General features: G+C 33.6%; 3 protein-coding genes and 1 non-coding gene across 7 annotated transcripts; 2 read left to right on the forward strand and 2 right to left on the reverse strand.

Moving 5' to 3' along the window:
- Positions 1 to 5,713: 5,713 nt before the first annotated feature.
- On the forward strand, positions 5,714 to 8,249 carry LOC141720531 (pentatricopeptide repeat-containing protein At4g33170-like). The gene has a single exon (XM_074522992.1). It carries the CDS (start codon positions 5,734 to 5,736, stop codon positions 7,825 to 7,827), a length of 2,094 nt encoding a protein of 697 aa, XP_074379093.1. The 5' UTR covers positions 5,714 to 5,733; the 3' UTR covers positions 7,828 to 8,249.
- A 4,662-nt stretch (positions 8,250 to 12,911) lies between these two features.
- Positions 12,912 to 24,618, forward strand: LOC141720533 (iron-sulfur assembly protein IscA-like 3, mitochondrial). Of its 2 annotated transcripts, none has more exons than XM_074522997.1 (3): positions 12,912 to 13,166; positions 14,209 to 14,326; positions 23,209 to 23,365. In XM_074522997.1, the coding sequence occupies exons 1-3, from the start codon at positions 12,977 to 12,979 to the stop codon at positions 23,276 to 23,278; spliced, it is 378 nt and encodes a 125-aa protein (XP_074379098.1). In that variant the 5' UTR covers positions 12,912 to 12,976; the 3' UTR covers positions 23,279 to 23,365. The 2 variants fall into 2 exon arrangements, with proteins under 2 accessions (XP_074379098.1, XP_074379097.1); XM_074522996.1 differs by lacking the exon at positions 23,209 to 23,365 and adding an exon at positions 24,325 to 24,618 and having other exon boundaries at positions 12,916 to 13,166.
- Positions 24,619 to 24,753: 135 nt separating this feature from the next.
- Positions 24,754 to 27,708, reverse strand: LOC141720532 (protein ABSCISIC ACID-INSENSITIVE 5). 3 transcript variants are annotated; one of them, XM_074522993.1, is made up of 5 exons: positions 27,556 to 27,708; positions 25,602 to 26,738; positions 25,443 to 25,514; positions 25,309 to 25,338; positions 24,754 to 24,911 (listed from the first exon to the last, which is right to left on the reverse strand). In XM_074522993.1, exons 2-5 carry the CDS (start codon positions 26,691 to 26,693, stop codon positions 24,828 to 24,830), a joined length of 1,278 nt encoding a protein of 425 aa, XP_074379094.1. In that variant the 5' UTR covers positions 26,694 to 26,738; positions 27,556 to 27,708; the 3' UTR covers positions 24,754 to 24,827. The 3 variants fall into 3 exon arrangements, with proteins under 3 accessions (XP_074379094.1, XP_074379096.1, XP_074379095.1); XM_074522995.1 differs by lacking the exon at positions 24,754 to 24,911 and adding an exon at positions 24,918 to 25,206; XM_074522994.1 differs by lacking the exon at positions 24,754 to 24,911 and adding an exon at positions 24,918 to 25,223.
- An 11,609-nt stretch (positions 27,709 to 39,317) lies between these two features.
- LOC141722474 (small nucleolar RNA R71) lies at positions 39,318 to 39,424 on the reverse strand. The gene has a single exon (XR_012575494.1). It is a non-coding gene; the product is annotated as a small nucleolar RNA R71 (small nucleolar RNA).
- Positions 39,425 to 72,089: the final 32,665 nt, after the last annotated feature.

The following is a 72,089-nucleotide window of genomic DNA, read 5'->3' on the forward strand; positions in this document are numbered from 1 at the left end:
GATGAGCTATAATAGCTCTGCAAACAACTAAATAATAATAAGTTAATCTAAATAGGTCTATCATATTTAGCAGGGTTGTACTTTTGGTTTCCAGAATGAGTATATAAGAATTTCTCTTTTGAGAACCATTATGATTCAACAAGTCATTAGAATGAAACTTTTATTCAAAACATTAATTTGGTTAACCTGTAGATGAACAAATATCATTTAAAAACATTATACTTTTTAGAAGAGCTTATCTTTGTAAACATGTTCAATTGATTTAAGTTTTATAACACTCTAGATTGTATGAGTAATCAGTCATTTACAATCCACATATCATACATAAAGTCTCTCTTGACATCAATAAGGTACCTGAGGCAGCACATTGGCCTCAACCAGTTTCATTACTAGTTATTTTAGTCTCATTACTAGCCATTGACGTCAAAAGAAAAGTGATTGAATGACGTATCTTCGGCTACTTAAGCCTCCAATTTAGAGAAACTCGTGAAAAATATTTAGAACGAAATTCATATATCAGATTTAAATCATTTTACATTTTTATAACACTATCAGCCGTTAACATGACAAGACTCGTTCAAGTCTACTATCATTATTTAAATCTAATTTCAGGAAAGCAAATTATAAAATCATCATGTGGTTAAGGTATACAAAAGAGGGAACACCATTTGAGAAAATCGTAGGTATTATAGCGTAAACGTAAATGAGGAATCATACGTATTATAACATTAATGAAATCTTAGTTTAAGGTAAAACAGGGTATATATTTAAAAAAGTGAAAACATGTTATCTGCGTTATGCTGAAAGGCTATCAACATTATTTAAAACAGGGTACAAAAAAATGACAAGAGAAATTTGAAACAAGTTGAAAGGTGATTAGTGTCGATTGTAAGGTGTTAATCGGCTTAAAATCATGTTGTTAGGCTTGCCTCGTTGGTCTGGGCTAGGCCCTAGCCTGTTAAATTAAGTGATATGAGGTTGGAATTAAGAATCGGGTTAAAGTAGTACGTGGTTCAGGTATCATTTATGATTTTATGTGTTTGTTGAAGTGTTGGAATTGATAAGTTTGATTTAAAATATTTGTAAGTCGGTAATTTTTATTAATTTAAAATATTGTTTTAATTTCTATTTTAACATATTTTTAATGCATTAATTTATTTTTGTATTAAATATTTAATTTAGTTTCTCAAATAGAATTGAAATGGTAGAAATAAAGTTTATTCCGCCCTTTAAATACCACCAAAAATCATATCTTAGGGCACTACACCAAAAACAACCTATTGTAACACCTAAAAAAGTGTGAATAAAGGCCAAAAAGTGTTGCTGAAAGTGAAGAAAATGACTATGGTAACACTTTTTTAAAAAATAGGACCTTAACTAATATCGGCGCTACCATAGGGGTCTATGGTACCACTGTTTGAATTTTTGGTAACACCAGAAAAAGTGTAACCATAGAATATCTATGCCTACACTTTTGTTATTTTGGTAACATTAAAATTGGTGTAACTATAGACATATGGTAATACCATTATGGTATTTGTTACATCACATTTGGTGTAATCATAAGGCCTATGGTAACACCATTTAAGCTATTGTAACACTAAATTTTGAAAAATAAATTTATCAATAGCTACATCATGTTATCTATAGTAACACTTTTATATAGACCTTTTATGCCTTTACCTACACTTTTAAATCTTTACCAATATTTTTTTTGATATTTACCAACAGAGAATATGTACAATTTATATCAATAGCTACACTTTACATGACTCATTGCCGACACTTTATGAAAAAAATGGTAATATAATGTTTCAAAATTTACCAAACATTCATCAACAAAAACAATCCAACAAACAAAACAACCAGATAAGTACTATCAACCACCAACCAGTTCCGAGCCTACCAACCACCAACCATACCAAAACAAGTACTGTAAACTAAAACTAACTTAGCTAGCTAGGTACCACATCAAGATCATGATAATTACTGGCTAGGTACAATACAACTTCACGGTGACTACATTATCACTTTTAACATTCTCTCTTCTCTTATCTCCTCACATAGGTTCTTTATCCTTCTCTTCCACTAATGCTTTTTAGGTATCTTCTTTTTCGCAGAGGTTTCTTTCTTCTTTACACTGACTTCTTTCCTCTTTCTAGAAGTTCAAAACCTAAACAACCAAGAGGTAAAAAAGATTAGTAATGTGAAATAAATAATTTGAATACAAGGAAACAATGTCATAAATTGTATGTCTACAACTATGTACGTATAAATATCCATGAAAACCATCCAATTTCACCTTCTATCTCCTATCTTTCATACTAGAGGTTGGGATTTTAAACATAAATATACTTTCTATACTTTCATACATTGAATAGAGAAGGCGCTACTAGAATTTTGCATACAACATTGGTATTACCTTGGTTAAATCCTCATGTGTGTATATAGTTAAATATTGCAACAGATAAAAAGGAAATAAATTGGTATGTTGTAAGATCTCACGGGATATGCGTATATCATATCTATATGTGACCTATCAGGTTGCGGCTAAGCTTATTCAGAACACACCGAAGAATTTAAGTATAGAACTTTCAAATCTTATTGGACCAGTAGAACAAATGGCTTTGCAAAATCATCTTGTTAAAGGCTTCTACTTCATAGTGGCTGGTGTTCCTGTGGTACTTGCTTATTGCTTTTAATATTCTTACTTCTATAGTAATTAAATGGAGTCACGCAGGCAACTACACTACCTAAATATACTTAAGCTTAAATTCATTTCTCGTAGATAATAATGATAATACTCTCTCCAGGAATCTAAAAAACAAGAAATCACTAGATGGATCTGTATATCTGTTTGATTAATACACTAAGATGATGATGGGATTGCAGAGCACATGTGTGGCGATTGTTGGTTATATGGGGAAGCTGCGTGTTACAATTACATCAGAGAAAGGCTACATCGATGTAGATAAATTTAAGTCTTGTGTTCTCAAGGCTTTTGATATCATCTGTAAAACTACTACTGTCGTCTAAATGGGTTTTCCTGAAAAATTTATATATTGGGAACTATTTATAACAATATTATTATTGTGACATTATTTGTTAATTTCGCTCATCAGCTATTATGTATTTGTATTTATGCAGAATGTGTAACATTGCTCAACTTTTTATAATGATATTTACGTCCACATGAATAAGTACCCCCATTCTGTTTGACACAATAGAGGCAAATTATTTCCAACCAGAGGCAAACAGGAAAAAGCTAGGAGTGTTTAAAATAAATAAAATCTTAGATGGTTTTAATGTTCATTTTGACTAAAGAACCATAAACATGTAAATGATTCAACATGTTCTACTTCATGCTCAAGGTGAATGTAAGCCAACTGATGCATCAATACAACTTTAACTAGGAAGGTTTAGATTAGAGGAAACATGCAAAGTCTTCACCTTCAGTCTATAACTAGAGCAGTCTAGCAGCTACGTTGTAATTTTGTCAAGGCTTATATAACTTATGAAAGTTAAGAAAAAACATTTATCAGCAATGCAGTGTGCCTAGACTTATACCTCGTAAAAGTTAAGAAAAAACATTTATCAACAATGCAGTGTGCCTAGACTTATACCTTGTAAAGAATCAAGCTTTTGTGAGGATAGACTTATACCTTGTTTCCGCTTGATTTAATCACTGCCTTGAATAGATTATCTCCAGCAATTTACCTCATTGTCCTTACCAGTTGGTTCCTCGTAATCTTTTTTGCCTATTACAAAACAATTGTTAGAAAAAATATCTCAGCTATGTATAACATGTACCAACATATGCGATAATGAAAATATTTCAAGGAAAATAGTCATACCAAAAATGCAGTGTGGCATCTGGAAATCAAAACCATTTGCGAATGTGCTAAATATGTTTCAAGATTCGAACCAACACATATATGTTCCATTTTTCCCTGTGAATATGTCTCTAGATAGAGAAGTGGAACATATAGATAATTGTCACCTTATCTACCTACTAGGTTGGAATATAATGCTTCATTTAGTAGCTGGTATGCCACTTGATACTGAAGCTGAACGGGTAAATAAGTAATCTCCAACACTAGTAAGAAATGCAAAAACAGCAGTTGCAGGATTTACAAGCCCGTAGTATATATGCTAAAAGTTCAATCATCAAATATCATCAAGATAAATATTCAAACGATACTTTTTTATTCGTTACTTCATATATTGTCAAGAACTATAATCCAATTCCAACATTCTTAATCAACAACTAAACTATACATGGCATATAACACAGAAGTATCATGAACAATAAGAGACAAAAATTAAGTAATACCTGAAACATATTCTGGAAGCAAATTGATTATTCACCTTAGTCGCAAACTGTTAAGGAAGTCTGAGAGCTTGAACCATCCGTATATCATTTAGATATCAAACAGTTAAAAGAAAATATTATCATTAAAAAGAAAAAGAAACAACAGAACAATCTATGGTCAACCTCTTTTTTACCAATATCTAATACTAGTGAATTTACAAATATTATACCCGAGCTCCTCAATGAATGCTGAAAGAAGAAATAGCATATGAGGGGATCAATGCCAATTCTGTATTCACTCTATATGATACACCTTTATTTATGTATCAACTGTAAATCCAACATTTACGTATAATACATAAAAACACATATAAACATATAAAAATAAAAAATACATAAAAACCCATCAAAGCCCCAATTGAGAAAACCTAACTGAAAAATATCTTTAGCTAAAATCCTAATTGAAAAACCTAATTGCAGAAGAAGAATACCTGATTGTAGAACAAGAAGATCCGGTGAAGGCCGAAATCGATATGTGTGGATCAACTGAGAACCACGAATGTAAAACAAGAAGACCCAATTGAATCCTTTTGCAGTGAAGCCTCAAATTTGTTGGCGTGAATCGATTAAACTAAGACACCTGAGTGAAGATCACCAGATATCGAAGAACTCGGACACCCGATTGCAGCGAAGATATTGATTGAAATGAGAGAAAGAGAGAGGGATGTGAGATTGGTTGTGTGAGACTTTGAGACTGATTTTTTTTGTTTTAGGAATGAATCTATTTTTTTTTCATTCCCCGCTTTTTGTGTTTTCAATAATTTGAATTCCCGCTCCTGAAATTTCAGTGTTTGGCTATATCTTATTTTGAGACCAACGGTAACATTAATTATGGTATAACCCTATATGCCACATTTTTTCTATGATTACACTAGACAACACCAATGATTATAATGAAAAAAAGTGTATTAATGATTACATAGCCAAAAATAATTTTAAGGCACCTATGGTCACACATTAGCTGGTTATACCGAAAAAAATCGTTACAATAGGTCATATATGGTGTAGTGGGATATGTGAAATAGGTTTAGAAAATTAAGGTTTTAAACTAAATATTAGGTACCAAGTTGAAATAAACAAAATGAATATAGGCCTGATCCTACGGAGTGGTTAAATGTTGTTTCGGATTTTATTATTTATAACCTTATTTCTGAAGAAATTTAATATATACAAGTGCGACTTTCTCAAAAAAAAACAAAACAAAATGAATACCCGATTATAGAATAATTCCAACCAAATATCCCTTAAAAATTTCTTTTATCATAAAAATTAGTCAAACGGCCACCTTTTTCGGTAGTAAAAATAATCAAGACATAAATATTAGAATTTCTCCTGTGTATTTTATTTTCAACAATTCTGCAATGAAATTTCAGAATTTGAGCAAACACCCCATCAAATATTTACACAATCATCTTGCGAAGGACCCGAACATTTTAGCGCCCATTATAAAGACATACACCAAAAGCAAACAATTAAAGAAGGGCACAAAACTTCACGCCCAATTAATAAGCACAGGATCACTATGCACATTTCTCAGCAATCATTTTATCTTAATGTACTGCAAATGCGGTCATCTCCACTATGCAGCCAAGGTGTTCGACGAAATGCCTCAACGGAACTTGGTTTCTTGGACAGCTTTAATTTCTGGGTTCTCTCAGAATTTGGAATTTATGGATTCAGTAGTCACTTTTCGAGAAATGGTGGTTGCTGGAGAAAGCCCGAATGAGTTTGCGTTTTCGAGTGTTCTTCAAGCTTGTACTGCTCTGGAGTTGGTTAATATGGGAGAGCAAGTACATTGTCTTGCATTGAAAAGTGGGTTAAGTGATGAATTGTATGTTGGTAGTAATTTAGCTGATTTGTATTCGAAATGTGGGTTGATGGGCGAAGCTTGTTTGGTCTTTGAGGAAATGCCGTGGAAAGATGAGGTGTCTTGGACTGCTATGATTGATGGGTATATTACGAATGGCGATTTTGAGGAAGCATTATTAGCTTTTAGAAAGATGATGAATGAAGGTATGGTTGTTGATCAACATGTTCTTTCTACTACATTGCGTGCTTGTGGGGCGTTGAAAGCTGGTAATGTTGGGAACTCTCTTTATTCGATTGTTTTAAAATTGGGTTATGAATCTCATATTATTGTAGGCAATGCTCTTATAGATATGTACTCTAAAATGGGTGATATGGAAAGTGCTAGTAGTGTGTTTGGGACCGACTTTAAGAGTAGAGATGTTGTTTCTTTTACTTCTCTAATTGATGGATTTGTAGAAGTGGAAGAAGTTGAGAAGGCTGTAAATTTTTTTGTTGAGATGCATAGGCAGTCAATTTTACCTAATGAATTCACTTTTTCTAGTTTGATCAAGGCATGTGCTAACCAAGCTGCTCTTGAACAGGGGATCCAGCTTCATGCCCTAGTGATTAAGTTAAATGTTGCAGAAAATCCATTTGTTTATTCATCTTTAATTGAAATGTATGGAAAATGTGGCTTGTTTGAATATTCGGTTCAAGTCTTTGAGGAGATTTCTATGCCCATTGATATTGCATGGAATTCATTGTTGGGTGTATTCGCTCAACATGGTTCAGGAAGGGCTGCAATGAAAATATTTGATATGATGATCAAGGCTAAAGTTAAACCAAATGCAATAACCTTTGGGAAAATTTTAACCGGATGTAGCCATGCAGGACTGGTAGAGGAAGGATTGAGTTACTTCTATTCCATGGAAAAGACTTATGGTGTAACACCTGGACCAGCACACTACTCTTGTGTAATCGATTTGCTTGGCCGGGCTGGAAGGCTCAAGGAAGCTGAAGAATTCATAAGTAATATGCCGTTTGAGCCAAATGCTTTTGGATGGTGTTCTTTTCTTGCTGCATGCAGAATACACAATGATATGCAGAGGGGCAAATTTGCAGCAAAAGAATTATTGAAGATAGAGCCTGAGAATAGTGGAGCTCATGTATTGCTTTCTAATATATATGCAAAAGGGCATCATTGGGATGATGTAAAGAGTGTTAGGAGGTTAATGAAGGATGGAAATGTGAAAAAATTACCTGGTTACAGTTGGGTTGATGTTGATAACAAAACCCATGTCTTCGGAGCTGATGATTGGTCTCATCCTAGAAAAGAGGATATTGATAAGAAGCTTGATAGTCTTTTGGAAGAGATAGTAAAAGCTGGCTACATTCCTTATACGGATTCTATCTCACTTGAGGTGGAAGATAGTATAAAGGTTAAACTGCTTCATCGTCATAGCGAGAGGATAGCTATTGCATTTGCACTTATAAGCATGCCAAGTGGGAAGCCAATCATTATAAAGAAAAACATAAGAGTATGTCTTGATTGTCATTCTGCAATTAAATTCATCTCCAAAGTTACAGGAAGAAAGATCATAGTGAGGGATAATAGTAGGTTTCACCATTTTGTGGATGGATCTTGTTCTTGTGGCGATTATTGGTAGATATTAAAAGCTGGATATAGATATGGAGATTCAAGTTTTGTGAGTTGTTTGTGGCAACAGAGCCTTATTAGATCACCATTGGTTGTCTGATACATGCCTTCCCTTAGGCTAGTAAGGGTGCATTCGCACAAATAATAAGCAACAAGAACAGGGATAGTTAATTTGCTGGATCACGCTTAAATGAAGGACATCTCTGTAAAACGCAAAATTGCAGTGGATCACGCTCAAGTGAAGGACACCTCTGTAAAATGCAAAATTGCAGAACAGAAACGTACATTGGTAAAAATATTAGTCCCATGATCTACAAACTACAATGCTCCAGATTACGCATCGACTTGAAAGTATGATTTTTAGTTACATATCCTTAACTCGATTCCGTCAAAATAACGTAAGTCGATGAACACACAGTTAGCAAGCCACCTTCCGCTAGCTATAATATGAGATTTTTAAACTTTTAACAAGACAGTTGCATTATCGCTGGAAGTAACCAAGAAAAGAGACCTTCATAGATAACCAGACTATTTAAAACCAAACCGAATCGAAACCGAAGAAAACCGAAAGAAACTGAACCAAAATCAAAACCGAAAAATAAAATACCGAACCGATTCTAATGGCTCGGTTTCGGTTATACGTCCCAACCGAACTGATAAAAATCGAACCGAACCAGTTACTAATATTATACCGAACCAAAACCGAGAAAACCAAAGGAAACCCAACCGTAACAATTCGATCCAAAACCGAAAAAGCTGATCCTGTCTGATCAGAGCACTGGTTCCGGCATATAAACACCAAACCGATTTTAATGACTTGGTTTCGGTTATACGTTCCAACCAAATCGATAAAAGTCAAACCGAACCGGTTACTAATATTACTAAATAAATTTTATATTTTACATATATTATTTGTGAATTTTTTTAAAATCATTACTGTGTTTCTCAATTACAAGTTCAAAGCTGATACAGATTCTACTTATGATTGAAATCAGTAAATCTTTGAAATCAGTAAATCTTGTTTGGCCACATTCATATTTACTAGTAGACTTGGCAATACTGGTATACGACACGTGAACACGGAACGAAACGACACGAATAATTAGTGTTTGAGTTCGAAAATTTGGTAGACGTACGCGAAAGTACACGAACACGAAAAAACACGAATATAATTAGTGTCGGGTCTGGGTTTCCGATATAGGTACACGACACGGAACGAAAGTACACGAAATAAATAACTAGTTAAGTTTTTTTTTAAATAATATATATATATATATTACATATAAAATATGAATTTTAGGTATTTTAAATGATATATATATATAATTGTAATTTGTAAATACTAAAAGTCTAAAATACACTTTACTTTTCAACATGAGCAGCTGTGAGCATTTAAGATTTTAGCTTTTGTCCCTTTACTTTACTTTACTGTTCACTATTTAAGACCATTTAATTATTTATTGCATTTTTTAATATTTAATTTTTTTCATATATAATCCGTGTACTTTAGTGTACCAAAACGGGTAAACACGAATATAGTAGTGTCGGGTTAATGTCACCAAATTGATACACGAATCCAAATCCGGGTCGGATTCGGGTTTAAGGTTTGGTACACGAAAACATAAAAGTACACGAAATGTTTGTACATGACACGAAACATTGTTTACTAGTAATGTCGTAGACTAGTAATGATCATTTACTAGTGTACATTAAGCTTGTTAAAATGATAATTTGCAAATGTATTGTTTTTTTATTATAGGGAACCTGCAACCGCTACCATTCGGATGCGTACCGGGTAAATTTCACGGTCTCACGCAATAATTTGCAAATCACGTGAATCAAGCAAATATATTGTATATTGTGCCAGTAATATAATTTTAGCATATTATAATATCAAAAAATATCTTTTATTCTACTTAATTATAAAAAATGAATATGAATATAATATAATTAAATATATATATGAAAATGGTGAAAGGGGACGGATAATTACTTCGGGTGGTGAATGCATGAGCCAAGTCTAGTGCTATATAGAAAATGGCTATAACCATTCTTATAATATGGCACCAAAAGGTGATCTTGGTGATAAAATAGCATTTGCACTTTGATTCCATTTGTATTTTATAAACAAATAATATTATATTTAGCTAACAATAACATAACTTATTTACTTTATTTTAAATTACACCTCTTTGCACTATATTATTAATTATTTGATGATGTTATATTATAATTATAAGACTAATTATAGTTATGCATTGTACGGGATGGTGCGAAACAGAGAGAGATTGACATTCTAATTATATTACACTGGTTAGAATACAAGAATTTCGGTGAGAATTCTGAGTATGATCTTAGCAGCAAGCGAGCAATGTAGCACAAAGACACTTTTTATAACATGTTCGGATATAATTTCTCGAAAACAAAATGTACTTATGTTATTTGTATTTAAGTTTATTGTCGTATTAAAATCTTAATTATTATCTCATGATTATGCGTATCAATTTTTTCCGTTTCTATATGATTTTTTATTTTTATATTTTTAAGTTTTTTAACCAAAACTAAACCGATTATAACCGAACCGGTACTTTATAAATCGAAATTGAATCTGAACCAACGGTTGCGTTTTTCAATTTTAGAAATCAGTGGTATATCGTTGCGGTTTCAGTTTTTTATACAAAAATTGAGTCGAATCGGTCCAGACGTTCGAAAGGCAAGAGAGTTGGCCCCTCATCTATCAAAAATATGCTAGCTTAAAATTCGTGCTATGCACGGATACATATTTTTTTTAAAAAATATATAGTTTTTTTTTTAAATGAATTGAATTCTTATATTGTTTATTTAAAATTATAAACGATGATAATTATTTTAATACACATATATGTTCATAGTTTTTTAGAATATCTGAACCTCATTTAAAGTAATAGCCCCGACACCCAGAAGAATATTATTATAGCGAGTTTAATATTTTATTAAGAGTAAAATTACAATGTCTCCATTTTGTCGAGACCTTAAAAATTAGCAAGTTATTATTTAATCAACTAACTACAAGAGCTATTTGAAAAAAAATACAATATTAATAATTGAACGATATAAATTTTATTAATAATTTTATGTGTGTTTTAAAATAATAATAATTATATTTTATTTAAAAATTAATTTTTAATTCAAATATATAGGATATAAATTATGTTTAGTCTGATATAAACTTGATTTATCTTGGATCAGTTGTTTTGTTTTAACCCGAGGCCCGTTACCCCGACCAAATCCAAATAATTATTTTCAGTTAAATTTTATTTTTTTTAAGTCCAGATCTACAAGATAATTTTATTTTATCCTGAATAATTTGCATAGGTATGATTTTCTTTTTTAGTTTGTCGAATTATACTTTGGTTTTAATTTTGTGATAGTTTGGATCAATTGTATAATATATTTTCCTTGGATGAATAATATATATTATTTTGTTTATCCTAATTCAATAGTATATTGTTTTAGCCGGATTTGTATTACTTATTATTTTATCCGAACCAGGGGCATATTATATCAATCAAATTCAACTAATTATACTTAGTTTACTTAAATTTATTTTAGCTTTCATTTTCGCCAGAAATATCAATTAGAATAATATAGAACTCGATATGAAATAAAATTTAAATTGATTGAAGAAGTTGATGTTAATATCACTTATAATGATATAGAGTTCAATAAGAAACAAAATTTAAATCGGTAGAGAAAGTTAAATTTAATATGAATTGAAGTTAGAATTGACCGACCGCCTAACTATATAGATAAATTTACATTTAATTAGAGAAAAAGTTATAAGAAATCATAAATTTGAAAAACCTATTTTAATTGTGTAGTAGGACTCTTTTCATTTTTCTCCATCAAATTTGAGTATTATTTGAAATAAAAAAATATAGATATTTTATTCTGGTAAAAACGATTTAAACTGTAAAAAATAATTAATATTAAGACATTCAGATTATTGTTTACAATTCAGAACATGTACAAAATCATAATGATCATGCCATACAAAAGAAGTTGTTTCATTTAGCACAAGCCTATAAACACCGATTATAACACTTTTATTTAATATTAAAAATATTTTACAGATCAGACATTCATGATTTATTTAGAAAACTAATTTTTATTAAGTACTAAATATGTGTGGTGAATTTTGTTTATGAGTGTGGTTTATATATCGCGGGCATTAAACTGTATAATCATGGTTCTAAAAATCGCACAAATCGCCGATTAATCGGTCGGGTAATCGGAGATCGGAGGCTCACCGATCTGAAAAGGTAAAATCGCCGGAAAAAACGTTTTCCGGTCAACTGAGTTAAAATCGGCAAAAATCGGGTCAACTTAGTAGAAATCGGGTCATTTGGTGAATAAGTTTTCTACAGAAAGTTTGCAGATGGAAGAGCAGAAGATGAGGAAATCTGAAAACACAGACATGTGTCTACGTAAGTAAATGGTCAGAGGGAAAGAAAGGAGAAGGCAGATGCTCAAAGCTCAAAACTCAAAACTATTATTTTTAATTAAAAAAAGGCACACATAACTATGTACGTGTCCTCGGTATTATATACAAAAATTGTGTGTATATTTTAAGAATGATAATGTCATAATATACATAATATAATAATAGAAATGTATAGTTTGAAGTTACAATATCAAATTTGTGTGTATATATATATCTTCAAAATTGTTTATTTAGTCAAAAAACATTTAAAATTTAAATTAATATTTAATAATCATTAAATTATATATTTAAAAATAAATATTATTAAAATACATCCGATTTTTGCTCCTATTAATCCCCGATTTACCGATTAATCCTTATAAGGTCATGTTACCGATTTTCCCCGATTACCGATTTCTATAACACTGTGTATAATGAATAAATAAATAAATATAATTATATTCGAAGCCATGCGTCTAATAATACATACACTTTTAATAAATAAATAAATTCATTTCCATAATATTTAAACATTTGGAATTATGTTTAACATATTTTTCATAAAAATAATTCCTTTTTGGAAAAACAATTTCATATTTTTCCTCTAAAATACATAAAATACCGTTCTCATACAATTCCTTGTATCTGGTTACTTTCTTCTGGTTGTTCTTTGACGCCATCTTATTTGAGGTTTTATATGGCTTCTAAAATCGCTGCCAAGGCCGCCGATACGATACGTACGCCGGTCCGCCGGCAAGTCCTATCAATTACCGACGCCGCCGCCGCCAGAATCCGGCAGCTCCTCGAACATCGCCAGCGACCTTTTCTCAAACTCGGCGTCAAGTCTCGCGGTTGCAACGGCTTGTCCTATACTCTTAATTACGCCGGTTAGTCACCAATCTCTGAATTGTTTTAGCTCGAGAACACGTGAGAATAATTGTTCCGCATTTTTATATATATAGAATTGCGTCCACAAATTAAAACTGTTGAGCACGATAATATAATTAAATATTAAATATTAATAAATTTTATGGAAATTTGTTTACAAACTGTCTATATTTATCGGTTTTGATATATGATGAAATGGAAGATATTCAATTGGTTTTAGTTGTTTGTGATAGAGTTTGCTAATTTTACTAAGAGCATCTCCAACCATGTTCACCTGTTAGGTAAAAAGTCTAGGTGGCAGCATGATTTAGATATTAGTTAAAAAATATAGCACTCCAACCATTAGACCTGTTAGCAATAATTTTAGATATCCTCCATCCCGTCTTATATATTTGTTGATCCTCCAACCATTAGCTAAAACATCCACGTTAGCTTTGGTACCTTATTTAAAACTTAACCTACTCTGCACATTAATATATACATATATTTATATTACACTTAATATATATATATAAATCAAAATATATTAAAATTCTTGTTTTATATTTAATATTTAAAACTTTATTATATTTATTTTAATTAATATACAATGCATATTTTTATGAATACAAATAGAAATAATATAATATAATATAATTATATATTTTATAATAGATATGTAAGTAATGTTTATTAATTATGTTTGATTATATTTAAATATGTTATTATATTTCAATTGAAATAATATTAAATTGCTATTATATTTAATATATTCTCATTGAATATATTATTTATATTTTCACGTGTATTTAACTAAATATATACTAAAATTATTTTAACATATAAAATTTTCATACATATATATAGTAAAAAAATAATTTTATTGAAAATAGCTAACTATTATACCTAGTACCAGATTCAACAAATTTTTAGATAATGATCATTTAGCTAACCATTTTAGCTATTAGCCTTGGAGATGCTCTAATGAAATGTATGAATTAAAATATTCGATTTTAAATTGTTGTGGTTTAAATTGGCTTTTGTTGGTTGTTTTGGGATTAGATGAGAAGGGGAAGTTTGATGAAGTTGTCGAGGAAAAAGGCGTGAAGATAGTAGTTGAGCCGAAAGCTTTGATGCATGTGATCGGAACAAAGATGGATTTTGTAGACGACAAGCTAAGGTACTTATGCTGCTCGATGTTTATATTCTGAGTTTTGGTTTGTATTTTTGTGAGGCATATGGATTGATTTTAGATTTCAATTTACAATTCTGTTTAGATTTAGAAGTGCACGTGTAGATCAAGTGCTTATACCTAGGTATTTTGTTTGATCGCTAATAATTAAATGCTAAGGCTAGTTGGTGTTACCAACTGCTATTATTCATTCAATTTACGTCTCAATCCCTAGCTAATTGAGTTGGATACATGAATTTGTATCTCGGAACTCGGAAGTATTAGTGCGTCTTTTAAAATCATTTGCGGACATGTTTTTCGAATAATTTCAACCTAGCAATAAGTTTCAGCCTCCTCGTTTGTTACTTGCGCAAAAAAGAATAAGAAACAATGCCCTCTTGAAGTCACATTCCTTGACCATGTACTTTAATTAAACCACAGTTCGAATCCCTTCACTAGAGAAAGCTCACTTAAATATGAACACTTCCTGTCCAAACTATGGAGGGGCTTGGGTCTAGTTAATGAACTTCGGATTGGGTGTTGGTCCTGTAAGTGTTTGGTAGAATTTGAAGGGAGGTGAAATTTGGGCAGAAGGTGGTTGGATCCTAGGACTTAGTAATTTGATGCAGGATAATGTGCAGAAATGGGAGGTACAAGATGTCAGATGATATGACCTGTCCTCGCAGAGAATCGTATTAACAATCTAATACAATATATCCTTAGATTTATTATCACATACTAATTAAGAATTATCTATAAGTTTCCGTCAATGATGATCGTAATGATATAAATATATCTCCGCATATAGGAATGGAACCAGAATTATCAGAGTTGTAGGAGATGATGGGGTTAGCAGAAAATCACAACAGTGGAGCATGTATATTGAAATCTTTTCATGCTTGTTAAATATTGTTAGTGTAGAAGTTGATATACTAAAACCTAGTTCAGACCTCAGATGAGAAAATTGAAGTGTAAGGGAGCTTGATATGCAGAATTTGGAATAGAAATGTAGAGTTTTGGTGCAAGGAGAGTGAAGTTTATATGTGGAAATTGTGACTGGATTTTAAGTCTCTGAAACCAATTCTATTTTGAACTACAGAACCAGAGATTTGAAAACAGATAGAGAATAAGCAATATTGAGATAGATTATATTAAAGACAGAACGATCCGAGGGTTTAGAGAAAATAAGTTGATGATAGCAAGTCCAATGGAAAGCAGTAGAGTACTATCTCTGATATTATTTCTAATTAAAAGCATAATCAAAATGACAAAAATTTCTACTTAAAAGCAACTACTCTTCTCCAATAAAGGTGTGCCTAAGTTAGCCAGCTCTAACTACGAAATGACCCTCGGGTTTAGTGGGAGAGTTAGTGGTAAGCTCAGCGGAGATTACCATTTCTGAGACTGTTTCTGGTAAAAGCATAAATTTCCAGAACTTCTATTGCTTATAATCAACTACTTTCAACTAATTAAGTGTACCAACTCATAGTAAGAAAACTAATATATAGCTAATCTGGCTTTTGTTCAGGACTTTCTGCTTGTTAATTGTATAGTTCTCATATATTCCATGACATAGTTACAGGCCTAATGGCATATTACATGTAGGAAAACTTTTATTAGAGTTTACTAGTGCTTTAAGGATAGAATTGGATATTGTCTTTTTGGCCAAAAAAAATAATCTGAATTTGAAGTTCTTTTCGTTGTAACTTGGATTAGATAATAAATTATCAGTTTATATTAGTTATTTGGTTGTAGTGCTGAACTTAGTGTCAAGAAAAATATATCTGGATGTATAAAAATTCAGTAGAACAGCATCTATGTTAAAAATGTTCATCTTCTTGCACACGCACAAGCTGCAGCCATTATAAACTGATGGAAATAGGCGTGTATGTTAGTTTATGTGACATGCAGCGTAATTATTAACTTTAAGATTCTTTTTGTATAAGCCCGCACCTTGGAAATCTTTATATGTTACATGCTGACTTGGTTATTTGTAACTTGTGATTGGTTAAGTACAGACTAGCAGCATGTAAAAAGGAATAAGTTACGAATTATTTTCCAACTAATACAGTGCAATAATTAATTAAATAATTAAAGGCGATATATCGATTTATATTTAATGTATTTCGTTGATGTATTAATATTGGATGAATTTACTTTGTCTAACTATGGTATTTGATTTTTTTCAAGAAGTAGAGATTAATTGAAACTATTTGATGTTATTTGTTATTTAAAAGGATATACATGTTGGTTTTTTCCTTATGTGTAAGGAGATGTTCTCTTCTATTATCTTGGAGAGTTATAGAACATGAGTATTTGATAATGACTATAGATTAATGGTGTTTCCAGACAGGAGCCAAGCCACTTAATGGCGAGAAGCTGCGACAGCCTACCCATAAATTTAAGAAATAAAAATATATACCCCCTCCATCCCAATAAGTTCTTAACACTTTCTGCTTTGGGATGTCTCATAGATTGTTAACATTTTATAAAGTATCATATTTTAATTACTAATATTAATGGGTCCTACCAACATACCCCCACTTTCTTAACTTTTCTTCGCCTTTATTCAATTTTCTTTAAATACATACACCATCAACATTGTTAACTATCTACCGAGACAGAGGGAGTATTTTGTAATATAACCAGCCAGAGTAAGAACAGAAATTAGAAAAATAAAGAGAGAGAAAGTGTTTATGTAGCTCTTCTTATACAACAATGAAATATTGTTGGACCTAAAGAAAGAACGCCAAAATAAAAAATTTCAGAAAAAATTTCTGATGTTGAATAAAAAGATCACTTAATACGTTTTTTTATTACTTTCATTGTATCTATATCTATTTCTCTATTAGTTAAGTCTTTTTAATTTATTGTACTCATTTTACATTAGTAGGAAGTTAATTGCTTATTTCTGTAGTTAATTATATCCTTTTCATTGTATTAATTATTTTTTTTTTATAAATATTAGTTTATCGTCGTTGCGTAACTTCACCCACCCACCCATATATATATATATTACTATTATATAAAAGACGAAATATTGAAAGTTTTGGTACAGTACCTGTTTTTTGGTACACACTGAATTTACTGAATTACCCTTATTTTACTTAAAAGTTTTATTAGCCTTAGTAATCGAATTATAATAGAAAAAGAAATAAAATTCGTTTTCAACTATAACACGTTACCTTTTTATTTCTTTCAATTAAAACAATTTCTCTAAATATCACGAACAAGTTTATTTAACAAAATAGAATAATCTATCTATCTATACTATATTATAATAGACGAAATATTAAAAATTTGGTAGTCGGTCGGTCGGTATTTACTGAAATTACTTTATAACCCTTCTCAAATTAATATTGAAGTCTCTATAATTTACCTAATTAAAGCATATTTTATTTCATCCGTAAATTCTCGAAACACAAATGCAAATAAGATCTTATGCCCAAACTAATTTGATTTCTGACGTAGTCTCCTCGGTCCCCTTCTGTTTGACTAATTTATATTCAGATGAGAAACTCAAAAGGAGTAGTATTACTTTTTGACTCTTTGAAAATTAGAGAGTTCGATTTTAAAAATCTAGGAAGAATCGGTGATTGCCTTTATTTATTTATTTCACGACCAATTTATTTTAATTTTATACTATAATACTAATAGTTGATTAATCATCTTTTTTTCAACTAAAATAAGTCATTTTTTTTAATTTGGTCGGTGTAATTCGTTTCGGGTTAACATATAATATAATACTGTAAACTATTAATTTGGGATAAAATAAAGTTAAAATCATATATCTATCTATCTATCTATTACTATTATATAAAAGACGAATATTAAAAGTTTTGGTACAGTACCTGTTTTTTAGTACACGATGAATTTACCTATTTACCCTTACATATAATTTTAATAAAATTATACGAATTGAAAATCGATACACATGCATGTTGCCGCCAGATTTCAAACACAACAAGGCAACAGGAAAAAAATCATTTTCTTGGTAAGGGTATATGGTACCCGTTTTTTGTTACACATTAATTTTACATAATTACGCTTACTTAATTAGTCGATTCTAATTTTAATTCTAATTTATATCGAACTATATACTTTTTGTTGGTTGGTTAATTAGTCTGTCAATTCTAATTGATATTGAAGTCGCATTCATCTATCAATTTAAATTCTAATTTATATCCAACTCCAAATATTATTTAATTGATGTTAAATTCAAGTTCTTCTACTAATTTATACTATCTATTCAAATTCTAATTTATACTATCTATTCATCTATCTATACTATATTATAATAGACGAAAAATTGAAAGTTTAATCGTCGACACCTGTTTTTTGATACACGATGATTTTACCGAATTATCTTTATTAAAATTATCTAAAATAAAATTTACTTTTTTGATATGAATGTAAATTATTAAAAAACACGAATTAAAATCTCACGTACCATCCGATCTCAAACAGAGCCAAGCAGCAACAACAATTCATCTTCATTGTCAAAATCTTTCACTTGCGGCACCTGGGTAGAACTCCTAAAAAACATCTAATTTTCGTTATAATTTAGTTGTTTTTATTTAATTACTTTTTTTTAATTATTTAGTTGGCTTATTTAGTTACCATTTTTTCGCTAAATATTTAGTTAACTTTTGTTATTTAGTTACCTTGTGTTTTGTTCTTATTTAATCACCTTACTTAATTCGGTAGTACTATAGATATCAATTTAATACTATAGATATCAATTTAAGTACCAAAATTTGTCACAAATGATGTGACATCGATGATTTCACAATTTGGAATGATTTTATTGGTTAAATTTATGTGAATACAAGGGGGTTCATTATTATTAATATCAATTTAAGTACCAAAATTTGTCACAAATGATGTGACGTCGATGATTTCACAATTTGGAATGATTTTATTGGTTAAATTTATGTGAATACAAGGAGGTTCATTATTATTAATTGCGTCGTAGCTAATTAGACCATAACATGTGACATTTGAGATCCGTTTTGGGTAGTAATTTGGGACCTCTAACATTATTCTATTGAATTATTCTTTCCATGTATTACTTTATTGCATTCAAATTAAAGGTAATTTATTGGTCGACTCGGTACAGTGTATCTAGCAATATAAAACAAATATAAACATCCATAGTAGTTTTACCTTTTTACCCTTATATTTTAATTATCATTACTTATTTAAAACTTATTCGCAACAAGCACAACCATTTTACATGCCTAATCATATTATAATAGACAAAATATTAAAAAATTGGCTGATAAGGTACTTTGTTAATTAATTAATTATCCTTATATTTTTAACTCTTTAATTTTTTTTTAAAATTTTAATTCATGTTATTCTAATAAATTTATTAGTTTAAGGACATTAATAAAAAAAGAAGACCAAGTAATGAAGTCATTCTTGAACATACGATTCTCTCATCCCTTCTCTCATCCCTCCGCCTCCCTACACTTTTCATTAATCTAAAAAATATCTATACATTATATTATGTTATAATAGCTGAAAAGTTAAAAATATGGTCGCTATGAATATCTCGAGCAACTCATCAATATAAAAACTATCTTTTTTATAATAGCCGAAACATTAAAATTTTGGTCAATATGAAGATCTCGGGCAATAATATATATATATATGTAATATATATATATAATTTTTTCGGGCTAAAAAAATTATACTATTGAATCGAGTTAAAATAAAATTATAATTAAACTGTAATTTGCGGGGCGGTATAATGGTCTAGAGATATAGTAAAATAATATACATTATCCATCTCGGCTAAAACAAAATTATACTATTGATCTAAGCTAAATAAAATTCAAAGAAATCTAAATATAATTAGTGGGAGTTGGTTGGAATATTATGACGGGTCTCGGGTTAAAATAAAATATTAAATACAATTGATATTGCTTAAAAAATTATACTATTAAATCGATCATTTACAAAATTAAATCCAAATATAAATTGTTGGTCGATATTAGGGATGACAATCGGGTCGGATCGGGTCGGGTATTGCAGAATCCATATCCAAACCCGAAAATTTTATCCATACCCGAACCCGACCCGAACCCGAAAAATACCCGAAAATGAATACCCGAACCCGATCCATCGGATTTCGGATCGGATTCGGGTATACCCGAAACCCGAAATATTTTTGAATTGGATATTCATACCCGAACCTGAAACCCGAACTCGAAATCTAAAAATTTGTATAATTATTGATATTGCAAGTGCTTGGGATCGAACACGCGACTTGTAGAAAAAGAGTTTTAACGTATTATTTTCAAACACTACACCACATCATTAATTGTGTTATTATATGTATAGCTAATATTTAAAAAACCAACTCAATGGATACCCAATTTTTTTGATTTATTACTAAAAGATGTTTTGTTAACCTTATAAACATTATCACCCGTTTAAATGATTGAATAACTATATTTAATTAATCTTTATAATTAGTTAATTATTAACATAAATATAAAAATATATGTTCTAAAAATTATATAATAATATATGTATAAAATCAGCACACCCCATTCTTGTTACTTGGGTTTGTTGCTGTTTGGCACCTAAACTATTACCAAAATTTAAAATACTAAGTACCTCGAGTTAAAAAATTTTAGGACATGCTAATTTTTTAAAATTTACTGAAACAGCCTATAGACTTTTGAAGTCGACGATTAGTCGGCGACTAGTCGGCGACTAGTCGACATAGGAAAGAAAGTCGGGCCTCGACTTGTTCAGTTTGTCGTCCATGGGCTTTACCAGGATCCGACCCGGCCCCGGCCCAAAACCCGACTAGTTACCCGACCCGAATTGAAAAATTAGGCGTTTTTAATAAAACTTACGTGGTTTTTTATTTGAAATCTAAAGTCTCCATCAGTCCATCTCATATCATCGCCGACTTCATCTCCAATCTTATCCCATGACGACGACGACTATTCTCTAGTAAGTTCTTCTAATCTCTCTTTTTCTCCGATCTTCTTTATCTAATCTCTCTTCTTCTCCAATCTTTTTTTTCATCTCTCAGTTTTTTGTTCTCAGTTTTTTATTTGTTCCCGATGTTGAATATACACACAATCAGTATATATGCATATGTTATCTTTACTTTTTATTTCAAAACGTTTTTTTTATTTTTATATTCAAAAAATAATTTTTATCTTATCTATACTCTTCCTCTCGTTATATATAAAACATAAAATATTATTCTTATTTATTTATTGATTATTCGTTTCCACATAAAATGTTTTTTACAACTTCAAATTCGTTTCTTTATTTTAAAACTTTACCTCAAAATCATAAAAAAACTCTCTTGTTTGAAGCTTTTACAACTTCAAATTTTCTTATTGTTTTTCTGGTACAAGTTATTAAAATTTAAACATTGTTTTGCGAAGTGTATTGTTGGTTTGTGTTGTTCATCTTTCGGTACGTAATTGGAGTATATTTGAGTTTGTTAGTGCCTCCTCTTTCTTGAAATATTTATTTACTACCAATTCCGGACTATTCTTACTTAAGAATTAATATCATGTAATTAATTTCATTAATTTAGATACACACGAAGAAGAGGAATAGGTTGGAACATCAAAGTTTAAATGACTTGGTGTATGTCCAATACAACCGAAAGATATATTTAAGGTTGAAAAAGAGGCGTGAGTTTGGAAAGAAATTTGATCCACTTGTACTTCAAGACTTGGAATGGACTAATGAGTGGATCGGTGATATTGAGGAGAGGGTTTTGAGTGCGGTGGATATAGCTTCGGGTGCATCCGAAGCACTTGAGGTACTCAATTTTTCGAGGAGAGCTAGAGGTGATCCCGCTCTTATTTATAGTCGACGTGGAGCTAGTTCAACATGATCGACCTAAACCTATTGATGATGATGGAGAAAGGGAAGATGAAGACAATATTGCTCTTGATGATGATGAGGAAGTTGAAGATGATTATGGTTTACCATTGGAAGAGAATACTCGAGAAGGAGATGGAGATCATGATGATGATATGGATGATTATTGATGCATAATTGTGTTTATTTAGTTTATTTCACTCTTTGATGCATTATTGTGTTTTTAGTTGACTTTAGGTACTTCAACTTATTATCTATTACTAGTTTTGTTTAAATTATGGAATTGATATGTATTAACTTATATCATATATTATAATTGCTCTAAATATATATATGTCGACTATCTATCGACTTTTTACGACTAGTCGGGTGACTGTCACCCAGTGAGTTTGAAGGTACTGAGTTTGAAGGTACTCGAGCGCCTAGGCCTGACTTGTCTACTTAACAGGCATGTTCAGCACAAAACACTAAAGTACCATTCATGAAACTGTTACTACTGCAGTACTACTTAGCCACTACTAAATTTACCAATACTAGGCTTCATCATATCATATATTGACACAATACTAAAAAAAACAGAAAATAAAAAGATAAAAAGAAAATGGTAATACGAAGGAGTTCAACAATAATTGATTTTGAAACATCTCGTGTTGCACAAAGAAACAACGATTTACTTTGATGTATCAGCATTATAGATGATTAATAGTTAATACATGTTTGAATTATTTACACAAGATATTTGATGACAGTGGTAAATATGCAAAATGACAAACTTTATTCTTTTGTTCTATATTTTTGTGAGTTCAACTGGAAGTTTAAAAGGTTCCAAATAGTCCTTTAAAGTTTTTACTGGTATGTGATTTGTCCCAAACTAAATTATGCAGTATGAAGCAATGTACTAAATTGCCATTAACCATTGAAACTTTGTAATGCATTGAACAAATTCAAACTACAATATTAGTTTGTGCCTAACTTATTTATCTTTGTCTTTTCTTGTGATTTTTTGGCTGGAATCGCCTCTTCAGACTCTGTATTAGAGTAGCGGATTTTTTTACTGGGATGACGTGCTCTGTAGCTATGATTTTAGGAGTATAGGGTGATGGCTGTATAGGAGTGTTGATGCCTTGGAAGTTCCTTTGTTAGGTTATTATAGTGTAACATCTCTTATACTTTTTATCATATCTGTAAGCATGGTTATTATCGGTTATATTGATACTGCTATATTTTACTATTGATGTTTGTTTTCTCTTTGTTCTATACGGTACTCTCATGTTTGTGTTATATTATATCTTCAAGCATCTCCATTAGTAGAAGTGAATGTAAGATCATACAATTTACCATTGCCACACTCTCCTCAACCTGAGTATGTTTGGTATGATTAGACAACTAAAGTCTAAAGGACTACTTAGTGAGGCTGTTGGTCTGTAGTACCTGCACAGGTACATAATTTATAAGGCCATTGTTAAATGCGGTAACAATTATTAAATGGAAAGGAGAAACTGGTAGCCATGACTTGTGTATTTCTTAATTTACTTTTTCCACAGTACTGATTTGGTCATATGTTGTCATGTACCATATCCAGCTTTTTCTACTTTGAAGATGATAATTGTCTAGTTCTCAGGGGTGTTCAATCCTTGGAGAAAAATTAGGATATATTATGACTTCTTTTTTTAAGTCCTTTTCATGCAGTGTTTTTTTCAACGGTCTATGCCCAAGGGCACACAATAAGCACTAAATTTTATGAGTTTGATGCATCTTGATCGGTGGAGTTGTTGTAAATACGGGGGGTCCATCAATATTTATGATTAGAGGACCAATCAAAATGCACCAAACTCATGGGAGTTAGTGCTTATTGTGTGCCCTTGGGCACACCATAGAAAATCCCTTTTTCAATACATGTTTTCAGCGCTGGAGTCCCCAAAGACTCCTAATCTTATTTCTTAAATTTCCCACAATAACTTGGCATGTAGTCATGTTAGTTAGCCATATTTATCTGAAAATGTAGCTGTTCATCATCCTTGGGGAAAATATAGGATATAGTAAAACCACTTTTAAAAGTATTTTTGGCTAGTGTTTCTTATAATATAAAATTCTGCACTGGAGTTGTTGCATATCCTAATCTGATGTCTTTAACTCTTCAGGTCGGAGTTTATATTTATCAACCCCAACTCTAAAGGCCAGTGCGGCTGTGGCGAGTCATTCATGACAACAGCTAGTAAAGAACATACTTAGTTGCATAGTTGTATGGTAACCATCGGGCATCTCAATATCAGCTGAGCAGTGTAGAAATTTCAAAGATTACAGCAAATAAAATCTTGTTAAAAGATTAGTGATACTGTGTGTGGTTGGTTGTAAAAATTTGTACCTCAATTTGCGCACTCCTTTGTAAAAATATTGTAAAAGTTTAATGATCTAGTAATACAACAATTCACAGATGTTCTGCTGTGTTTATCTTTCATTGGTCCATAGATATAACTTTATCAGTGTACGAAACAGGTGCAAACACATTGCCATACAATTACATGAGCATACTTCTGCTACACATATTATACCTCACAACACACAGAGAATGGAAATTCAAAAGAACTTGACTATAAAATTCAGCTTTATTATCTATTACAACAAACTGCAACTGGATTAAGTTCTAGTACGGACAGCTGAAACTCCTCTTCAACAGTCCCAGTTTTGACGCTTTTATGTAACCTTTGCTTTTGGTTGCTCCAAATTGCTGCGTATTGTTTACAAGGCACATCCCCAAGTAAATATTCAAGAATGTGAAGAATATGTTAAAGCTCTATTAAGGACACAACTCATAAGTATAAAACATTCCAGTCGGTAAGCAAATTGTTAACTACTAATGGCGCAGACCTCATGGGATAAGCACCTAAGCAGAATCAGATTGCACCATTTTTACAAATCATTTTTTACACTCGCTATCATGTTTACACACTTGCAACTATCAGTTGAGATAGTAGGTTGCAAGCCCACCCCTCTATGGAAAAGCATAATCAGATTGCGCAATTCTGCAAAATGCATGATACTGCTAGTGTATGCAGAGGAGTGATTGCAGACCCATATTTTGGTCACAAATTTGCATGAAATATTACTAAATATGAAAACATTACCTGCTGTTCCGATTTGCTATCCTTCTCCGTCTGTTCATGGCACAAGAAAAGAGAGTTTTGTCAGAGAAATATTTGTCATAAATCAAACTTGCTAACAAATTGCAGCTATACAGCCATCTGTATTTGGTACTTACCAATTTTTGCCTGAGGTATGCATTTTCATGTTTTAACTGATTCAGTTCTGCTTCAAGTTCAATAGTATATGCCTGTTTGAATAAAAGAATCACAAGAGATGATTAAGAAACCGCAGCAATAAAAAAATGTTGCAATTTAAACGATAAAAAGAGTGGTACATGTTTTCTTGCTCTAGATCTCGCTGCCGACTCCCTATTTTTAATCATCCTTTTTTGCCGCCTCTCAATCACCCTCTCCACCGGTCCATCTATTATCCGCTTCCGTCCTGGCTTGTTTGTACCTATCCCATCAGAGGAAATCGGACTCTTTTCTCCAAAACTTTCAGTTCCACATGCACCGTTGGACACTCCCCCATAACAACTTACAGCGGGTTGGTGTGCAACAGCACTACTTTTTCCACCCGGCAAGCAAGTTGCTATAGTGCCACCTGTTTGTGGCTGCGGTTTGAAAGGAGTAGGGACACCGACACTAGTACCGCCACATCCTAACATCATAAAGTTAGAAGCTGTTGTACTGTCACAGTTTAGGTACATACCATAGGGTGGCTGAGGCTGAGGTTGAGGCTGAGTATGAGTATGAGTATGAGGCTGAAGCTGAAGCTGAAGCTGAGCAGTATGAGGTTGAATCTGAGGTTGAAGCTGAGGTTGAAGCTGAGGCTGAGCATGTGGATGAGGTGGAGGAACTTGTGCCCCAGCACCTTCTTCGCGGACTACCCCTGCCTTAACCAGAAAATCCTCCAGTGTCATTTCTCCCAATGTAGGCTCACGTTGCTTGGAACCAGTACGGGGAATATTAGTGGTGCTCTGTTGAGTTCTACTGATATCAGACCACACTTCCTCCACTGTTTTCAAGCACAAAGGTGCTGGAACACTAAGTGATCCTTGCCTTGTCAAGTTCGTTTGTCTTGCAATATTAGAGCTCTCATTTGGGGTCTCCCCAAAGTGACATTGAGGATTCATGTTGGTGAGACCTGTCCTGGCTTGTGCTGTGGGCACCATTGTGTTAGAAGTCTGTGCTTGAGCTTCATTTTCTTCTGCTGTCCAGATGCTCTTTAGGAACTCATCCATATTCATGGATCCAAAGCTTTTGCCATCACTAGTAAGGGTGTTTTGAAATTCGTCCAGGGTGAGGGATAAAACTGATGACTGACGTCCCAGTGAAGGAAATGAATTGATCCTGGGCTGTTCTTGCTCTTCAGTACGTAATGCTGATTCGACCTCGTGATCAGACTGATCAGTGACCATATCCATTCCCAGATCTCTTGTTAAGAGATTCTTCTCGACTTTTTGTTGTCGCTGGTGAGACATTGCAGAAGAAAATGTAATTAGTTCAAAATTAGAGATACTGTGTATTGCTGGTATAGTGTTATATGGCAAGAAGACATGTTAGAATAATATAAGATCCTGAAAAGAGCCATTCTCTAACACCACCGTAACACCACCTTGAGGTTTTAGAGTAACCGGTTCCTTGACATGGTTCGATCCCTCCACCCCCAACATTTCTCCCAACAAATTATATATATATATATATATATATATTATACAGCAAATTGCAATACACATAGTAACACACATTGTACAAAAAAATCAACAGTAAATACAACAACTTTGTTTCCTTAATAGCTGCAGCCTCTCAACAATTTTGTTATTATATTTCACTTAAACACAATTTGGAATCTTACAAATGACAATTTCACAAACCAAATACTACAATTATATTAAATACAAGTATCAAAATTTTTAGCCAAATTAATCTTTATACAAATGAATTAGCAGAAAAACATGTAGCAATACCAAGTGTAAGAAGTTAGGGTAAACACCAAATCAACTAATTATCACTCATTGTGAGAGATGTTATATTTTGAAAGCTTCTTTTGTAACTTAATTTACATTTAACAAAAACCAATATCAGATCCCTGGGAGGTTAAATCTCAAATCAGAACAAAATTGCATCTAGTATCTGTTAAAATTCTAGGAAAATTTGTGGGAGACTTAGTAGTGAATGTCATGAGCTTTATGCAAAGTAATCTAGGACATTTTTGGATCAGTAGAAGACTCAATAATAAATTTATGCAACATAATCTAGATAAAGAAATAAATTCTGTAAACTTACTTGTATTTTGAAAAAACTTGATGCTGTTACACCTTACAACCGACTTACACAACAAAAGGGATGGAACTATAGAGAGAGAGAGACACCCTTAGCTAGAACTAGCTTCAATTGTAATTGTTCTCAAACTAAGAGTTTTTAAAATGTGAAATTCTAAATATGAAATAGAGTAAAATAGGAAGCCTAAGTTTACAATAATTGCTAATTATATAATAAAATATAAACATATATTAATGGCATATATAATTATTAAAAAGAACAATACATATATGATTTTAAATAGTTCGAAAATACTTAATATAAAAATAAAAACATTGACAAGTTATTAAGTTAATTATACATTTAAAATATTAAAAATTTGGCAACACCAAACTAATAATTTTGCATGAAGGAAGTTGCCTCAAATTGAAACACGTATGTAACAGATGGCACTAGTGTAGGCTTTTGTTGACGCGTGTCCCAAAGAGTCTCTGCATGGCCTTTTGTTGACATATCCAATTCTCACACCGTCTCTCGAGTCTCGAGTCACATACTTCGAGTATGGAAGTATGTTATATCCCATCCAATATTATAATGTATTGCACCAAAACCGACTAATAGTCGAAGGGCCCGTTATGAGTTACTGGGTTTATACTTGTGCAATCTCAGGATTAATTTATAAATAATTTTATAATATTTTTATAATTTTAAATTTTCTTTTAAAAAATATTATATTTGTTAATTTAGTCTTATAATTTGATTTATTTATTTTTAATAATAATATATTTTTAATCATGTCAAATAATATATAATATATTTCAAGTCTTTTTATATTTGTTAACTTATTTACAACTATATTTTTGTAATATATTAATTTTAATAAATCTAAATATCTACTTTTTGTATAACTTAATATTATATTTGTTAATTTTTTAGCATTAACATTAAAAATATACGTGTAAGTAAAATTTGTAACCAAAAATTTAAAGTCACCTTAAAGGTTATTTTTTGATAATATGTCCATGTGTTGATTATTATTTTATCAAAAAATAGTGTAGTAAAATTTATTTTTACATATTTATTATTAATATTTTCTCTTATTTATATCTTTATAAATTATTTTGTATATAATATATCTTCAAATATGTCAAGTAATATATAATATATTTTCAAATTTTTTATATTTGTTTTGTAGTGGTTATGTTATGGTTATTATATTTTATGTATAAATATCTAACATTTTTTTTTGTTTTCATGTTAATTTGGTTCTCTACATCTTAGTATTTTTTTGGAATTTATTTATTTATGTATTATATATTTTTATTCATATTAATATTTTGATATATTATAATAGTTTAACTTTAGTTAATTTATCTTTATTGTCAATACCTATATATTAAAAATGTATTAAAAACAATTAGAGTTTATTGTGAAAATTATCTTTTCCAGTAGGGTAGTAGGGTCAGGGAGTTTAATATGATTTTAACACATGGTAAATGACATTGTTAGCATGACAACCAAACCATATTATATATACTAAATTTGTACCCGTTATTTTTTTATATAATTTATTTTTTGAAATATTTATTCTTTATTTAACTATGTTTTAATAAGATAATTTTATTTCCTAAATAAATTTTATGTTTTTCATGAATAATATATTTTTCAAAAATTGTATTTTTTATACTTATATATTTAGTTATTATTGTATTCTTATATTTGACATTGATAACCTAAATATAACATATATGTTATAATTTATTTTATTTCTTTCATTGTTTGATTTTTTTTTTCACATTATAAATTTGTAAATAAAATATTTTAATCATATCATATAATATGTTTACATAATTATTTTTTTATTTATATAATTTTTTTCTTAATCTTGTGGAATTTGATCAAAAATTAAAAAGTTGTTTGGATTTGCATATTACGATGTTTGTAATAATATTTTATAATTTGTCGGTTGTTTTTGAAAAAAATGCTTTACACTTAATTGTCATAGTACTTTTAAATATATTTTATTATATTTCTATTTCAATTTTGAATTGTAATAATTTTTTTTATTATTATTATATTTTTTTCTAATTTTTATGTTTTATAGGATTCATGTGCTATAAATTTTTTAAAAGACAAACTGTAATTTTTCTATTAATTTTATAAGATTCGCGTGCTCTAAATTTTTTAAAAGACAAACTTATACATTCAATTTTTTTTAAAAAAATGATCTTATTTCAACCGATTAATAAATACCTTGTTAATTCTAACTTAGATTTATTTTTATTAAGATAGTTGTTACTTGTATTATATGTAAAATATTTTTAATATAATTTTATATCATTTAAAATATATTATTATAGTTTATTTTTTTAATTAATTACGTATTATGTTTGTTATACAGATTATTAAGTACTATAATCGAATATTAGAATAGATGAAATACATATAATATATAATATATTTTATTGGATTTATATTTTAACTTTAAATTGTAATAATTTTATTATTATTAATATTATTATTATATTTCTTCCTAATTTTTATATTTTATTGGATTGATGTACTCTAAATTTTTTAAAGGACAATGGGTCGGAGTTTACATTTTGTCGTGTTTGTGACAATATTTCATAATTTTTTAGTTCTAATAATGGCTTTGTAAAAAAAATATTTACATTTATTTTGAATCAGAATATTTTTTATGAGTATTACTATATTTCTTCCAATTTTTTATGTTTTATAAAATTATGTACTCTAAATTTTTTAAAAGACAATCTATAATTTTCCCCTTTTACAAAATGAAGCAAAACGCTGTAATATTTATATCTAAATATAATTTAAATGTGTTTCTTATTTTATATGATAAAAATTGAAATTATCTTTTTACAATTTTTTTATTCAAACTTATCCATTCCAATTGTTTTTAAATACACTCGTTAACAAAGAATTTGTTAATTTTTACTTAGATTTATTTTTATTAAAATAATTGGTTCTTGTATTATATATAATATTTTTAATATTATTTAATATCATTTAAGAATGTGTAATTATAGTTTAATTTCTTAATTAATTACTTATCGTGTTTGTTATACAAATTATTAAGTATTATAATAGAATATCATAATAAATTAAATAAACATAGTATACAATGTATTTTATTAAATTTGCATTCAATTTGAAATTATAATAGTATTATTATTATTAATATTATTATTATATTTTTTCCTTGTTTTTATGTTTTATTGGATTGATGTATTTTAAATTTTTTAAAACAAATAAAATACATGTAATATTTATACTTAAATATCATCTAAATGTGTTTCTTATTTTATAAGATAAAAATAAAATTATCTATTCGAAAATATTTTAAATCAAACTAACATATTTCAATTTTTTTTTATAATAAAATGATTCTACTTTAACTTGATTAACAGATGATTTCTTAATTGTTATTTATATTTATTTTTATTAAGATAATTGTTTCTTGTATTAGATATTTATATATAATATAATACTTATATTATTATTTAATATTATTTAAGAATATATATTTATAGTTTAATTTGTTAATTAGTTATCTATTTTGTTTGTTATACAAATTATTAGCTATTATAATGGTATATTAGAATAAATGAAAAACCCACAAATTTAGTTTAATTTCTTAATTAATTACTTATCGTGTTTTTTATACAGATTATTAAATATTATAATGAAATATTATAATAAATTAGATAAATATAGTATGTAATGTATTTTATTAAATTTGCATCCAATTTGGAATTATAATAGTTTTATTATTATTATTATTATATTTTTTCTTTATTTTTATATTTTATTGGATTGATATACTCTAAATTTTTAAAACAAATAATACACATATAATATTTATACTTAAATATAATCTAAAGGTGAGTAGAATATTATGATATCTGCCTCTTCTTCACCTTCCCGCCTAGAAGATTTCCATACGATGCTTCATTGTAATTTTCATCCTCATCAATCTTATGCAAGAGGCCTAATTTATCAGACGAGAAACAGAGTATTGGAGTAAAGAACTCACTATGCATATCAACAGAGTTTAAAAGTTGATTTTCTGCTACTTTTCAACAACATTAGCAGGGGTATCTTTCTTCATCTTTGCTATCGGAAAAACAGGAGTACTGCAATTTGAGTCACATGGACTCACCTTTTTAGACTCATCTTGTGAGCTAGGCTGCTTCATACAACATAAAAATTGCCCCATGTTAGTAATATTTGAATAAAATTATTCTATAAAATTCAATGAATCTTAAAAAGAGAAATCATTTTTGTTTTATTTGTTCTGATGAATTAAAGATATATCTCTGACGGATTGTGCAAGAGGAAAATAACGATCGTGGGCCTTTCGACTGATATGTCATGAATTGAAAGCATTGTCAAATGGCATTGCATGTTTAACACGTATTTGTTTAATTTTCATTGTTTATAACATTGAAAGTTTAGTTGACATTTCTGCTGTTATGATTAACTTAACAACACACACGTTAAGTAATCAGTTAATCTTGCTTCAGAACATGCCTAGGTCTATACAAACATGGTGATTAAAACAAAGCTTGTTTGGCAAAACTCATCAGTGTATGCAATAACAACTGATCACGCACATTATAAGTACTTGTTTTATCTAAAACGGGTAGCAAATTCTCATCGGATAAATTAAGCATTGATGTTATCGATAATAAATTCTAAATTCTATTGGTTTAACTTGGAAGAAGCTTACTTGGTTAATGTAAAGAATGTTTTTACCGTCCTACTAGTGAAGATGATGACATTGATAGCGAATCTTGAAAAGTTTGTCCATCCCAATTCTATATGCACTCATTTTCTGAACCAATTGATTTTTTTTTTCAATTATACATTTTCGCCCTCAAAATATGAGAAACGTATCTTTTAACCCTTATAAAAGTATAACTCGGAGGTCAAATATTTTTTTTGCCCCTCCAATTTTTCACCATAAAGATAAAAAGGGCTAAAGGGTATGAGAATAAATACCTTGGGTGTCAAAGTGTATGCTCGCAGAGTGTTAGATATAATTGATGATATCATGATATAAACTATCAGAGTTTATTTTCAGAACTTAATATCAGTATTTAGTGAAGGTGACATCATCAGTACTTGTGTATTAGTACTTGATGATCAGCATTTGATGTCATCAGGATTTAGTCACTTCAGTAGATATTCGAGAAGGAAAAAGATTGTAGAATTCAAGGCAGTGAAGAACTTTATTTCAAAAGCAATCATACATGGATATGTATTAGGTTTCTTATTGTAAAAGAATAAAATTTCTTATTGATTGTGTAACTATGCACTAAATAAGCACAAATTAGGTTTACTCTATATTGATTGTGTAACTGTGCACTCAAGGATAATTGTTCATCCTTTTATAGAGTACTTTTGTAATCAATTTTTATCTGTTAAATATAAAAACTGTTGATTCTGTTAACTGTTGCCGATTTGTTTGCATAAACTGTATTCACCCCTCCTCTACAGTTGATTACGAACCTAAAAATTAGTATCCGAACTTGCTATTGATATACAAACATTTTAAGATCTAAAAATCAATCTTTAATGGAAGACAAAGAACAACAACAGAATCCACCACCACCTCCCCCAACCACACCACATATTAGCAATAATATGAGTAGGTATGAAGCTATCAAGGTTCCAATCCTGAAGATACATGAATATCCAATCTGGAAAGTTAGGATGACCATGTGCTTGGAAGCTACAGATCCTGAATATCTAAGCAATATTTATGATGGCACTCATAGGCCAATGAAGGTGGCAGTATCAGTTGCTGGTCAAGATGAAAAGATGGTTGATAAAGATAAGAAGGACCTGAAGATCTTTCATCTATTATGAAAGATGCAAAATGTAAGACATATTTTGCATAGCAGTCTTGATAGTGTTATGTCGAATAGGGTTATTGGATGTAAAATAGCAAAGAAAATTTAGAGTACTTTAGAAGTAAAGTGTCAAGGTACTACTGCTATCAAGAAAAACAGGAGGACAATCCTTACTCAGGAATATGAGCACTTTGACTCAAGTGACAATGAGTCCTTAACTGAGATCTATGATAGATTTCAAAAACTGTTGAATGACTTATCTCTTGCCAACAAGGAATATGACTTAGAGGACTCAAACTTGAAGTTTCTACTTGCACTCCCTAAAAAATGGGACTTTAAGGTCACATCAATAAGGGATAATTATGAACTTGATGATACATCTCTAGATAAGATCTATGGAATATTGAAGACTCATGAACTAGAGATGGAGTAAAGAAACAAGAAAAAAGGATACAAGACTAGACCAATTGCACTTAGAGTTGAAGAGAAGTCAAAGGAGAAAGCTAGGATTAAAAGTTACTCCAAAGGAAAAGCTATGATTGCAAAGTCTGATACTGAGTCATCAAACTCTAATGATGACTCAAATACCAGATAGTGAATCAGATACTAATAGTGATCATGACAACAATGAAGATATGGAACAAATAGCTGCTCTATAGGTTAAAAACTTTAAGAAGATGGTTTACAAGAACTTCAAGAAAGGGAAAAGGTTTTCCAAGAAGGGTTCCAGTTCCTCAAACTTTGATAAGTGGAATGACAGAAGAAATACTGATTGGAAAGAATCAAAGTCTGGAAAATTTGACAAGTCAAAGGAAAGATGCTATAACTGTGATGGAATTGGACATTTTGCAGCGGACTGTAGAAAACCAAAAGCTGAGAAGAAACAAGCTTTGATCACAAAGAAGAAAAACTGGAATGATTCATCAGATTTAGATGATGGTGTTAACTATGCTCTCATGGCAAATACTGATATTGAGGCCGAGTCTACTGAAATAAAGGTACCTCAGACAACACTAGATTTTGATACTGATAATCTATGTGAAATAATAATGTTTCTTAAAGATTTGCATGTTAGTTATAGGGATCAAACCTTAGAGAATAATAGTTATAAGAGTGAAAACTCTGAGTTATAGAAAAGGAATGATAACCTAGAAATTGAGTTGCTTTCCATGCTAAAAATTCAAAAAGAAAGAGATAATGCTGTTTATCTTAAAGAAAAATTGTTAGAAAAGCATGCTTATCTAGAAAAGGAGTTAGCTAAAGAAAGAGAGGTTATAAGGCTTTGGACTAACTCAGGAAAAACAACTCAGGAAATTTTAGAAAATGGCTATTGGGGATTAGGATTAGGATATACAAATAGATCTAATTCTGATAAGAAAAATGGAAAAGAAACTGAGAGAACAAACCAGTAAATACTGATATTAAGGTTATACTGAACAAGGTTCAGATGAAGCCTATTAAGTTTAATTCAAGTGCTGATGCTGTTAAGTCAGTTTTTGAGGTAGGTTCAACCTCAACACCTAAATCAAACTTAAATACTGATAAGAGTGAACAAGTCCACACAAGATCAGTAAATATTGATTTAATGACTCTAAACAGCTTAAGCAAAAGCTGAAGGAATTACACATGAAAGACAAGGAGAAAAATCCTAGGAAAAATAGGAATGGTAAAGTAGGTGTTATAAGAATGGTAATTATGTAACTGCTCCTAATGCACCTAGAAAGACATTCTTGAACTGTGATAGTACTAATCATCTTACTAATTCTTGCAGGAAGAATAAGGAGATACATATTGTTCCTCCCAAATCAGAGTTTAGGAATATAACAGTTAGATATAAACCACATAATCTTTGTTTTCATTGTGGTAGTGTGACACTCTATTTATACATGTAAAGAGTATCACAATTTATATTATGTTTACTATGAATTGAAACCCTCTTTAAATAAAGTAAAATATGTTTCTGCATGTGTAAATACTGATAGTAAGAATGTTAACATAAACTCTGATATGAAGTCTTCTACTGCATATGTTAACAAACTTAAAAAGGCCAAAGGATCCAAGCAAGTTTGGGTCCTTAAAAATAGTAACTGATTTAATACTGATTAGAGTGTAACATGAGAAATTCTCTAGTCTTGGACAGTGGATGCTCAGGACACATGAATGGTTATAAATCCCTGCTATCAGAGTTTAAGGAGAAGGCAACTTAGGAAAAATCTTGGGATATGGCAAAATCAAGATTAGGAATGTCATCATTGAAGATGTAGCTCTGGTTACAGGACTCAAAATAATTTGATCAGTGTGAATTAGATCTGTGACAGAGATTACCATGTGAACTTTTATAGGGAAAATTGTGAAATTTTCAGTAAGTCTGATGGCAAGATTACAATGACTAGTGTAAGACATGGTAACTTATATGAAGCCAGGGTCTCCACAAATACTGATGAATCAGAAGTTTGTCTACTTAGTAGAGTATCTGTGGAAGAAAGCTAAAACTGACATAAAAGACTTTCTCAACTTAATTTCAACAACTTCAATGAACTTGTGAGGAAAGATCTTGTGAAAGGACTGCCCAATGCAATATTTACTCCTGATTAAAATGACTCGTATATTTTTATATTATTTAAAAGTGTAATGGTTGAATAATTAAATAAATAAAATATATGTATTGCTTTGTTATTAATTATATGTGTTTATTGGAGTGTGAGAATCATTTGTATAATAAAAAATCGAGTTGTGTTGTTTTATTTCTACTTTTAAAGGTGATTTTATGAAAGATTTATTTCCATAAATATTTGAATTGTCTCAAAAATTATTTTTATGGTTTTATAATTTCAATAAGTATTTTTGAAATTTTATAAAATTTAGAAATCAATATTTCATTAATTATTTATCTTTAAATAATTTTCTGATTACATTTATTTATAAATTCAGTATTTAATCCCAAGATGCTTCAAAAATTACGAAACTCATATTTTATTATGTTTTTAATATTTTGAGAATTTTAAAATTATTTCGGAAAATTTTCAGATTAAATTCACCCGCACGTTTATTCGTTAAATCCGGGTATATTGCGCGTTTGAAAATTTCATATTTAATTATGAAAATTTATTTTATTAACTCTTGAATATTTCGAGAATTTGGTATAAAATTTATAATTTTTCGATACATTTTGATGTGCAGCTGGTTCGTTATTGTAAAAGCAAACGAACCAGAATTTGTAAAAGAACGATTTAGAGACACGTGTCAATACCTGATAAATTGTTAAAGACACGTGTCGACTTCCTAGTTTCTCAGGCTGGTGAATTGATACGTGTACTTCATCAAATATTTAGGGGAAATTAATCAGAGATTAAGCCTAACAAATTCATTCATATCCTAAACTTTTTATTACTACCCTCCTTTGTCTTCCTCTCTCTCCCGGCTTTGGCATCTCAGTCTCTCTCTCTCTCCCCTCTATCTTCATCTCTCAATCAATTTCTCCCGTTCTCTCTCTTCTTTCCCCTCCCCCTGTTCCCGTTTTATTTTCCTGTTTCTGCTTGGTTCGCCATTGCGTATTGCTCCGATGAGTAGCCGTCGGTGGTATGGTTTTGTTGTGATTCTATGCGTATATATATGCAATTGTGTATATACGTGTGTGCAATTTCATGTACCTGTGTGTGATTGTGTATGTGTGTGTGCGTTTCGTGTGTGTGTGTGTTGTGGTGTTGGTGCCGCGCGTGCGGTGGAGCGTTCGCGCGTGTGTGCTGCATGGTTTTGTTCCCATGTTTCCTGTATGTCCTTTGTTGAGTGACATTTATGACACTTTATAATGCTCCATTAAGCTTTGAATTGGTATATTTGTACTCAAGTTGTTGGTATTTTAATGTGTTTTCTAGTGTTTTTGTATTTCAGGCATTAATCCAGAATTCAGGTGCATTAACATTATTTTGATGCTAATATGGTGTTAGGATGGTGTCCAAGGAATAAAGGCTCGTGAAGACCAACTCATTGCAGCAAGTAAAGAAGGCAATTTCAGTTTTTCCAGAAGACCTGTGCGCCCGCGTTGTGTTAGCGCGCGGCTGCGCCCGAGATACAGAATGTCAGCGTGCCCGCGCTGGTGAAGTGCGCGGCCGTGCCAGGTCGGAATTCCAGATTCCTATTTCAATTGAAGATTGTTTTTCTGGGCTTTTGGATTAATTGGGTTGCTATTTAAAGACAATAAAAATATGTTTTTAACAACAGAGCTTAAGGAGAAGACGACAAGAAGACCTATAACACAATTCAACAAAGGCGAAGAAGATCTAGTTTATTCTTATGAATCTTTGTTCTAAGTTGTAATCTTGGATGCTCGTTTCTTGTTTTATTGAACCTAATAATCTGGATTACGTACTTTATTTATTATTTGTTTTATAAAGACTACGTTTATTATACCATGCTTTAATCGGAACCCATGTGGATGATGAGTCCGATTATGGGCTAATCGTTATCGTGGGGTTCTAGCGGATTTATTTATGAATTTATTTAGTTAATTTGTTTTGATGCCTTAATGTGTGGTGATTGTATGATAACCTAGTATTGGTTGTACTTATTCTTCTTGTGAGCGTCGCGAACTTATAAGATAACGTGTTAATCTTTAATAAAGCGAAAGTGAATTTAAGAGTTTAGAACTTACCATGCTAGCATAGGTTCATGTGTTATTGTTACTCATGATTCGTAGGTAATTTTAACCATCTTACTTGCCCTATGTAATCACGATAGATAACTTGTGCATTAAACCATTATGTTGTCAAATACTATAGACATATAGGGTCTCAATATAATAGGTGTCTATTTAGCTTCTATCTCTTTTATGGATGTCTGGTAGTATGGTATTCGTACAACGAAAGTTGGCATTTATCAGTTTCGTGTTATCTGATTAGTGTCATCACCATTACATGCTAAGGTTAAGAACAGGAAGGATATTGAATGAAGCATTTAATGAAGTTAGAATCCCGTGTTTGTGTTATATATTATTCAACTCTCTTTAATCTCTTAGTTAATGTTCTCTAGTATAATTCTCAATAGTTAATCGTAGTATGATCAAAACCCAAATCGTTATTCGTCTTAGCATTGAATAATAGCCATATCATTGTTGCATAAGTGCATAAATCAAATAATTAACCTAACCAGTCTTTGTGGGAACGAACTTGAAATAATTCTATATTACTTGCGTTCGCGTATACTTGCATGAATTTTAGCGCGTGTTTAGCGACTTACAAGTTTTTGGTGCGGCAGCGGGGACTCGGTGTTAACTTTTAGTTTATGTGTTTGTCATCAGTGATCATTAAAGTTCATTGACTCGGACGTTGTTACTTACCTACTCTTTTCCTTATCGTGTTTCAAGTACTCTTGCGAGCGTGTATGCATACGCGTTCGCGGGCTCGTAAGAGAACTCTGGATCAAGCCGAGGAGGAAGCTGTAGTGATTCGTAGGGAAGTTTTTGAGGATGAAGAGAAAGTAGTAGAAGAAGAGAAAGTCGAGGAACCAGCTTTAGTAGTGATGGGAGATCAAGCAGAAATTCCTAAGGCTTTGATGGACTATTCTCAGCCTAAGATCAATGATATTCAGTCGAGCATCATCAGACCGGCCATCTCGGCTAACACTTTTGAGATCAAGTCGAGCACAATTCAGATGATATAGAACTCAGTTCAGTTTGAGGGTTCTCCTACAGAAGACCCCAACATGCACATTAGGGATTTCATCGAGATCTGCGACACTTTCAAGTTCAATGGGGTGACTGGAGATGCTATCAAGCTGTGACTCTTCCTATTCTCGCTGAGGGATAAAGCAAAGTGTTGGTTACATTCTCTACCACCAAGGTCTATCACCAAATGGGAGGATCTTGCTCAAAAGTTTTTCACTAAATTCTTTCTTATGGCGAAGACTGCTGCAATCAGGAATGCGCTTACTCAGTTTGCACAGCAAACTGGAGAATCTCTGTGTGAGGCTTGGGATCGATATAAGGAGATGCTAAGGAAGTGCCCACACCACGGCATGCCTGATTGGATGATTATATACTGTTTCTACAATGGTTTGGGCGCACATTCTAGACCTATGCTTGATGCAGCATCTGGTGGAGCCATATGGGCCAAAAACTATAATGAAGCTTATGAGTTGATTGAGCTCATGGAAGTTAATGAATACCAGAATCCTACGTAAAGAATGTTACAAGGCAAGGTAGCAGGAATTCTGGAAGTGGATACAACTACTGCTATAGCCGCTCAACTTCAAGCTTTGACGATAAAAGTGGACACTTTGGCTAATTATGGAGTTAATCAAATCACTAGTGTTTGTGAACTTTGTGCGGGGGCACATGAAAATGAGCAGTGTGCTATTTCTAGCGAATCGACTCAATTTGTGAGCAACTTTCAGATATCACAGCAGCAAGCTCCAGCCACTTATCATCCCAATAACCGAAATCATCCTAACTTCAGCTGGAGCAACAATTAGAATGTGGTGCAACAACCTTATCATCCATACACATCAAAGCAGTATAACCCTCCTGGTTTTCAACAACCGCAATATGCCCCTAGGCAATAACTTCAACTTCAGCAGTTACCGCAAGCTAATGAAAAATCTGAATTAGAGGAGTTAAGGCTCATGTGCAAGAGCCAAGCTGTTTATATCAAGGCCTTGGAGAATCAGATTGGGCAGATTGCTAATACATTACTGAATCATCAACCTGGCATGCTTCCAAGCAATACTGAAGTTCCAGGCAAGAAGGAAGCTAATGAGCATGTTAAGGCAATTACATTGAGGTCTGGTAAGGTTGCAAATCCTGAAAAAGCTAAGACTCCAGAATCTGAAGTTGAGGCTGAAGAAGAAGTAGTGTAGAAGGAAGCAGAAGTGGAACCAAGGAAGACTACTATTGAGCACACTCCTCCTGAGGGTAATACAGGGGAGAAACAGATCTATCCTCCTCCTCATTTTCCTAAGAGGCTGCAGAAGAAAAAGTTGGATAAGCAGTTTGAGAAGTTTTTGGAGGTGTTCAAGAAACTTCACATCAACATACCTTTCGCTGAAGCTCTTGAACAAATGCCTAGTTATGCGAAGTTTATGAAAGGTATTCTCTCTTGGAAGGGGAAGCTTGATGATTTAGAGACCATTGCTCTCATAGAGGAATGCAGTGCTGTGTTGTAACAAAAGTTGCCTTCGAAGCTTAAAGATCCTGGAACCTTCACTATTCCATGCACCATTAGAAATGTGTCATTTAACAAATTCTTATGTGACTTGGGAGCTAACATCAATATGATGCCTTTGTCAATCTTCAAGAAGTTGGACTTGCCAGATCCAAAGCCTACTTATATGACTTTGCAGTTGGCCGATCGTTCTATTACTTATCCTCGAGGCATTGTTGAGGATGTTTTTGTCAAGGTGGATAAACTCATCTTTCCTGCTGATTTTATAATTATTGATTTCGAGGAGGATAAGAAGATTCCCATAATCTTGGGAAGACCTTTCTTGGCGACTGGCCGAACCTTGATTGATGTGCAGAAAAGTGAGCTCACCATGAAGGTGTTGGATCAGGATGTCAATTTTCATGTGTTTACGCGATGAAGTTCCCTATGCAAAATGAGGAGTGCTTAAAGGTGGAGTTGGTTGATTATGTGGTTACTTCAGAACTTGATCAATTGCTAAGGTATGATGCCTTAGAAAAGGCCTTGTTGGGGAATTCTGATAGCGAAGATGATGAAGTTGATGAGCAGTTACAATTTATGAATGCTTCTCCCTGGAAGAGGAAGATGGATATGCCTTTTGAATCTCTTGGAATAGAAGAGATGAACAAAGCTCCTAAGCGCCTCAAGCCATCTATTGAGGAAGCTCCTACTCTTGAGCTTAAGCCTTTACCTGGACATTTGAGGTATGCGTTTTTAGGTGATGCATCTACTTTGCCTGTTATTATTGCATCTGACCTTTCAGGTATCGACGAGGAAAAACTCTTGAGAATTCTGAGAGAGTTCAAATCGGCAATTGGATGGACGATAGCAGATATCAAGGAAATCAACCCTTCTTATTGTATGCATAAAATTCTACTAGAAGAAGGTAGCAAACCTACTGTTGAGCAACAACGAAGGCTAAATCCTATCATGATGGAAGTCGTGAAGAAGGAAATTCTTAAGTGGCTGGATGCAGGGATCTTCTATCCTATTTCTGACAGTTCTTGGGTGAGTCCAGTTCACTGTGTACCAAAGAAAGGAGGTATCACAGTCGTTGCTAATCAAATTTGCATTGCTCCGAAGATCAGGAAAAGACTACTTTCACTTGTTCATTTGGTACTTTCACCTTTAGAAGGGTTTCTTTTGGTTTATATGGGGCACCTGCTACATTTCAGAGATGCATGATGGCTATTTTCTCTGACATGATTGGTCAGATTGTGGAGGTGTTTATGGACGACTTCTCTGTGTTTGGCGATTCATTTGATGAGTGCTTGCAAAATCTTGGCAACGTTCTTAAAAGATGTGTTGAGACCAACTTGGTTCTCAACTGGGAGAAATGTTACTTTATGGTGCGATAAAGCCAAAGTGGGGGTCATCGAAAATTTCCCCCCACCAATTTCTGTTAAGGGAGGCCACAGTTTTCTTGGTCATGCGGGCTTCTACAGGCGGTTCATCAAGGACTTCTCAAAAATTTCTAAACCTTTGTGCAATCTTTTGGAGAAGGATGTCCCGTTTAAGTTTAATGACGAGTGCTTGGCTGCTTTTGAGTTCTTAAAGTAGAGTTTAATCACGGCACCTGTCATAATTGCACCTGATTGGAGTGAACCTTTTGAGATGATGTGCAATACAAGCGACTATGCAGTTGGAGCAGTTCTTGGGCAGAGAAAGAACAACATATTTCATGTGGTCTACTATGCTAGTAAGACTCTAAATGGTGCTCAACTAAATTATACTACTATGGAGAAAGAACTTTTGGCTATTGTCTACGTTTTGAGAAATTTCGATCATCTCTGCTGGGGACGAAGGTGACAGTTTTCACTGACCATGCTGTAATTCGATATCTCATCTCGAAGAAGGACTCGAAGTCTAGATTGATCAGATGGGTTCTTTTGCTTTAGGAATTTGAGTTAGAGATCAAGGACAAAAAAGGTACTGAGAATCAAGTCGCTGATCATCTCTCTCGTTTAGAGGAACCAATTCAACTTCACTGGATAAGACATTAATAAATGAGTCTTTTCCTAATGAGCAGCTGTTTGGAGTGCAAGAGGAAGAACCGTGGTTTGCAGACATTGTGAACTACCTGGTGAGTAATATCATGCCTTCCAACTTGTCGTACGCTCAAAGGAAGAAGTTTATGCATGAAGTGAAATGGTATATGTGGGATGAGCCATTTCTTTTTTGACAAGGAGCTGACCAAATCATCAGGAGATGTATTCCTTACAGCGAAACGGGGAGGGGGGGGATCTTGCGAGATTTCCACTCAACGACTTACGGAGGACATTATGGTGCAGAAAAGACAACAACTCGTATTCTTCAAGCAGGTTTCTTTTGGCCGACTTTGTTTAAAGATGCTCATCAGTTTGTTTTGAAATGTGATCGATGTCAATGTGTGGGTAATATATCCAAGAGGGATGAGATGCCTCTTAATGTGCTTCTCGAGGTTGAAGTCTTTGATGTTTGGGGAATAGACTTCATGGGGAAATTTATTTCATCTTGTAACAGTCAGTATATCTTGTTGGCGGTCGATTATGTATCAAAATGGGTGGAAGTCAAGGCGTTACCAACAAACGATGAGAAGGTAGTGCTTAATTTTATTCATAAGCAGATATTCACAAGATTTGGAACTCTGAGAGTCATAATCAGTGATGAGGGGTCGCATTTTTGCAATCGCAAGTTCACTGCTATGATGCAAAGGTATAATGTGAATCATTGCATTGCTACGGCTTATCATCCTTAGAGAAATGGTCAAGCTTAGGTATCTAACAGAGAGATCAAGCGTATTTTAGAGAAATTTGTGTGTCCATCCAGAAAAGATTGGTCTTTGAAGCTTGATGAAGCTGTGTGGGCGTATTGAACAGCATACAAGACTCCATTGGGAATGTCGCCGTTTCAGTTACTTTATGGTAAGGGGTATCATTTGCCGGTAGAGCTCGAGCATAAAGCGTATTGGGCTTTGAAAAAGTTAAATCTTGATTTAGATACAGCTGGAAAGAAGAGGATGCTTCAATTAAATGAACTCGACGAGTTTCGACTTCAAGCATATGAAAACAACAAAATGTATAAGGAGAAAGTCAAGAGGTGGCACGATAGTGGTCTAATGCTCAAATCATTTGTGGTGGGGCAACAAGTTCTTTTGTTTAACTCTCGTATCCGTCTTTTTCCTGGAAAGTTGAAGTCAAGATGGTCAGGGCCGTTTGTTGTCAAAACTGTGTTTCCACATGGAGCGGTGGAAATTTTTGAGAATAATCTGGGCCAAACATTCAAGATAAATGGTCAGAGGTTGAAGCATTACTATGGTGATATGGCAAACCGCTAGGTGATTAATGCCGTTTTATTATCCGTATGATCTCACATTTCTACGTCAAGCTAACGACGTAAAACAAGCGCTTCTTGGGAGGCAACCCAAGTTTGTTGTTTACATTAGTAGATAGAGGAAGAAGAAAGAAAGGAGAAAAACACAAAAAAGTAAAAAAAATAAAAATATTCAGGGCCAACTACAGTAGCACGGCGCGCCTACTGAGGAAGCGGGGCGGCCGCACCACTTTTCCAAAAACAGAGCGCGCCCGCGCTGCTTGGCGGGGCGGTCGCGCTGGAATTTCAGAAGCACGGTGCGCCGAGGTAGTGCACGGCCGCACTGCCCCCTGAATTCGAAAAAATAATAATAGCCGGGAAAAGAGAAAATCGGGGACTTATTCCAAAAATCAGTTTCTACTCAAATTTTACTCTTTCACATCCCAAATTTCCCTCTCCAAATCAAACCCATTATTCCCACTATTCCCATAATCAATTCCCACTTCTATTCCATATCTAATTCTCTTCTAACCTCCTATATATACATACACTTATACATAAACTTTTCCATCACTTCTCAAATTCTCAAACACAATTCTCTCTCAAATACTTATCTTTTATTCTCTCTTATTCAATCCCAATGGCACCCAAAAGACAGCGAACTCAAGTAAGCAGCAGCACCACTGATTCTTCGAGTGTAGGTCATGTGAGGCCAAGGTTTTCGACTCCCGAGGGTGAAGCGGAGTATATGAGGCTTCTCTCGAAGCTAGCCAAGGAGCGTGGTTTTCTGTCATCTGGGAAAGATGGTAAGTTGTTGGAGATGATCTTGGAGATGGGCTGGGTTGCTTTTTGCGAGGCACCCGCTGCTATGCCCATGAGTGTGGTTCGTGAGTTTTATGCTAATGCGAAGGCGGAAAAGATAGGTTTCACTGTGGTTCGGGGGATGACGGTGGAGTACAATGCTGAAGCAATAAGGAGGGTGATTGAGCAGCCCGCGAGGAAGCCTGGTCAGGATATTTGGAACGAGAAGACTCCAGAGGAGTTTGATTTAGATTTGATAGTTGCTACTCTGTGTGTGTTTGAGACTCACTGGAAGTTCAAGAGGGGCACAACTGATTATTCCACGTTCCCTGCTTCGTGCATGAACATGTTTGCACGTGCATAGAATTCTTTTATTTGTGCTAACATCATGCCATCTTCTCACGTGCATGATATTACTGTGGAGCGTGCACGTTTGTTATGAGGTATTCTGCAAAGGAATTCTGAGATATTGCGAGGGAGTACTACGGTGTTAGGTCACACAACACTGTAGAAGGGGGTTGAATACAGTGTTTATACAATCAAATTGATTTAACACAAGTATGTAACAAAGATTAAGTATATTGAATAAACTCTGTTACAATAAGAACTGTTGTTCTCTCTCAGTGATGAACAAATATCACTAAGAGCTGCTAGGTTACAATGTATACTCTTCTCGATAATGATAACACATCTAGTGTAAAATCTAAGTCTGTGTTTATATAGTACACAATTACAAGATAACTTCTAATTGACATGGAATATAATTCTGTTTCCTAAAATATATCAATCAGATATCTTCTACAAGTCTTCCAATCTTCTAACTCTTTCCATTCATATCTTCTTTTGATTTAGTCTCGATCTTCTCCTATAAATCAGCTTCATTCCTTAACTGAAAGTCTTCCTGCACTTAAGTTCTGATATGACCTTAAGTTCTGATATTAAGCTCTGACTTCCAGTAAGTCCTGATTTGTCCTGTTGTTAAGTTCTGAAAACTAAACACAAATCATATTAGACATGACATCTCAAATATATCTAACAATCTCCCCCAACTTGTAAGTTATGCAAAATATACAAGTTAATAGATTTGATAATGTCAAAAATAGTTTAAGTACAAATGCAATAAGAGTCAACTAGATAACTAACAACTTACAGTCCTTGTAGCTTTTACCAATCTCACTGAGTCAATCTAAATCCATAATGATTCTTGACAAAGTTTGATATCAGCTTTTCTTCTTTAATCCTCAGGACTTGAGCTATTGTAGCCTTGACTTGCTTCATCTCTTTATTCTGACTTCCAATATGGTAGATTGCAGTCCTTAAAGCAGAGATATGGTTTCTTTCTAAACCATCATTCAGTCTTATTACCCTAGGATGAGAAGAATCTTCATTGTAGCATAGACATTTCTCTTTCAGTATCACTTCAAGTTTAGCAGAATCCTTCTTCATTGGAATTTCACTTCCATCATCTTCAACAATATTAGGAATGAATTCTGTAACCCTTGAACCAGAAATTCTAGCTTTATCTCTTATGGTCTTCATTATAAATTCTGACCATCTCCTGGTAATATCAAACTTTACCTCTAAAAGGTAATGAAAGAATTGAAGTTCTTTCAGTGATTTTTTAGCACATCTGTTTCTGACATCTGATATGTCCTTCCATCTTTAAGAAATAGAATCAGATTTTCCTTGACATTGTGCTTGTCATGAGCATCCAGTACCACTTGAACAGAGATAACCTTATCAAGGTATTTTTGTGTAACATCTTCAAGAGGTTTGTCAGTTAGCAAAAATGGATCTCTAGTAGCAACTTCAACTCCTGTCTTGATTTTAGCTTCATCAGAACCTAGCCCAACCCTGTCTCTCGGTTTTCTAGCATTTAACCTAATAGTCATGAAATCAGACAGTAATTGGCTTTTTTTTGGATCTGATGGTTTGACATTTTTTCACAGAAGTTTCTTTTTATCAGCTACTTCCATCTTGTCTAAATCAACTTGAGCCATGTCAGAGGTTGATATCTTGATGACTTTGTCAGAACTTGCTGTTTCTGTTATAGCTTGCAGTTCTTCACTCTGAACAACTTGAGCCTTGTCAGAGGTTGTCTTCGATTATTCAGAAATCTTCCTTCTTTTCCGAGTTTGAACATCTTCAGCTTCAGCAAGAGTATCATCAGTAACTTGAACCAGTTTGCACACAGGTTTTATCAGGATTTGAGGAATTTTCATCTCCTGTGGCTTTATTGATTCATCAACTTTTCCCTTTCCGTTGTCTTTGGTGTTAAGTCACACACATACTGTAGAGGGGGTGAATACAGTGTAAAGTACAATCAAATCGAACTTTAATAAATCAAGTAACAGAAAACAAACTTTATTGAAACGATAAACTCTGTTACAGTATGGAACTGTTACCTCTCAGTGATGAACAAATATCACGAGAGCTGCTAAGGTTACAATGAATAATATTTTCGATAATGATAACACTTATAGTGTAAACCCTATGTCTGTGTTTATATACTACACAGTTACACGATAATTGCTAATTGATATGGAATATAATTCTGCTTACTAAAATTTATCAATCGGTTATCTTTTCTTCCAAGTATTCTATTCTTCATAGAATTCCTTCTTCATGCATATCTCTTCTTATGTTTGTCTCGATCTTCTTTCCTTTAATCAGTTGCTGTCCTTATCTGAACGTCCTTCAGTACTTAAGTTCTGATATCCATCTTCTGATGATTATCTCCTGATAATATAAGTACTGATATCCTTAAGTCATGACTTCCAGTAATTACTGATTTATCCTGTTAAGTAAGATCTGAAAACTAAACATAAATCATATTAGCCATGACATTATCAAATATATCTAACAATCTCCCCCAACTTGTAAATTAGCATAATATACAAGTTTAACAGATATTTGATGATGTCAAAAACATTAAGTACAAATGCATGAGAATTAGACTAGATAACTACAACTTACAGTCCTTAAAGCTTTACCAATCTTTAACTTCTGATAACAACTTCAGTCTATACAAATATCAGAATTTTAAGTAGTTGTAGATCTTGACTTGGCTTCATCTTTTGATCTCTCTGATGTCAGGAGTTGTTCTGAGATAGTTCTTCAACAAACATCTCTCAGCATATCTGAGTTCATCAATCATCCTCCTTTTAGCATCTTTAAGTTCTGTAGTATCTTCACCAATTTGAAAGATTGCAGCCCTGAGATCATTAATCTTAGCTTTTCTTATATCCTGATCCAGTCTGATCAAATATGCCTTATCAGACTCAAGATTGAATTCCACAGCCCTGTAACCCAGAAAGGTAGTTATAATCTTAGCAGTGTTGGGCTTCATTTCAACTATATCACCCTTGTGATCTCTGTACTTTAGAAGATATGTGATGTCAAACTTAACAGAATAAAGCCTTTTCTGTCTCTGAATCTGATCCTTCAAATAGTTTACAACACTTTCTATTAATCTATCATTCACTTGAAGTAAGAATAGTACATGCTCCAGTTCTTCAAAATACTTCAATGGAATGGCATTTTGCCTTATATGATAAACCCTACCATCTGTCATGAAGTACAACAAGATGTGTTCTTTCAAGTAGGTATGGTAAACCATTTGTACAGATTCCAGTTGATTCAATCTCTCAGGAGTTGCTCCAATACCTGGTTCATTCAAGGAAGTTGGATCATTGGTAGTGTTCTGTATTCTTCTTTCATCAGCACTTCCCAATCCAGTTTTATCTCTTGCTTCCTTTCCAGTAACCACTCTTGCTTCAAAACCACTTGTAGCAGTCTTCAAAGGTTGAGTCTGTTTTGCTTTAGTGAATCCTGGTAGGAGTTTCTTTGATTTATCTTCTGATATCAAGTTAACTTGAGCTATGTCAGAGGTTACTTGCTTCTTCGAAATATCAGAACTTACTGTCTCTTGACTCTGAACAACTTGAGCCATGTCAGAGGTTGTCTTAAAAACTTTTCTTAAAGTCAGAGCAGGATCATCCTTTTCATTAGTAATTTCTTCATTCACAGGAGGCACATAAACCTTGATAGGTTCACCAACTTTTTCTTTACCCTTGGATCTTGGATCTATCTGCGGTTGTGATTTAGCCATTGTTGCTTCAGTATTTTTCCTTTCTTTTATCACAATGCCTTTGAGTTTTGGAAGTGTCTTTTTACCAGAAGCTTCAGATTTAGACTTGACTTTTTCAGATTTAAGTCTGGCTTCTTCTTCCATTAAACTCTCCAAGTCCATTCCTGGATTTTCCTGAAGAAATAACTGTCTTGACATTTCTTCATCAAGATCTAAAAGTTCATCATAACTTATCCTTTTACCAGTAGCAGAACTTGTCGTGTGACTTGTGATTTCAGCTTTTCTTGATGAGAGACCTCTACCTTGACTATGACCTCTACCCATTTCAGGGTTTCCTTGATCATCCTTTTCATCATCCTTCCCCTTCAGTGTCTTATCAGTTTTGCATTTGGACTTAATTACTTTCTCCCCCTTTTTGGCATCAGCAGGTAAGAGAAGAGAGACAAGCAATTCCACTGAGGCTTGGATTTCATTAAGTTGAGATTGCGGAGAAGCTTGATTTTTCAGAATATCATCAATCTGAGCTTGTTGTGACTCTTGAGTCTTCTCAATATAAGCAACTCTGTCAAAGGTAGGTTGGAAGAATTTTTTCTTGTCAATCTTCTGAACTTGTTCTTGCTTCATTAATTCTTCCCGTAAGTGATGTAACTCTGCATGAGTAGTTGAATGGAGACCTTGTAAATGTTTAGTGCTCAATGCAGTGACTCTAAGCTGTGTTTTGAAATCATCAGTATTTAACATCTCATCAGCTCTTGTCAAGTGCTCAGCCAGATGCTGTGCAGTTGGAGCACAGGTAACTGAGTTCCATTCCTTAGTCCACTCCTGTCCTGCAGGAGTTTCACTCCAAGGCACTGGTGCTTCTCTTATAACAAACTTCTTAACAAGTTCAGATTTAAGAACAGTTTGTTGAGGTGCATGTCCTGAAGGACCTACTTCATCAGCATCTGCATTTGGAGCAGCATTACCAGTATCTCCAGCATTTGTAGCATCAGAACTTACAGAATCAGTATCTTCTGATAAAACAACAGTATGAGTAGCAATGGAGGCTTCAGCATCATCCTCTAATTGCTGATCTAGTTCCAAGTTCTGATCAACAACCATATCCTGATGCTCACCTATATTCTGATCATCAACATCTAGATGCAGAGAAGGTGTAGTAGAGAATTCTGGAGTTTGAACAGCATCAGTAACATGTGTTGTTGATGGATTAATTGCTGTTGGAGCTTCTAAGTAAATGACTTCAGGCACAACCAAGTTCTGGATATCAATATCAACACTTGTGCCTGAATCAACAGGAGATACAGTCTTAGGAGACATAGATGGTGTGTTGACCTTTTCAGTAGCAGCTTCCTTAGTTGGAGTTAATGGAGAGCAGTGGCTTTAGCAGATTCTGGTTCTTGTGAGATCAGAGATTCCTGATCTCCTTCCTTAGCTGCTGCTTCCTCATCATCTGAAACTGGCCTTTTTACCCTCTGTTTCTTGTATCTCTTTGAAGGTATGGATTCCTTTGGAGTTTTATCAACAGTCATTCTTCTAAGCCTTTTGAGAAGCTTAGATCCCCCAATTGCAGAATCCTTCTGAGAAGGAACTTTCTCAGCTTCTTCATCATCTGGGTCTGAAGTAGGAACCTGTTCCTCACTATCAGTTTCATCTCTCAAAACAATCCTCCTTCTCTTCTGAGGTGTTTGAGGAACAGTCTTTGTCCTCTTAGGCTTGGAAGATGAATGCTTCACAGTAGGTGCTGAGGATGAAGGTTGAGTTTGTGATAAAAGAGTTAATGTGAAGGCTGATGTGAAGTGTTTGTTTATATAGGCAAAAGAATGCTAGGAAACGCAAGGAAATTTAATGCTAACAAGTAGAGTTAATTCTACCTCGTCTCCCTAGACTGGGAAGACGAAAAATAGTCATTGGAAGTGTAAGTCAGGGTTTAATGCGCACAAGTAACAAGTAAAAATTACTGTACATGTACGTGAACCACTATCCCTAATGATATTGACTGTTAATATTCTACCCAAACATATTCTGATTTAAAATGAGACTGTTTTAGATTTTTTCCACAAATAAGTCAAGTAAAGGATCAGATTTTAATATCAGAACTTAGACTTATATCAGAACTTAACAGTTATCAGAACATGATTTCTTAACTCGAAAAATGAATGCCTATCTTAGTAAGTCCTCACACAAATTCTGATATAGATTCTTCAGAACTTAATCATCAGAACATGCAATCAGAACTTGTCCTCAGAATTTGTGCAATGTGACACATAAACTGTTCATCTAAAATAACATAGATCACCACACTAATTTTCATCATTCATATGGAGTGTTTAGTGTGTGCATTAAGCTAAATATCAGATAAAGAGTAAAGTCTGATTCACTTCAGTACATCTTAGAAATAAGGCATAACTAAAACTTTACTAAAAATCTGTCATTATTCTGAAACCTACTATTGAATGAGTTCATGCTTGAGTCCACCTCAACTATTTTGTGCTAATTTTGTGCATCTTTTTAAATTCCATTTTACAGTGGCTTCTCAGTGTAAGTGAGTCACGACTGCTTATCAGAATTTATGCTATTATCAGAGTATTTCTCCAGTAACCATAGAGTGTGAAAAGTCACCAAGAAAATATTTTGATTTTCTGATGCATATTTACTTAATACCAGCAATGCACTTGGGTCGTTCCTTCCACATTTTTACTCTAGATCTCAAAGGAGTACCTGATTTTAATCCTTGATTCTTTTCTTTTTCTTTTGATAAGAGAGGTTTATCAGCACTTAGGACATTCAACAGATTTACTATCATCAGAACTTAACAGATGAAAAGCATTATTCTAGTTTGTGACTTAGTAATAAGATAGACAAAGTAAACTAAACTAGGCTCAATATCAGAATTTGCTTGTGTCAATAGATTTCCATAGAAATAATTACTTCTAACATGGGATCCCTAGTTTATTAAAGACTACTAGGTCAGCATCTAGCACAGGTATCCTCATAGGATTGAATAGTTACATAAACAAACATATCACTATCAGAGTTTAGAAAATTACATCAAACTACAGTTAGTACTTAATCAAGTTTTCAATTAAGCATAGAATACACAAAGAGATTAATTTCTGTAAATACTAATCATAAAGTCTGATGCATCAGAACAAAACTAAGCAGATTTAGAAAAAGAACCTGAAACCATTCCAAGTTCATTTACCAATCTTGTAAAAGTAGCTTCACACAATGGTTTGGTGAAGATATCTGCTAGTTGTTGATCTGTTGGAACAAAATGTAATTCTACTGTACCTTCATCCACATGTTCCCTGATGAAGTGGTACCTGATGCTGATGTGCTTTGTCATTGAGTGTTGAACTGGATTACCTGTCATAGCAATAGCACTTTGATTATCACAGTAAATAGGGATTTTGAAATATGTTAACCCATAATCCAGTAACTGATTCTTCATCCAAAGAATCTGTGCACAACAGCTTCCTGCAACAATGTACTCTGCTTCTGCAGTTGATGTGGAAATTGACTTTTATTTCTTGCTAAACCAAGAAACCAATCTGCCTCCAAGAAATTGGCAGCTTCCACTTGTGCTTTTCCTGTCAATTTTGCAACCTGCAAAATCTGCATCTGAATAACCTATTAGTTTAAAATCTGATTCTCTGGGATACCACAATCCTAGATCAGCTGTTCCCTTAAGATACTTGAATATTCTTTTTACAGCTGTTAAGTGAGGTTCTCTTGGATCTGCTTGAAATCTTGCACAAAGACAGGTAGCATACATGATATCAGGTCTACTAGCAGTTAGATAGAGTAGAGAGCCAATCATACCTCTGTAATCAGTAATATCTACTGATTTACCAGTATCCTTGTCCAGTTTTGTTGCAGTGGCCATGGGAGTGGATACACTTGAACAATCTTGCATTCCAAATTTCTTCAGCAAGTTTCTGGTGTACTTAGTTTGACAAATAAAAGTGCCTTCTTCATTCTGCTTGACTTGAAGGCCCAGAAAATAGCTAAGTTCCCCCATCATACTCATCTGATACCTTGACTGCATCAGCTTGGCAAACTTCTTGCGAAGTCTGTCATTTGTAGACCCAAAAATGATATCATCAACATAAATCTGGACCAGAAGTAAGTCCTTTCCATGGTAGAGGTAGAACCGTGTTTTGTTTGTAGTTCCTCTGTTAAATCCACTTTCTAGAAAAAACTGAGCTATAGTCTCATACCATGCTCTAGGAGCTTGCTTAAGTCCATAAAGTGCTTTATCAAGCATGTAGACATAATCTGGATATTTGGAATCTACAAAGCCCGGAGGTTGTTCAACATATACTTCTTCCTCCAATTCTCCATTGAGAAAAGCAATTTTCACATCCATTTATAAGACAGTAAACTTTTTGTGAGCAGCATAAGCCAAAAATATCCTTATGGCTTCCAATCTAGCAACTGGTACAAATGTTTCATCATAATCAATTCCCTCCTGTTGAGAATATTCTTTTGCAACCAGCCTTGCCTTATTCCTTGTAATTATGCCATCACTATCTGTTTTGTTTCTGAATACCCACTTTGTACCAACAACAAATCTATTCTTTGGTCTTGGCACTAGGGTCCAGACTTTGTTTCTTTCAAATTCATTTAACTCTTCCTGCATTGCTTGCACCCAATCAGCATCTTGAAGAGCTTCTTCCACTTTCTTTGGCTCAGTCTGAGAAAGAAAAGAATTGTAAAGACATTCATTTGAAGTACCTATTCTAGTTCTGACACCTGCATCAGAATTTCGAATTATCAAATCAGGTGTATGTTATTTAGTCCACTTCCTTGCAGATGGAAGGTTTTCTCTAGAACTTGATGCTCCCCCATGATCCATGCTGTCTTCATTTTCATTTTCTGATGCTCCCCCTGAAACTATGCTCTCTGAGTTGGATTCTTCAGAATTTAGATTTTCAGTACTATCAGAACTTGGCTTATCAGAACTTGACGAATCAGAACTTGAAGAGCCAGATGTATGTTCTGATGCTTCTTAAGATGTGGTAAGATCTTGAGTATGCTCCCCCTGCATAGGTGCATCTTCCTGTGATGTAGTCACCACAGTTTTAATAACATCATAGTTTAATCCATCAGAGTTTGCAGTATCAGGATTTATATTGTCAGGATTTTCAGTATCAGAATTTGAGTATTCATTTTCAAATCTCAGCTGATCATGATCAATAAAATCTTCAATTCCAGTAATCTTCTTATCATCAAAAGAGACATTGATAGATTCCATGACCACTCTTGTTCTCAAGTTATAGACTCTGAAGGCTTTTGTGGAAAGTGGATATCCAACAAAGATTCCTTCATCAGCTTTTAGATCAAATTTGGATAGCTGTTCAGGATGAGTCTTAATAACAAAACACATGCATCCAAATACATGAAAATACTTCAGATTTGGCTTCTTTTTCTTCACCATCTCATATGGTGTCTTTCCTTGCTTGTTAATGAGTGTTGCATTTTGAGTAAAACAAGCAGTCTGCACAGCTTCAGCCCAGAAATAGGTTGGAAGCTTTGCTTCTTCAAGCATTGTACGTGCAGCTTCAATGAGAGTTCTATTCTTCCTTTCAACAACTCCATTTTGCTGTGGAGTTCCAGGAGCAGAGAATTCCTGCTTGATTCCATGGTTTTTGCAGAACTCTTCCATTATCAAATTCTTGAACTTAGTGCCATTATCACTCCTTATTGTCTTCACAGAATCTTTGACCAATTTATCCAGTTGTTTAACATGATCAATCAAGATAGATGCAGTTTCAATTTTTGTGTGCAAGAAATACACCCATGTGTATCTGGTGAACTCATCCACTATGACCAAAGCATATTTCTTCTTTGCAATAGACATGACATTTACTGGACCAAATAGATCAACATGTAGTAGGTGATAAGGCTCAAGAATTGATAATTCAGTCTTGCTCTTGAATGAGGATTTTCTTTGTTTAGCGTTCTAACAAGAATCACAAAGGCCATCAGGAGCAAATACTGACTTTGGCAGTCCTCTCACAAGATCTTTCTTGACCAACTCATTTATATTGTTGAAATTTAAATGAGAGAGTTTCTTGTGCCAATTCCAGCTTTCTTCAATTGATGCTCTACTCATCACGCAGATTGCAGAACCATCAGTACTTGTTGAAAGCTTGGCTTCACAAATGTTACCACGCCTGTGTCCTTTCAGAACAACTTTGCCTGTAGATTTACTCACAACTTCACAGTGTTCTTCAAAGAAATCAACATGATAACCTCTGTCACAGATTTGACTTATACTCAGCAGATTGTGTTTAAGTCCTGAGACCAGAGCTATTTCATTAATAATGACATTCCCAAGATTGATATTGCCATATCCCAATGTTTTTCCAATGTTGCCATCTCCATAAGAAACACTTGGGCCAACTTTCTCCACAAAGTCTGATAGCAGGGCTTTATTTCCAGTCATATGTCCTGAACATCCACTGTCCAAAACTAGGATGTTTTTCCTGTTGCCCTACAATCACAAAGACCACTAATGATTAGTTTTAAGGACCCAGACTTGCTTGGATCCTTTGGCCTTATCAAGTTTGTTAACATTTGCAGCGGATTTAGCATCAGAGTTTATGTTAACATTTTTCTTATCAGAATTTACACTATCAGACTTTGAATCAGAATTTACACTAGAAGGAACAATGAAAACTTTCTTTAAAGAAGGTTTTATTTGATAATAATCATAGTACAAACTATGATATCCCTTACAAGTATAAATGGAATGCCATAAACTACCACAATGAAAACAAGGATTTTATTGCTTATATCTAACAGACTGACTCTTAACTCCTAACTTTGAAGGTAAGGAGTTTATGTTCTTATTCTTCCTGCAAAAAGAAGCCAGATGGTTAGAACTTCCACAGTTATGACACATTTTCCTAGGAGCTTTAGGAACAGGTTTATAATCATTGCTTTTATTCATACCTTCCTTTCCATTCCTATTTTTCCTAGGTGATTTTACCTTGTTTACATTCTTAACATCTTTCAGCTTATGCTTAAGCTGTTTCTTTGTCATTAAGCCTATGTTTACTTCAGCTGTCTTTTCCTGTTTTAGTTTGTCAGAAGTTAATCCCTTTTTAACTTCTGATTTCTCATTATCAGACTTTATAGCTACAAACTTAACAGGTTTTAACTTTGGCTTTTGCTTAACAACAAAAGGCTTAATTTCTACAGTTACTTTATCATTCTTATCCTCTCCATAACCTAAGCCCTCTTTCCAGTTTTCACTACTTAACAAATTCTGAGTTGTTCTGCCAGAGTTAGTCCAAGTCCTGATAACCTCTCTTTCCTTTTCTAACTCAGTTTTTAGAGATTCATTCATTTTTATTACTTCATCCCTAACATAAAAAGCATCATCTCTATCTTTCTGAGTTTGATGGAACATAACTAATTCCTTTTCTAAGAAATCATTTCTTTTCTTAAAAGCAAGATTTTCAGAAGTTAATCTTTCACATGTTAGAGTTTGATCTCTATAACTAACAAACATGGTTTTAAGATATCTTCTCAACTCATTAATATCATCAGTATGAAAGGCATAAGTGGTTTGAGGTACCTTTGATTCAACAGCTTCAGAACTGCTTTCAGCACTTGTCTTATCAGCATTTGCCATCAAGGCATAATTCTCCTCACTTTCAGAATCTGAGGTGTCTGTCCAGCTTTTCTTCTTTGTGATAAGAGCCTTGCCTTTGTCACTCTTCACTTTCTTGCAATCAGGAGATATGTGGCCTTTCTCACCACAGTTGTAGCATTTGACATTTGTATAATCTCCTCTGTCATACTTTCCTCCTCTGCTCTCAGATCTTCTGAAATTCTTCTTATCAGAACTTGTGCCTTTCCTGGAAAACTTCTTTCCCTTCCTGAACTTTCTGTATGCAATCTTTGTGATCCCTTTTACCATAAGAGCACACAGCTTCATCATCTCTTCATAAGTATCCGTCTCAGGCAGGCTTTCAGATTCCGAGTCATCATCACTTTCAGAACTTGATGACTCAGTATCAGACTTTGTGAAAAGAGCTTTACCCTTGTCTTTCCTTGAGGTAGGTGCTTTGGGGGATTCTTCTTCAGCTTTAAGAGCAACTGTCCTTGACTTTCCTCCTTTCCTCTTGCTTCTTTGTTCCATCTCAAGTTCATGAGTCTTGAGCATTCCATAGATTTCATCAAGAGTTGTTTCATCAAGATTGTAGTTGTCTCTTATTGTTGTTGCCTTCAAATCCCAGCAATCAGGAAGAGCTAACAGGAATTTAAGGTTTGAATCTTCAAGATCATACTCCTTATCAACCAGTGATAGATCATTCAAGAGTTTGACAAATCTATCATATAAGTCAGTCAATGACTCATTAGCCTTTGAGTCAAAGTGTTCATACTCTTGAGTGAGTATTGTCTTCCTGTTCTTCTTAATCGTATCAGTTCCCTGACACCTTGTTTCCAGGGCATCCCATATCTCCTTTGCAGTCTTGCAGTTTATTACCCTGTTTGACATTACATTATCAATGGCACTATGCAGTAAGTGTCGTACCTTAGCATCCTTAGCAATTGATGCGATATCTTCAGCAGTATAATCACTCTTCTTCTTTGGTACCGTCTTTGCTGCTTCACCTGCAACTGCAACCGCGAGCTTGGTTGGTTTGTGAGGTCCTTCCTTGATTCTATCAAGATATTCTGGATCTGTTGCTTCCAGAAACATGGTCATCCTCACCTTCCATATGGGATATTTAGATGGTCTCAATATGGGAACTCTGATGGTCTCATATCAACTTTGAATTTGTGTCTTTGGAGGTTCTTCAGTTTTAGTGGGCTTAGTTGGAGTTTCTATTTCAGACATGATTGTATATGGATCTTAAGCTGTTTGTACGCTAACAGATTGGCTCTGATAGCACTTGTTAGGTCACACACACACTGTAGAGGGGGTGAATACAGTGTAAAGTACAATCAAATCGAACTTTAATAACTCAAGTAACAGAAAATAAACTTTATTGAAACGATAAACTCTGTTACAGTATGGAACTGTTACCTCTCAATGCTGAACAAATATCACGAGAGCTGCTAGGGTTATAATGAATAATATTTTTGATAATGATAACACTTATAGTGTAAACCCTATGTCTGTGTTTATATACTACACATTTACAAGATAATTGCTAATTGATATGGAATATAATTCTGCTTCCTAAAATATATCAATCAGATATCTTTTCTTCCAAGTATTCTATTCTTCATAGAATTCCTTCTTCATGCATATCTCTTCTTATGTTTGTCTCGATCTTCTTTCCTTTAATCAACTGTTGTCCTTATCTGAACGTCCTTCAGTACTTAAGTTCTGATATCCATCTTTTGATGATTATCTCCTGATAATATAAGTACTGATATCCTTAAGTCATGACTTCCAGTAAGTACTGATTTATCCTGTTTAAGTAAGATCTGAAAACTAAACATAAATCATATTAACCATGACATTATCAAATATATCTAACATTTGGGATCAATCTCAATCTGTGATCTAGTCTTGGGCTTTGATGCTTCAGTATTTGACTTCTCCTTGATCACAATGCCTTTTACCTTAGGCCTTGGAGGTTTCTTTGCAACAGAAGCTTTAGACTTTAGATTTATCTTTTCAGCTTTAAATCTAGCTTCTTCCTCCTTGAGATTTTCTAAATCCATTCCAGGATTATGCTTCAGAAATAATCTTCTAGCAATTTCTTCATCAAGTGCTGAATCTTGGGATCTTTATAGTAGACTGTAGTCTGCTTCCCCTTTAGCTTCAGAGTTTGCATAAACTTTTGAGAGTCTTGACTTCCACCTTGTATCAGAACATCAGGCTTTGTCATCAGACTTTGCTTATCAGAACTTGATATCAGATTTTGAATATCAGCACTTGCTATCAGATTTTGAGTTAGAGCAGCTTCAGAACTTGTCTTCTTTTGAATAGAAGACTTGCTTGCATCAGTAATTAATTTCCTAGAAGAAACCTTGTTGCTGTGCTCTTTACCTTGAACTTGACCTCTACCCTTGCTAGGGTTTCCCTGGTCATCAACTTCATCATCTTTCTTCTTCAGTACTTAATCATTAGACCATTTGGACTTAACTATCTTCTCCCCCTTTTTGGCATCATCAGGTAGTAGGAGAGAGAGAACAAGTTCAACTGAAGATTGGATTTCATCCAATTGAGCTTTCTGAGAGGCTTGATTTTGTAGGACCTCAGTAATTTGGGCATGTTGCTTCTCCTGAACTTTCTCAATTGCTTCAACTTTCTCAAAAGTAGGTCTGATAATCCTTGTCTTGTCAAGCTTGATCTGCATATCTAGCTTATTAGCTGATTCTTGTAGTTTATCAATCTTTGCTTGAGTTTCAGAGTGAAGACCTTGAAGGCTTTTGGTAGTTAGAGCTGTGATTATTAAGTTGAGTCTTGAAATCAGAACTTGTCATCAACTCATCAGCCTTGGCAATGTGCTCTGTCAGAACTTTAGAGCTCGGAATGAAATCAGTTTCATTCCACTTCTTGGTCCATTCAACTCCCCTGTGAGTTTCTTCCCAAGGAACATGTACAGCTTGCTCAACAAACTTCTTAACCAATGCTTCCTTTCCAAGAATGGGAGCTAGAGTATCAACATAAACACTGTCTCCAGTACTGAAAGAAGACTCATCATTCTCTGATAAGACAAGTGTATGTGAGGCAATGGGAGATTCTGGAACTACCTCATCTAAATTCTGATCTTCGGGTTCCTGATCAAGAATTATTGTGGATGGCATCTCAACATTTAAGATTGAAGAATAAGTTGGAGATGTCTGAGCTGCTGTAGAAGCTTCCAGATAAAGAACAATAGGAATATTCAGATTGTAAATATCTATTTTAGAGCTTGTTGCTTGTTCTTCAGTATCATCTGTAGCTTTGGCATGAATAGGAGAGACATGTGGGGTGAGCACTGTATGAGGAACAATGTCTTTTGGTTCTGGAAGGGATTCAATGATAATTGGCTCTTTTGAGATCAGAGATTCCTGATCCCCTTCCTCAGCTTCAGTAGTATCCTCAGATGGAGGCTTAGCCATGTGCCTTTTTGCTCTCATTTTCTTTAATCTCCTTGACAGTGAATGAGTTGCTTTATCATCAGAACTTACAGTTCTTTTCCTCTTCAAAGTATCAGAACTTTGAGCTTCAGCATTTATCTGATGGGTTGACCCTTCAGCTTCTGCTTCTTTTTGAAAAATCACAGTTTCAGCTTCAACAGTCACAGGTTCTGATGCATGAACCTGTGCTTCCTCCTCTTCACTATCAGATTCATCCCTGAGAATCATCTTCCTTCTCTTTTATGGAGGTTGAGGAACAGACTTTGTTCTAGAAGGTTTGGATCTTGATGCTTTAGCAGATGGTTGTTGTTGTGAAGATTGAGCTGATGGTTGGAAGTAAGTTCTGATGGTAGGTTGAGTTGGTTGAGGTTGAGAGGTTGTTGGTTGTGTAGTGGTTGGAGGTGCTGATGGAGGTTGGGATGGTTGGACATCAGGATATAAGGCAGCATAGGTGGCTGGATCAGAATTTACCAAGACTTGTTTGACAGATGTAGGAATTTGGAGGGGTCTCAAAACAGTCTTCTTATTATCAGTAGATAATAAGTCAGTAATGGCTCTCTTAGCAAGTTTAAATGGTTCAATTAACTCACTTGCTAGTTGGGGTACATCAGAGCAACAAAAACTATAAATAAGATGACAAAATCTAGCAAAGTAAACTGTATTTCTATCTTCTGTCATCCTATCCCCAATAAATCCTAAAATAGCACTTGCATAATCAAAATGAGTTTAATTAATGAGAGCATACCCGATTTGTTGACTGAGAATTGGGATTGCATCAAAATTAGAACATTTGTTGGCAAAGGCCTTTGTGATGCAGTCAAAGAAGAAACTCCATTCCCTCTTTATGTGAGGTCTCTTCAATTGACCCAGCTTTGCCAAAGTCTTTTCATAGTCCAAACTAGCCATCATCTGCTAAGGGCTGGCTCCTCAACTGTTGAACTGTAGACACAGTTTTCTGGCAAATGTATAGCCTGTCAAACTGTAGCCAAGGTCACTACATGCTCATCCTCCCTTATTGAAAAGATAATACTTGGGGACCCATGAGCACCACCATCATCATACATGTCACTTCTCCAAAACTCCAGCACTTGAGTTCCAGAGATTGCTTCTGGTTGTGTCAAAGCATACCCAATCTTAGAGTTAGCAAGGAAGTCCTGAATGAAGTGAAGTTCTGATGGAGCTTCACCCTTGATAAGAATAGCCAAGTAGTTGTTGGGAACAAACTTAGCTCCATTGAAAACAATGTCTTTTGGTGCCATCTCTGTGAAAAATCAAATGAGAAAAAGAGTGTTTGCAAGGTGTTTGACAAAATGCCTGTATAAAAAATAGCTTCAGAGAATATTAGTGGGTGAGAGAAAATAAGAGAGATGAGAGAATAAGAAAAGTAAGTAAAAGATTAGAAAATCTTTTAACTCTCTTATTTATACAACCCATGTGATAACAACTATATTTTTGAAGCATGGTAGACAATTTACACCTGGCAACATGTGAACAGTCAGTAAAAAGTTAAAGCAGGAGTTAGTGGGCACGAGAACTAAGAAGTAATTAAAGTGCACATGCAGCTTTTCAAGACAAACATGTTTCCCACTAAACAAATGATTATCACTGTTTTTATCTCACCTAATTATATTCTGATAAAATATGACCGTTTCACTATTTACCATAAATAAGTCAAGTAAAAAATAATGCCACATAAGCATCAGAGTTTCCATCAGGATTTGCATCAGAACTTGACTAACATCAGAATTTAACGGTCATCAGAACATGGCTTCTGTACTCAAAAAGTGAATGTTTGTATCTTTAATTCTTCATACAAATACTGATTGTTTCTTCAGAGTTTAATCATCAGAACTTCCATCAGAACTTGTCCTAAGAATTTATGCAAGTGACACTTAACTGTTTGTCAAAAATAACTTAATCACCACAGTAATTTTCATCATTCAGATGGAGTGAAAATGTATGCATTTAGCAAGATATCAGATAAGGATTAAATTCTGATAAAATTCAATACATCTTAGAAATAAGGCATAACTAAGAAAAGTGCTTAAAATCTGTCATTAATTATGAAGTCTACTATAGAACAAATTTATGCAAGAATCCACCTCAACTGTTTGTGCTCATTTTATGCATCTTTTGAAATCCCTTTTTACAGTGGCTTCTCAGTGTAAGTGAGTCACAACTGCTATCAGAATTTATGCTATTATCAGAGTATTTCTCCATTAATCAGAGAATGTGAAAAGTCACTAAGAAAAATTTATTTGCTTTTCTAATGCATATAACTTAATACCAGCAATGCACTTGGGTCTTCCCTTCCACATTTTTACTCTAGATCTCAAAGGAGTACCTGACTTCAATTTTCTTTTCTTTTCTTTTCTTCAGATAAGTGAGGCTTATCAAGCATGTGGTTCATCCTTAAGATTTACTGACATCGGAATTTGACTAGATAAGAAGCAAGAATCTAGTTTGTGACTTAATAATAAGATACACAAAGTAAATTTGCCTAAGCTCAACATCAGAATTTGCTTGTGTTAATGAATTTCCACATAAACAACTAATTCAAACATGGGATTTCTTGTATGTTAAAGAGTACTAGGTCAGCTTCTAGCACAGTAATCCTCATTGGATTGAATAGTCACAGAACATTCAAATCACTATCAGAGTATATAGATCCACATCAGATAACAATCAGTATTTAATATATTACAATTTAAGCACAAATTACATGAAGATAAGACAATCTGTAAACATTGATCATAAAGTCTGATGCAAGAGAACAAAAACTAAACAGATTTAGAGAAAGAACCTGAAACCATTCCAAGTTTATTTACCAGTCTTGTAAAAGTAGCTTCACATAGTGGTTTTGTGAAGATATCTGCTAGTTGTTGATCTGTTGGAACAAAATGTAATTCCACTGTACCTTCTATCAAATGTTCCCTTATGAAATTGTACCTAAGGCTGATGTGCTTTGTCATTGAGTGTTATACTAGATTATCTGTCATAACAATATCACTTTGATTATCACAGTAAATAGGTATTTTAGAAAATTCTAACCCATAATCCAGTAACTGATTCTTCATCCAAAGAATCTGTGCACAACAGCTTCCTGCAGTAATATATTCTGCTTCTGCAGTTGATGTGGAAATTGATTTCTGTTTCTTGCTAAACCAAGAAACCAATCTGTCTCCAAGAAATTGGCAGCTTCCACTTGTGCTTTTCCTGTCTATTTTGCATCCTACAAAATCTGCATCTGAGTAAACTATTAGCTTAAAGTCTGATTCTCTAGGATACCACAATCCTAAATCAGCCGTACCCTTGAGGTACTGGAAAATTCTTTTTACAACTATAAGATGAGGTTCTCTTGGATCAGCCTGAAATTTTGCACAAAGACAGGTAGCATACATGATATCAGGTCTACTTATAGTTAAATAGAGTAAAGAGCCAATCATACCTCTGTAGTTAGTAATATCTACTGATGAACCAGTATCTTTATCTAACTTGGTTGCAGTGGCCATGGGAGTGGATGCAGTTGAACAATCTTGCATTTCAAATTTCTTCAGTAAATTTCTGATGTACTTGGATTGATTTATGAAAGTACCTTCTTCATTTTGCTTGACTTGAAATCCCAGAAAATAGCTAAGTTCTCCCATCATACTCATTTAATATCTTGACTGCATTAGCTTTGCAAACCTTTCACATAGTTTGGTATTTGTAGAACCAAATATGATATCATCAATATATATCTGTACCAAAAGTAAGTCCTTTCTATGATTGAGGTAGAACAATGTTTTATCAATTGTACCTCTGTGAAATCCATTTTCCAGAAGGAATTGTGCTAAAGTCTCTTGCCATGCTCTTGGAGCTTTCTTAAGGCCATAAAGTGCTTTATCAAGTATATAGACATGACTAAGGAATTTTGGATCTACAAATCCTGGAGGTTGTTCAACATATACCTCTTCTTCCAATTCTCCATTGAGAAAAACACTTTTCACATCCATTTGAAAGACTTTAAACTTTTTGTGAGCAACATAATCAAATGTTTCTTGTAATTATTCCATCACTGTCAGTTTTGTTTCCAGAACACCGATTGTGTGCCAACAACTGATCTGTTATTAGGTCTTGGCACTAGGGTTCAGACTTTATTTCTTTCAAATTCATTCAACTCTTCCTGCATTGCTTGTACCCAATCAGCATCTTGAAGAGCTTCTTCCACTTTCTTTGGTTCAGTCTGAGATAGAAACGAATGATAGAGACATTCATTTGATGTTGCTATTCTAGTTCAGACACCTGCTTTAGGATCTCCAATTATTAAGTCAGGTGTATGTGCTTTAGTCCACTTCCTTGCAGATGGAAGTTGTTCTCTAGAACTGGATCCTCCCCCATGATCCATGCTATCTCCATCAGCATTTTCTGATGCTCCCCCCGTGGTTATGCTTTCTGAAACTTCAGAATTTGAGTTGGATCCTTCAGGATTTGAAGTATCAGAGTTTCCAGAATTATCAGAATTTGGCTCATCAGAACTTGATGAGGCAGAACTTGAAGAGCCAGTGACAGGTTCTGATGCTTCTCGTGAGTTTTGAGTTGTGGTAGGATCTTCAGCTTGCTCGCCCTGGACAGGTGCATTTTCCTTTGGAGTTGTTACCACAGTTTTAATGACATCAGAACTTAACCCGTCAGAACTTACAGGATCAGGATTTAGGTCATCAGAATTTACAGAATCAGAATTTAAATCTTCATTTTCAAATCTCAGCTGATCATGACCATTGAAATCTTCAAGTCCAGTAATCTTTTTATCATCAAAAGATACATTGATAGATTCCATGACAACCCTTGTTCTTAAATTGTAGACTCTAAAGGCTTTTGTGGAAAGTGGATATCCAACAAAAATTCCTTCATCAGCTTTTAGATCAAATTTCAACAGCTGTTCAGGATGAGTCTTAAGAAAAAAACACTTGCAACCAAATACATGAAAGTATTTCAGATTTGGCTTATTTTTCTTCACCATCTCATATGGTGTTTATCCATGCTTGTTAATGAGTGTAGCATTCTGTGTAAAACACGCAATCTGCACAGCTTCAGCCCAAAAGTAGGTTGGTAGCTTTGCTTCATCAAGCATAGTTCGTGTAGCTTCAATGAGAGTCCTGTTCTTTCTTTCTATAACTCCATTTTGCTGTGGAGTTCCAGGTGCAGAAAATTCCTGTTTAATTCCATGCTCTTTGCAGAACTCTTCCATTATTGAATTCTTGAACTCAGTGCCATTATCACTTCTTATAATTTTGACAGAATCTTTGACCAATTTATCCAGCTGTCTGACATGATCAGTTAGAGTAGATGCAGTCTCATTCTTCTTGTGCAAGAAATACACCCAAGTATACCTTGTGAACTCATCCACTATAACCATAGCATATTTCTTCTTTGCAATAGACATGACATTGACTGGACCAAATAGATCAACATGAAGTAGGTGATAAGGCTCAAGAATTGAAGATTCAGTTTTGCTCTTGAAAGATTTTCTTTGCTTTGCCTTTTGACATGAATCACAAAGGCCATCAGGAGAAAATACTGATTTTGGCAGTCCTCTCACAAGATCTTTCTTTACTAGCTCATTTATGTTGCTGAAATTTAAATGAGAGAGTCTTTTGTGCCAATTCCAGCTTTCTTAAATTGATGCTTTACTCAACAGACAGATTGCAGAACCATCAGAACTTGTTGAAAGTCTGGCTTCATATATGTTACCATGCCTGTAACATTTCAAAACTACTTTGCCTGTAGAATTGCTTACAACTTCACAGTGTTCTTCAAAGAAATCCACATGATAACCTCTGTCACAGATTTGACTCACACTTAGCAGATTGTATTTAAGTCCCGAGACAAGAGCTACTGTTCCAATGATGACATTCCCAAGATTGATATTTCCATATCCCAGAGTTTTTCCCATGTTGCCATCTCCATAAGAAACTCCTGGGCCAACTTTCTCCACAAAGTCTGGTAGCAGGGCTTTATTTCCAGTCATATGTCCTGAACATCCACTGTCCAGAACTAGGATGTTTTTCCTGTTGCCCTGCAATCACAAAGACCACTATTGGTTAGTTTTGAGGACCCAAACATGCTTGGATCCTTTGGCCTTTTTAAGTTTGTTAGCATTTACAGCGAATTTAATTTCAGAGTTTATGCTAACATGCTGTTTATCAGAATTTATATCAGACTTTGCATCAGACTTTATTGTTAGGTCACACACACAGTAGAAGGGGGTTGAATACAGTGTATACTACAATCAAATCGAATTAAGAACACAAGTATGAAACACAAAATAATCTTATTAATGAAACAGTATTACAATGGAATCGTTCTCTGTCAGTGATGAACAAATATCATGAGAGCTGCTATGGTTACAATGAATAATTTTCTCGATTCAGATAACACTTATAGTGTAAACCCTATGCTGTGTTTATATAGACACACAGTTACAAGATAAACTTCTAATTGATATCGAACATAAGTCTGCATCCTAAAATATATCAACTAGTTATATTTTCTTCCAAGTATTTTATTCTTCATAGAATTCTTCTTCATACATATCTCTTCTTGTGTTTGCCTTAATCTTCTTTCCTTCAATCAGCCGTCTTCCTTATCTGAATGTCTTCTTAAGTCCTAATATTATATCCTGATACATATCTTCTGATATCTTAAGTTCTGATAACTTAAGTTCTGATATCTTAAATTCCGACTTCAGTATAAGTACTGATTTCCAGTTAAGTCCTGATTTGTCTTGTTAGTTAAGATCTGAAAACTAAACACAAATCATTATTGGACATGACATCACAAATATATCTAACAATCTCCCCCAACTTGTAAATTAGCATAATATACAAGTTTAATAGATATTTGATGTAGTCAAAAACATTAAGTACAAATGCATATGAGAATTTGACTAAGTAACTACAACTCACAGTCTTTATAGCTTTTACCATCCTTATAGTCTGATATCAGCTTTAACCTGTATAACCTTCAGAATTTAACAATTGTAGTTCTTGACTTGGCTTCAATGTGTAATCTCTCTAATGTCAGGAGTTGTTCTGAGATAGTTCTTCAACAAACTTCTCTCAGCATATTCAAGTTCATTCTGCATCCTCCTTTTCGCATCTTTAAGTTCAACTGTATCTTCACCTATTTGAAAGATAGCAGCCCTGAGATCATTTATTTTTGCTTTCCTTATATCCTGATCTAGTCTGATGACATAGGCTTTATCAGACTCTAGATTGAATTCAAGTCCCTTAATACCAAGAAATGTAGTGATGATTTTGGCGGTATTAGGCTTCATCTCAACTATATCACCATTGTAAGCTCTGTACTTATGATAGTATGGCCTGTCAGACTTTACAGAGTAAAGTTTCTTCTACCTTTGAATATCAGATTTTAAGTAACTGGAAGCACCATCTGTTGATCTGTTTTTCACTTGAAGTAGAAATAGCATATGTTGCAATTCTTTAAAATACTTCAAACGAATAACATTCTTTCTAATCTAGATACCCTCCCATCTGTCATGAAATATAGCATGATATCTTCTTTCAGTACAGAGGGGTAAACCATTTGTACAGACTCCAGTTGATTCAATCTTTCAGGAGTTGTTCCTACTCCTGGTTCACTCAAAGAAGTTGGATCAGAGGTAGTATTATTTACTCTCTTTTCTTTAGAACTACCCAATCCTGATTTATCTCTAGCTTCCTTTCCTCTAATAACTCTTGCTTCAAAACCACTTGATGTAGTCTTCAAAAGTTGTGTAGATTGTTGAGCTTTAGTAAACCCAGGTAGTAGAATTTTTTAAGGTTTAACATGAGCAATGTCAGAGGTTTCCTTTCCTTTATCTTCTGATATCAAGCCAACTTGAGCTCTGTTAGAGGTTGCTTGCTTCAATGTAATATCAGAAGTTACTAAGTCCTGATCTTGAACAACATGAGCTCTGTCAGAGGTTGTTTGAATATTCTTCTTCTTCAAAATCAGACTAGAATCTTCATCAGATTTTGCTTCCAGATCCATGATTGGCATATATACCTTTACATATTCATCAATTTTTGCTTTACCCTTGGATCTAGAATCAACTTCCACCTGTGATTTGGTTTTGGATTCAGATTTGATTGCCTCAGAGTTTGTCTTCTCTTTAATCACAATGCCCTTAGGCTTAGGTGGTTTCTTTGCAATAACTTGAGCTTTAGACTTTGACTTGCCATTTTCATTTTTAAGTCTGGCTTCTTCTTTCTTCAGACTTTCAAAGTCCATTCCTGGATTGTCTTTGAGAAATAGTCTTTTTGAAATTTCTGGATCCAGCTTCTGTAACTTGGGGTCTTGATAGTAGACTGATGTTTCCTTCCCCTTAAGCTTCAGTGTCTGCATAAACTTATGTTATTCTTGACTTTCACCCTGTATCAGAACATCAGGCTTTGTCAGAACTTGCTTATCAGAACTTATTCTTCTATCAACATCAGAACTTGATTTCTGTGTAGAAGTTCATGATTTCCTGAATGAAGAGCCTTTGCCTTGACCATGACCTCTACCCCTTTCAGAGTTTCCCTGGTCATCATTTCCATCATCCTTTTTCTTCAGTGCTAAATCAGATTTGCATTTGGACTTAATCACTTTAATCACTTTCTCCCCCTTTTTGGCATCATCAGGTAATAGGAGAGAGAGAGAAGTAATTCCACTGTAGATTGGATTTCATTTAGTTGAACTTGTTGAGAAGCTTGATTCTTCAGTACTTCAGCAATCTGAGCTTGATGTTTCTCCTGAGCTTTCTCAATATACCCAATGCGGTCAAAGGCTGGTTTAAAAAACCTGTTCTTTTCTAATTTGACATTCATGTCTTGCTGAATTAGAGTTTCTTGAATTTTTTTCAACTTGGCTTGAGTTATTGAGTGTTGACCTTGAAGGTGCCTTGTACTCAATGCAGTAACTCTGAGCTGTGCTTTGAAGTCATCATTCAGTAGCATCACATCAGCTTTAGCCAGGTGCTCAGCAAGAATTTTTTCAGTAGGAACAAAATCAACTTTGCTCCACTCCTTGATCCATTCTTGTCCTCTTGGAGTTTCACTCCAAGGTACTGGTGTATCCCCTCTCACAAACTTTTTAATCAAATCATCTTTATTAACTGCTGGTAGAGGTGCATGTCCTGAAGGACCAGCTGCATCAGCATTTTCATTTATAGCAACCTCACCAGTAGTGTCAACATTTGCAGCATCGGAACTTACAGAGCCTGCAGAATCAGTTTCCTCTGATAAAATGACAGTGTGTGAGGCTATAGAGGTTTCAAAATCATCCTCTAAGTTCTGATCAACATCCAAATTCTGATTCTCACCTAATATCTGAACTTCATCATCTAGATTCAGAAGAGGTGTTGTTGGAATATTTGCATTGAGATTAGCATCGAAAATTGGTGTTGTTGGTGGAGTTTGTTGAGGAATGGTTGGAGCTTTTAAGTACAGAACCTCAGGCACAACCAAGTTGTGAATATCTATTTCAGCACTTGTACCTGGGTCTTCAGCATGTACTTGTTCAATGATAGGAGACACAGGAGGTGTAGGCACTCTGTCTTGAGCAGTGTCTTCAGCTTGAATTGGTGACAGTGGAGGTGTAGATACAGTGGCTTCAACAAATTTTGGTTGTGTAGAAGGAAGGGATTCAATCACAATTGGCTCCTTTAAGATCAGAGATTCCTGATCCCCTTCCTTAGCTGCTGCTTCCACATCCTCTGAATCTGACTCAACTGTGTCCCTGTTAGCTCTTTGTTTCTTCCATCTCTTCAAGGGTGGAGAGACTTTGGGAGCTTTGTCATCAGAATTTATCTTTCTAAGCCTTTTGAGTGGCCTAGAACTCCCAGTTTCTTGAACTTTCTGAGAAGAGACCTTTTTAGCTACTTTAGCAACAGGTTCTGATTGTTAAACCTGTACCTCAATTGTTTCCTCAAATCATCAAAATTTATTATTGACCATTATTAAATCAAAACATTCATCACATGATAAAGTTTAAAAACGATGAAGTAAAGATTAATGAATTACAATTAAAATATGCATAGTCACATAATTTGAGAACCAAAGACCAAATCTTGCAATTTTAAAGTAAATTTCATTAATATATAAGATGAGTATATTTCATGAAATTTATCAATTACATGCAAAAATTACAAGATAGTCCTATTCTTAGAATTTTTAACATCAACAGCCTTAGTCCTAGTCTAAGAAGACCTAACGACTAGCTTCTTCTGCTGCTGATGAAGAGCACTGCAAGACGAATGATCCGTTCTTGCTGACGGAGAGCTTCTCTCCTTTCCTCTTCCAGACGATCACAATGGAGATGATAGTCCATATAAAAGAATAAGAGGTCTGTGTGAACCTCTTGTGGAACTGAGTTCCAGATTTCATCAGGAATGACAGTTACATGCCACTCCTGTTGCCAATCATCACAACTCAACTCGATATTGAAAGTATCATAGTTCAGGAGCAAGTTGAAACGAACCATGTTTTTGATAAGTATGTAAAAAGAGTGAGTTTGTGAGAAAATGGAAGATGTATTGGCTGGAATGAATAGTTGGTTTAAATAGCCAATAGAATACCAAGAGACGCGAGGAGTATTTAATAATTACAGGTAAAAATAATGATACCTCGTCTCCCTAGAGCAATGTGTAATAATTACAGTCATTAAAAGATCTAAAGCCAGAGTTAATGGGCACGGGAAATAAGTAATGATTACTATGCACATTCAATTTTTCCAAAAAAAAACAGTTCCCACGAAACAAATGATTATGACTGCTTTATCTCACGTAATCCAATATTCTGATAAAATATAACCGTTCAAGTATTGACTTAAAAATAAATCAAGTAAATAAATACCGCCATGTAAGCATCAGAACTTGATTATTATCAGAATTTAAAAGTCATCAGAATATGGCTTCTTTACTCAAAAAGCGAATGTTTATTTCTGTAATTCTTCACACAAATACTGATATGGTTTCCTCAGAACTTAATAATCAGAACTTCCATCAGAACTTGTCCTCAGAATTTATGCAACAGACACTTAAACTATTCATCTAAAATAACATTGATCACCACAGTAATTTTCATCATTCCTGTGGAGTGTAAGTGTGTGCTTTAAGCTAAATATCAGATAAAGAGTAAAGTCTGATTCACTTCAGTACATCTTAGAAATAAGGCATAACTAAGAACTTTGCTCAAAATCTGTCATTAGTCTGAAGTCTACTATAGAATGAGTTCATGCATGAGTCCACCTCAACTGTTTTGTGCTCATTTTATGCATCTTTTGAAATTCTTTTTTATAGTGGCTTTTCAGTGTAAGTGAGTCACGGCTGCTTATCAGAATTTATGCTGTTATCAGAGTATTTCTCCAGTAATCAGAGAATGTGAAAAGTCACCGAGAAAATTTTATTTTGCTTTTCTAATGCATATTACTTAATACCAGCAGTGCACTTGGGTCTTCTCTTCCACATATATTTTTCTCTAGATCTCAAAGGAGTACCTGATTTTTATTTCTTTTTCTTTTCTTTTTCTTTTGATAAGTGAGGCTTATCAGCACTTAGTACATCCATAAGATTTACCAACATCAGAAGTTAACAGATAAGAAGCACTATTCTAGTTTTTGACTTAGTAATAAGATACATAAAGTAAACCTAACTAAGCTCAACATCAGAATTTGCTTGTGTTAAAAGATTTCCACATAAACAATTACTTCAAACATGGGATCTTTAGTATATTAAAGATTACTAGGTCAGTATCTAGCACAGTTATCCTCATTGGATTGAATAGTCACAGAAACATTCAGATCACTATCAGAGTTTAGAAATTCACATCAGACAACAATCAGTACTTAGGTAAATTTCAATTTAAGCACAAATTACATAAAGAGAGTAATATTTGTAAATATTGATCGTAAAGTCTGATATATCAGATCATAAACTAAACAGATTTAGAGAAAGAACCTGAAACCATTCCAAGTTCATTTACCAATCTTGTAAAAGTAGCTTCACATAGTGGTTTTGTGAAGATATCTGCTAGTTGTTGATCTGTTGGAACAAAATGCAATTCCAATGTACCTTCCATCACATGTTCCCTTATAAAGTGGTACCTTTTGCTGATGTGCTTTGTCATTGAGTGTTGAACTGGATTACCTGTCATAGCAATAGCACTTTGATTATCACAGTAAATAGGAATTTTAGAAAATTCT

The sequence above is a fragment of the Apium graveolens genome, chromosome 4 (assembly GCF_009905375.1).
Source record: "Apium graveolens cultivar Ventura chromosome 4, ASM990537v1, whole genome shotgun sequence".
Lineage (NCBI taxonomy): Eukaryota > Viridiplantae > Streptophyta > Magnoliopsida > Apiales > Apiaceae > Apium > Apium graveolens.

What these genes read in the sequence shown, in the direction of transcription:
- LOC141720531 (XM_074522992.1), top strand. Translation starts at nt 5,734, where the DNA reads ATGAAATTTCAGAATTTGAGCAAACACCCCATCAAATATTTACACAAT.
- LOC141720533 (XM_074522996.1), top strand. Translation starts at nt 12,977, where the DNA reads ATGGCTTCTAAAATCGCTGCCAAGGCCGCCGATACGATACGTACGCCG. An exon ending in CTATACTCTTAATTACGCCG is followed by an intron (nt 13,167 to 14,208) that starts GTTAGTCACCAA and finishes TTTTGGGATTAG; the next exon opens with ATGAGAAGGGGAAGTTTGAT. An exon ending in TTTGTAGACGACAAGCTAAG is followed by an intron (nt 14,327 to 24,324) that starts GTACTTATGCTG and finishes TTAACTCTTCAG; the next exon opens with GTCGGAGTTTATATTTATCA.
- LOC141720532 (XM_074522993.1), bottom strand. Translation starts at nt 26,693, where the DNA reads ATGGATATGGTCACTGATCAGTCTGATCACGAGGTCGAATCAGCATTA. An exon ending in CATACCTCAGGCAAAAATTG is followed by an intron (nt 25,339 to 25,442) that starts GTAAGTACCAAA and finishes TGCCATGAACAG; the next exon opens with ACGGAGAAGGATAGCAAATC. An exon ending in ATAGCAAATCGGAACAGCAG is followed by an intron (nt 24,912 to 25,308) that starts GTAATGTTTTCA and finishes AACAATACGCAG; the next exon opens with CAATTTGGAGCAACCAAAAG.